Raw genomic sequence first — 72,089 nt, 5'->3', positions numbered from 1 at the left:
TTTGGATCTGTACATTTCCTTCTGTCAGGACTGCCTACCATCAACTGGATCCTTAGGCACACACTCTTGCCCAAGTCAGGATATCACAACATGATCAGAGGCCATGCAATCAATCTGCTACACATATTTGATGTGCCTCAAAAGTTCAAGGTCATGAGCCTCATAGTTGAGACTATCAAGAGGATAGCAGCTGACCAGAAGAGAAGCTATGAGTATGCCCCACAAATCCATGAGCTGATTAACTTCAAGATGGGCACAGACACATACTTGTTGGATAAGGAACACTTTGCTATCTATCCAGATTTTGAGGACAACCAAGTGGTTATGGATGAAAATGAACCAACTTTTGTGCATGCTCAAGCAAAGAAGGAGAAGGCAAGGACAGAGAAGGCTACCAAGATGCCAACAATGGAAGAGGCATCTTAGTACTTTTTGAAGAGCAAACAAGATCAACTAGGCTACTTGATTGCATCCACTCTGAGGATTGAGAAAGGGCTGGCCACCTTGACTCAAAACCAGGAGAGCCTGGAGAGGATCATGGAGCAGAAGTTCTATGACTTGGATCTGAAGGTAACTGAGATCCAGTCTGTTGTTGAGCAGCTTCAGGATGATATGCAGGAGAGGAAGGGCAAGACAACCACAGATGCATTTGCCAGAGTGCCTAGAGCTCAGAGATCAGCTGCACTGCGAGTGACAGACACCAGAGCCACTTCATCTACACCATCTATAGCTCCAGTGCAACCAGCTCCAGCACCTACACCTCCAGCTCCATCCACATCAACTGAAGTCTTCGTCCAAGGAGTCATCTCTACACCACCACATCAAGACCAAGCCTGAGAGTCGATCTAGCACTATGCATTTTCTAGGAACTTTTTGGTAACTTGTTGCCAAAGGGAGAGAAAAATGTATAGATCATAGGCTTCGAGAGAGAGTGTTGCTTTTTGTTCTCTCTTGCTTTGGTGGTTGAACTTTATTTGCTTTTGCTTGCTTGAGATACCACTTTATTGCCTATGTGATACAATGATGATCATGTGTTTGATCATATGCTACATTTATGCTTGTTGGATGACATTATCCCATCTATCTCTATGTGATCATTCACTTTGCTTGGTGATGATTGCATGTATTCAATCTTTATTATTTTGAGCGCTCCACCAAGATGTATGTGACATGGAAGAGTAACCCATGAGCCTAACTCCTTGTGCATTTGCAGTCCAAAGCAAATCTTAAACTATGCACAAATTTAGGGGAGCTCTTGCTTATCACATACTTCTCAAAGCGATGGTGTTTTTTAATCTCATTATCATTTGTCGAAGCTTTGATATATATGTTGTCATCAATTACCAAAAAGGGGGAGATTGAAAGTGCAACTATCCATAGGTGGTTTTGGTAATTCCCAACAACATATAGCTCATTGAGCTAACATCATTCCAAGATGAACATTTCAGGAAAAGCTCAATGAATGGCATGGCATGGATAAGGAAAGTGGATCCCTCAAAATACGAAGGATAAAAGGATTGGCTCAAGCTCAAAAGCTCAAGACTCTACATTTTATATTTTAGTGATCCAAGATCACATTGAGTCTATAGGAAAAGCCAATACTATCAAGGAGGGATGAGGTGTTGCTTAATGAGTTTCTTGCTCCACGGTGCTTAGTGATATGCTCCAAAAACCCTCAACTACTTTCTCATATCCACATATGACCCAAACCAAAAGTCAAACTCGGCCCCACCGATTCTTTCTACCCGGCGCCACCGAGTTCAGATGTCATAGCCACTACCACAAACCCTAGGCAAATCGGTCTCACCGATAGGGATCTCGGTCTCACTGAGATGGGATTGTAATCTCTCTGTTTCCCTTCGTAACATTCCGGTCTCATCGAGATGAGCAATCGGTCCCACCGAGATTGCAATGTAAACTCTCTGTTTCCTTTTCGTAACATTTCGGTCTCACCGAAATGAGCGAACCGGTCCCACCGAGTTTACCTGACCAACTCTCTAGTTAGCTTATTACCAAAATTGGTCTCACCGAGTTTGTGTAATCGGTCTCACCGAGATTACGTTATGCCCTAACCCTAACCATATCGGTCCTACCGAGTTGCATGTCGGTCCCACCAAAAACCCTAACAGTCACTAGGTTTACTAAATCGGTCTGACCGAGTTTGTTGATTCGGTCCCACCGAGATTGGTAAATTGTGTGTAACGGTTAGATTTTGTGTGGAGGCTATATATACCCCTCCACCTCCTCTTCATTCATTGAGAGAGCCATCAGAACAAACCTACACTTCCAACCTACCATTTCTGAGAGAGAACCACCTACTCATGTGTTGAGGCCAATTTATTCCATTCCTACCATATGAATCTTGATCTCTAGCATTCCCCAAGTTGCTTTCCACTCAAATCTTCTTTCCACCAAATCCAAACACTAGTAGAAAAAGGGTCAAACGTGAAGCACATTAGTGTCGGTTTGTATTAGAGCCGGCACAAATGTATACATTAGTGCCGGTTCCAACGGCTAGCCGGGCTGCTCTCATTAGTACCGGTTCGTGGCTAACCTTTAGCACCGGTTCGTGCCACGAACCGATACTAATGAGGGTGGTGGCAGGATGTTGTCAGTCTGGGCCCCCTCCAGCACCTTTAGTACCAGTTCGTACCACGAACCAATACTATAGGTCCTCCTGCATATAAACCCTTAGTCCAACTCGCCATGTTCTTCCCCCTTTCCCCTCTCCTCTCCTCTCTGTTCTTCCTCTTCTCCCCTCGAGCTCATCACACATTTTGCCCAAAAATTTTCAAGATTTGAAGGCCCCCATCCATTCAAGCTTAAGTGATCACAAAGGTTAGCAACTTTGTCCTTTTATCTCTCATTGCTAGATTAGCTCTTGCAATACTTTATATAGTTATTAATTTGTGAGTTTAGTAATTTGGGAGGAAATATATATATGTGCTAGTATTTGATTTATATGCAATTTGAGGTCAAAATAACACTTAGTTTGCATATGTAGGTGTGGTTTACTTAGTGCCTTCTAAATCTCCGTCGTAACCACCGTCGATCGCCCGCACCGTCCCGTCGCCGGCACCACCTTGTGGTGAGCCACTTGTTCATGAAATTTTATATAAAAAATTGATGTTTGTGTGATTTGGATATATAGTTACTCGTATAATAATTATCTTACCCGTACGTTGTTTGTTATACATAGTGCCATGGTTTTGATATCCGTCCCCGTCGGCCCTCGTCCTTGTTATGATTCGGATGTGGTATATTCTCTTTTAAAACTATTTGTTGCATTTCGTGTTTATGACAAATTATGCCCATCAAGTTGACATAGATATTTTTATCTACGAGGTATGTGAACCGGAAACAGTGGTGTCCGCTTTGATGCAGAAACCAAGACGGGAAAGGAAACATATTATGGTTATATACAGGACATATGGGAACTTGACTATCGACGTGGTTTAAAGGTCCCTTTGTTTCGGTGCAAATGGGTCAATATGACACGAGGCGGGGTAACGGAAGACCCGCAGTACGGAATGACAACAGTGGATCTCAACAATCTTGCGTATGCAGACGAACCATTCGTCCTAGCCAATGATGTGGCACAGGTTTTCTATGTGAAGGACATGTCTACCAAGCCAAGAAAAAGAAAAGATAAGCAAGCGAATGCATCGTACGATGAGCCAAAGCGGCACATAGTTCTTTCTGGGAAGAGAAACATCGTGGGAGTGGATGACAAGACAGACAAGTCAGAAGATTATGAAAAGTTTGATGAAATTGCTCCATTCACAGTGAATATTGACCCGAGCATCCCGTTAAATGATGAAGATTTTCCACGGTTACGGCGCAAAGGGACACACGCGAAGAAAAAGTTTCACACCCAAAGATCTGGGATGTGATCGGCTTCACTATCATCACTTTCTTCTTTGTTTCACACCCAGAGGGGAATCTCTGTAATCGGGTCAATGCTCACGTTGCTTAGCTTCAAGCCTTCAGGAATACGGTAGATTGCACGGAGCTATGCGTAGTGCAGTTTACACTATTCCGAAAGGCTTGAAGCAAATTAACGAGCATTGCACCTCTTTTCTTATTTTTAATAACTTATTACAACTCCGGACTTCTTCTGTTATGGCAAAAACTAATTGCACGTCGACATTTCTTTTTTTTAAGTTATAACTCCAGACTTTGACCATCAAGTTTTGCAGAAAAGAAAAAATAAAGCAGAAAAGAAAAAAATTTATATTTGCTATTTTTCAATCGTTTACAAAATGACCATGAAATTGAAAATCACTACAAAATGAACTCTGAAAATGTTGAATTTTGGCAAACTAGATGAAAAACTACTCACAAATAAATAGAAGAAAATAAATGTAACAGAAAAGAAAAAACTATACAAAAAACTACGCAAAAATAAATAGAAGAAAATAAAGCAGAAAAGAAAAAAACTATAAAAAAATTGGGGCGTTGCCCTGTGGGCCTGATAGGCCACAGATGAAATTACAGACCTTAAAGGCCCAGCAGACTCACAGGGCAGCGCGCAGAGTTTAGGCAAACCAGCCTGCTATATAGAGGAGTTCGAAGTGGTAGCCGTGGCAGGGTTTATAAACCAGTGCGGCTGCCCTTCGCCCGGCGAGGTGGGACTAAAATTTGGGGTGGCAGCGCGTGGCCTTTAGTACCGGGTCGTGGAACAAACCGGCACTAAAGGGGGGGCCTTTAGTACCGGTTTGTTCCACCACCCGGTACTAAAGGGGGTCGCCTCCTGCCGCTTGGCCTGGCCAAAACAGGCATTTAGTATCGGTTGGTGGCTCCAACCGGTACTAAAGGGGGGGTCTATATATACAACACGTCCGAAAATTTCGTTTTCTCTCTCTGTTTGTTCCTCTGTTTCTGTCTCCGTCGCCGTTGCCGCCACCCTCGATCGTCTCCGTCGCCGCCCCCGTCCCCGTCGCCGCCCCCGTCCTCGTCGCCGCCGTCGTCTCCGTCGCCGCCCCGGGCCCGCCCCCGTCCCCGTCGCCGCCCCCGTCCCCGTCGCCGCCCCCGTCCCCGTCGCCGCCCTCGTCTCCGTCGCCGCCCCCGTCCCCGTCGCCGCCGTCGTCGCCGTCGCCTCGCCGTCACCGTCGCCCCGCTGTGAGCTCTCCCCCTCTAACCCCTCTCCCTCGCCCCCGGCGGCCACCATGGGCGCCGCCCCTCCCCGAGCACACACACACACACAAGAGCATGATGAACACACACACACACATATGTATGAATTAGTTTAGATTATTTAGATTATTATTGTTTTAGTTATCAAAATATAATGCTTAGTTGAACTAGTTGAATTAATATATAGAACTAGTTTATTTTTAGTAAATGCTTAGTTGAACTTGTTGAATTAATATATAGAACTAGTTTATTTTTAGTAAATGCTTAGTTGAACTTGTTGAATTAATATATAGAACTAGTTTATTTTTAGTAAATGCTTACTTTGAACTAGTTGAATTAATATATAGAACTAGTTTATTTTTAGTAAATGCTTAGTTCAACTAGTTGAATTAATATAATAATTAACTAGTTTATTTTTAGTAAATATAATGCTTAGTTGAACTAGCTAGTTGAATTAATATATAGAACTAGTTTATTTTTAGTAAATGCTTAGTTGAACTAGTTGAATTAATATATAGAACTAGTTTATTTTTAGTAAATGCTTACTTTGAACTAGTTGATTTAATATAACTAGTTTATTTTTAGTAAATGTTTAGTTGAACTAGTTGAATTAATATGTAGAACTAGTTTATTTTTAGTAAATGCTTAGTTGAACTAATTGGATTAATATAACTAGTTTATTTTTAGTAAGTGCTTAGTTGAATTAATAGAAGTAGTTGAATTAATTGAATTATTAAGTGTTTAATGTTTCGCCTAATATGAACATAGGAAATGTCGTCTGACGATGGAAAAAAATTTGGTATGTGCCAATACTGTGAAGACCAGCGCGGTCAGTGCAACAGAAATTTCCTTGTTGATGGTAGGCGATTCAGCATCAAGCTGGATGAGACTTTCGAATTCGATACAGTAAGTCACAACGACAAGTCTGTTTTCGTAATTAAGCATGACTTATATATGCTTCATTTGCCTGACTTATAATTTTTAATTTTCACTATTCTACTAGTACATCCCCTGCCATGCAAGAATTTTTGTCTTGGATAAGATAGGTTTCAAAGATATGAAAACTATGGAGGTAAAGAGAGCTTACCTGAAAACTGAGCATGATGGTTATACTTTCAACTTCAAAGTATACAATGCACACACATACACCTATTTTAAATGCAAAACTTGGCAAGCACTATGCAAGGCTTATGCATTTGAGCCTGGTATGGTTATCACCTTTGATATTCGTCCGGAAGATGATATTGAAGGTAATAGAGACATATGGGTCGATGTGCAGACGCCTCCAGTTCTACCATTATGTGAATTCTTCTCAAATATATTTTTGTCTTTGATATTGCTTATTTCAAAAAATAACTGACAACTAATTTCTATTGACAGCTTATCTCCATTCAACCAAACATGTCCGGCGCTTGGTAGACAGGACCTTCTACTGTCTCGGAGCTGAACTAAACTGCGAGGAGATAAGTCATTATGTTTCATGGCTTGAGGATCTTCATACTATCAAGACAAATTTTTTTCCTGCACTTAGAAATGTTAGTACTCAAAACGTGCGACCAATAGTGATGGTATTGAACTACGGTCACATCTATTTAGGAATGATGGTAAGATATTTACTATTTGTCCTCAGTGCATATTTTGCATACATATTTTTTCGCTAAACTTTCATTGCTAAGTATATTAATTAAGTACTATACGATGTTCTTCAACAGGGACTCCCGATGACAGTTGTGCCTCAGGGGATCGAGACTAAAGGTCAGATGTCAATTGTTAGCTTACGACCCAGATATCCTGCATTGCACATGAATGCATTCAGGATTCCTAGAAGCGATGAATGCTTAATAGTGAAAGATTGGAGGAAAATTGTTAATGATCGCAGAGAAGTACTAGGGGGCAGCAATGAGAAGCGCAGCCCACGATTAGGAGACAGGTTCATCGGCATGCTCCAGTATGATCAATCAGGAGAGCTATACATGTTCTATGCTATTTTACCAGAGAGAGAGTAGCTAGCAGGAGTGATTTAGCTAGCTCTTCATGCTGCTCTTAATTAGTACTTGTCCTTTCATGTCCGTGTTCTTCGTTCTGAACTTAAGTGATTTGCTTTTATGGTGTTATATATGAACGCTTATAATATCATGACAATCATGTTGAACTCGATGATTGGTTCTACTAGAAATTCTATTTATATATATATATATATATGCATAACGTTTACAATGTGTAGTATCGTAAAATACCAGCAAACGAAAAAGAATTAAAATGGAAACACAAAATTAAATGAAAAAGAAATCATAAAACTAAAAACCCCCAAACCTTATAGTACCGGTTGGTCTTACCAACCGGTACTAAAGGGCTCCAGGCCCCCGGAGCTGGCTCGTGCCACGTGGTTGCCCTTTAGCACCGGTTCATGCTGAACCGGTACTAAAGGGGGGGCTTTAGTGACCACACTTTAGTGCCGGTTATGGAACCGGCACTAAAGGGCCTTACGAACCGGTGCTATTGCTCGGTTCTGCACTAGTGAAATCCTGTGAGAGAGAGTTGAGTGTTGGGGAGACTATCATTTGAAGCACAAGAGCAAGGAGTTCATCATCAACACACCATTTGTTACTTCTTGGAGAGTGGTGTCTCCTATATTGGCTAGGTGTCACTTGGGAGCCTCCGACAAGATTGTGGAGTTGAACCAAGGAGTTTGTAAGGGCAAGGAGATCGCCTACTTCGTGAAGATCTACCGCTAGTGAGGCAAGTCCTTCGTGGGCAACGGCCATGGTGGGATAGACAAGGTTGCTTCTTCATGGACCCTTCTTGGGTGGAGCCCTCCGTGGACTCGCGCAGCCGTTACCCTTCGTGGGTTGAAGTCTCCATCAACATGGATGTATGATAGCACCACCTATCGGAACCACGACAAAAAAAATCCGTGTCTCCAATTGCGTTTGAATTCTCCAAACCCTTCCCTTTACATTCTTGCCAGTTGCATGCTTTACTTTCCGCTGCTCATATACTCTTTGCATGCTTGCTTGAATTGTGTGAAGATTGCTTGACTTGTGCTAAGATAGCTAAAATCTGCCAAAGACTAAAATTGGGAAAAGGTTAAATTTTTAATTGGTCAAGTAGTCTAATCACCCCCCTCTAGACATACTTCCGATCCTACACCATGTTTCCTATAATTTTAGCCGTGGGCTTGTTCACAAATTTTACGAGGGGGTGGTTGTTCATTTAATGGAGGGACTTGTACCAGACTTGAACGATACCAAGTGCGACCTGGCACACCGTAACACCACTTGGAATAAGCTTGTAGCTATCTCAAAAAACAATCAACAACTAAAAAATGGCGACCTGGCACGTACACAATTTTAAATGATTTTTTTGATGGAGTGAAAAAGGAAAACTACCCCACTACGTATATATAGGCCGGAGCCTCCGCGCTGGCTTGCTAGGGTTGCTCTATTCACACACTCTGATCCTCTCCAGATCTAAACAAGATAGCGGTGGTAACACTGTCTTTCTCCCTTCAAAAAACACTGTCTTTCTATCCTCACTGCTGGTTATAGATCCCGACGTATCCCCCTCCGCTGGTGAAGAGGAGGAGGGGCAGCGTTTAGGCCGTCGTTGACAGCGAGGGAGGAGACCCACTGCCAACCGCACCATTATCTCTGGACGAGCGCCGGCGCGGGAGGTCCTCTGATCCCTTCGTCGTTGCCCTAGTGTGGGTGTATCTGGCCTCCCGCCGCCCACCTATCCACATCTCGACGACCTTCAGGTATATCTTCCTTCGAAAACGCCTTAGCTCTACTTCCCCAGCTCGCTACGTCGCTGCATGTGCATCATTTTCTACCTCTCAGCCCCTCTTGATCGGATGGTCCAATGTCACCTATTTTTTTCTTCTATTGTTAGAGGTAAAGCTACTTCATGGAGTCAAATCTTGTACTTGGTTCAAACAAGAAATAAAGTGGGGGTGGGGGAATTTAGTATGTACATCAGACTTGGTACAAACAGGAAGGAAAGGGGGTGAAAGTAGTACAGACTGGTCATCCAACCAGTCTCTTGGTCGAAAAGGGAAATATAGGGGTAATGTTGTACACAGTTGTATGACCAAGACTAGATTTGCTATCCACACATAGGAGTAGGTGGCTAGAGTGAACAAAAATGAGACCAACCCAGATATGTTTCTTGGATGTTTGTTTCTCGGGGCAACAAACTATGAATCACCACTTTATGCCCTGTTTAGGTACATGGTGCTGGACTGCTGATGCACCCACTATCCCATGCCCTTATATGAAATATTTAGCTGTTCTTAATCTAATGCCCCTGGTAAAATGAAGCCATGGCACTGTTATAAACCATGACAAGTTTAGCCAAATGTTTTTGCTGTAATTGTTTGAGATTCTGACTATTTCCTCTGTAGTTTTTTGTGCAAACAGGGATATCCATTTCACCTGGTTGATGTTGTGACCTTTTGGTGCACTGTACAAAACACTTCTTAAAAGAAGTGACTTTTGTGCTGTTTAACTGGAATGCCAAAATGGAACAGTTGGTTCATTTCGGTGGAACTGCACAAAGGGAGATATGTGTTCCAATCCTGATCATCTGTATTGGCACCATAACATTCATTTAGGTAAGAATGATATTTAATGCATGTGTTCATCTCTATTTTGCGACTGCCATGAGAAAATAATGCTATTTTTTACTAGTACACTTATACTCCCTCACTGACAAAACCAATTCTGAAATAGAAGGCCAATCATGTACTTGGTTTCACCAACTAGTGAGGAGAAAGAGAAATAGAGCATGAAGAGGAAGAAGAAGAAGAATAAACAGTGCCAAGGTGATCTTGCTAAAGCCATAGGCCTCAGTCGAGGCCATTCAAGGGCTCCGGCAATGACTACCTTACATGTGAGACGATCCTCCAGGGAGCCCTTCCACTTCTGTTGTCTCACTTAATTAATTAGGAGTACTTAAGTACCACTAATTTATTGTTGCCTAATTTTCCTGTTGGGGTTAAACAAATCTTTAGTAGCACCCTATGCTGAATCATGTACGTGTGTATGTTTGTTTATGGAGGTGAATCATGTGGTGGAGCAGGGAGGGAATATTATTAGTGTCATGACATAATAGTGCTATTGTTTTGCATGTCAATTTATTGCCATTGGTTCAATGAGGTAATGTTTTGCGTACTGTCCATCATGAATTTGATGCTACTGTTAGAGTAATATGCTAATGTCTTTCTATCCTTTCTCACTAAGCTAATGAAGGTCTCACCTTGTTCCTACTTGTGCAAACAGGGATCATGTTGTGCCAATCATACATTTTAGTGGAACTACACAAGACAATACAATGAACTGTATCCCGGCTAGTGCTTTAACTCTGCTGGAAGTTCTTGATAATCTTCCGATATAATCTCAGCACTGGTAAACAAGAGTGATTTCAACCATACATTTGAAGTGCACAAAAATATATACTATTGAGTGATTCCAGTGAGTGCTTTATCATCTCTTATGGGGCGACATGAATAAGCTGTTTTCCTCGGCTTGGTACGGGCCTAAGGCCTTCATCCATATTAGTTTGTTGTCATCTCTATTTGTATCGTGCTACTGTCATGAGAAACTCCTTTATATTTGCACGTTAAAGTTTTGCAACCTATGATACATGGCAATGCTTTGAGTGTTGAGCTAATTGGCACTGATTAAATAAACTAATACCTCTCTTTAAGCAAGACTACTATGTTGCTAACTTTACCCATTAAGATAATGAGGGTGCTTCTATTTGTTAGTGTATGTTTCATCAACTAGTCCCACTATTACAGTAATCTCACTCTCTCAATATATGTGCCAACAGGGATGCTCGATTTTGGTGGAACTGCACAAAAACTTTGGGTGCTTCATTGCCTCGACAGCTTTCGTCCTTTCCTGTCAGTCACTAATCTGGGCCTGCTTTCTTCCTTTGCTGTCAGTCACTTCACTTATCTCGGCTTCCAGTCAAAGAAAATAGTAATTGATATACTACCTCACACAGGTTGGTACTGGTCTTTATCCTAATTATTGTGCTTGTCATGTATTGGTAATTTGGTATTGTGCTACTGTTTGCCGATTTTATAAAGGAGTAACTTGGAGCCTGAACTCACAGGCAAATCACTGCATTGGGTGATTTCAGTAGAACTGCACAAAAAGATCAGATGGACAGATACTTATGATGCTGCTATGTACTCCAAATTTCACTCAGACAAGCATCAATGTTGACAAGAAGTGCCTATATTCATTCGAGTATCAACCGGCGTCAACCAGTTGTCAAAATCCAAGTATTAGGAGGGTGAACGCCAAAAATATTTCTTGGCGCATAGCCCAGAAAAACACAGTCCAGTCTTTGGTCCCAACTTGTGCCTTTTGGTTATCGGCAGATATGGTAGCAAACTGTATGGCATGGAGTCTAAAGATTAAAGACAAGTTGGTTGATGGGTATATTCATCTGGCACTTAATCAGTCTGCACGCCAGGGATGCTCCATTTCAGATGAACTGCACAAAAAATTTGGGTGGTTCATTTTCTCAACCGCCTCCTTTCTTGTCTGCAATGTAGAATTTTGGTGACCTACATGACCAAGATGAGTCAGTAAACTAGTTGGATGAAAGTAGTGGCCAAGTTGCTCAAACCTCCCTCGGCACAAGGCCACTATTTGAGGATAAACCTACAAGCAAAGTTCAGATTGTCTGTGCTTCCTCTTATGTACTCAAAAGTTTACTCGTACAAGCATTAATTTTAGCAAGAAGTACCTCCGACTGAACACCATTTACCAGTCTGCACCCTAGGTAATTAAAGTTCATCCATGGATCATATTGGTTGTGATCTCAATCATTTGGATGCATAAACATACTGAACATGTGTATATATGAATCTTTTTGTGAATTATCTATGAATATTGTCGTGTGATCTATCAATCATTTGGATGCATAGACATGTTGAACTTGTGTATATATGAATCTTTTGAGTTGTTGATTGTGAATGTTGGCTATGAATATGAACGTGTCATGTGAACCTGAGTTTGATACGAATGTTTATCTTTTCTATTGTACTTGTGTGTGAACTTGTTAGTATGCCTACTGTGGGATATGTGACGTGTGGGTGTCAACGGCACACCTTCTTCCCGAGAAGAATTGCACCTGCTTTGTTAGGGCAGCAACGGCGCATCAGCTCTTTTTAATCGTTTTGCTCTGTCTTCCCCCCTCCCCCACTCAACCCCTGCAGTAATGTTTTCGGCCTCAAAACAAACATAGTACTGCATTGTTTTTTGGGGCTTGATGAAAAATTGAGTGCTGCTTTCTGTAGGTTGGCCCGCCAAGCAAATGGGCTACTGGTCCACCACGGACTTGGAGGCTAAAAATACAAGTTGTATGATGCAGAGGCAAGTAAAAAAACGCCATCAGAGCCATCCACTGAAGAAAAAAATTGCTCTTGATGTGCTTCTTCAGTCGTGCCGCTGGCCCCCTCTTTAATCTAGTTCGCTCGGGGATCTAGCTGGTATCATTTTTTTCTAGAGGGCGAACAAGTATCAGCTAGGCCTAGGTTTTGTATTTTAACATGTGTAGCCCACGACATGCGGAGATAGTTGTTTCAACTTATTTTTTGAGGTCCATACCGGCCTATGGGCTTTTTCTTAAAGATCGGCAGCCAAATGTATTTTTTAATAAAACGCAGGTCTCTGTTCTATTTATCTATATATAAGAATAATAATGTTGTGTCCAATTTATGTTTTCCTTTCTAACCACATTTTATATATTTATATTATTACTATTATCGTATATTTTATAGAGACTTATATATACATTATAAAAACATCCCACATGTTATTAACTTATAAAAGTAAATGTTTAACAGAAGTTGGCAAAGAAAATCCTAGTTGTTTTTGACTCACAGGCAAGGAAAATCATGGTGATTGCGTACAAAAGCTTGCGAAGATTTTAAGGACCAATGTAATAATAACGCGCTCATTTTTATTTTGAGCAATAACTCGCTAATTTGTTAATTTTATATATATATATAATGTGCCTCTCCGGTTTATTTTTTGATATTAATTGCTCCTTCTAACATAACATTATATATATAATGAGCCCAGCTAATTCGTGTATTTCAAGGAAGTGCAAATGGGCTGGGATTTCTTAGAAAATATAAATGGGCCGCATTGACGCAAAATTATTTGTTCACCCAACCCAGCAAATGGACTGTACATTCAAACTGGCTGCCCCCAACCCAGGGACGTGCAAAACTAAATGCAGATGCAGCGGTTTCAGCAGGAAGGAGGCATGCAGTGGTGGGTGCAGTTTACAGGGATCCGCAAGGGATGTTTCTTGGAGCATCGGCCATTCTTGTTAAACATATAAGTGATCCAGCAACACTTGAGGCAATGGCAATTAGGGAAGCTTTATCCCTATCAGCAGATCTATACGTCCAAAACATCCATGTGGCATCAGATTGCAAGGTGGTAGTAGATGATGTGAGGAATGGCACGTCGGCAGCTTATGGTTCAGTCACTAAGGAAATGTTTCCTCCCCCTGACAGCTGGGACCCACCGGCTGTATCTTCGCATGGAAGGAAGTGCCTCCTTGTTATGCGAAAAAAATTATTCCTCCCGTTGACAGGGACCCGTTAGATTTGGTGGCTGACTTGTGGGCCTACTAAGTGGACGTGTACGCAGGGCTTTTGTCAACTTAATCAACAAATGATTCTAGCAGCTGGACCATTGGATGTTAATCCAACAGTCGTGCTCCTTCTTCAACCTTTGTTCTTGCTCCTGTCTCTCGTGGGCGGCACCGCGGCTGTGCTGCCGCGCACCCGAACCAGTCAAGTTTCCCATTCCTCTCCATCTCTGACTCCACTTCCGCGTCTTCCCCATCTCCGGTCGTTCCAGTCTAGGGCCTTGCCGTCATCCACCGGCCTTGGTGCACTCGGCACGGTGTGGTCAACAACCGAGAGTCATCGGAAGATGACTGTACGTGAGAGGCTGATAGTGGGGACGCACCACGCCCATGGATGCATGCATGCAACGGAACGCGACATGGTCAACATGGTCAAGGAATGACTTCCATCGAAAGAGTACTATACGTGGAGAGGCTGAAAGCTGGGTCCATGGCCACAGCAAGGAAGTGCCTCCTTATTACACGGAAAATAATGATTCCTCCACCTGACAGAAGAGACCCACGGACGGGCCACCGTATTTCACGAAAAAAACGTTCCCACCTGACTGCTGGGACCCACTAACTACATCTTCGCACGCAAGGAAGTGTGTCCAGGTAAAAAAACGATTCGCCCCCCTGACTGCTGGGACCCATCAGCTACATCTTCGAACGCAAGGAAGTGCATCCATATTACGGGTAAAAAAATGATTTCCCCCTGACTGCTGGGACACACCACCTACATCTTCGCACACAAGGAAGTGCCTGGCAGTCGGGATCCACCTGGTCGAAGCGTACGTAGCGTTATCATTCTGGTCGCGAACATGTCGTAGTAGAGGCACACACGTAGCATGTACACGTACGTACAACGGCTAGGGTGCAAGAAAGTAAATACAACCACATACGTACATATGGGCGGGGTCTCGAACGCCTACTCGTGCATACGTATGGCTAGGGCTCGTGTACATGGCTGGGTCGGAACAGAGAAACTGCGTCGTCGTCGTGTTCATGGGGAGGCAACAGAATGTGTCGTGTTCATTGGGAGGCAACGGAACACGTGGGAGCCAATCGGCTTGGACAGAATAGCCAGTGGAAACGAGGCCTGGCGTACTGCAGAATGGAGGAAATGGCCTTGTGTTAGACCGGCCACGTTCGAAACGGGATCCTGTTCATCGGGAGGGGTCTGGCATACCGCAAAACGGAGGAAACAGACTTTTGTTGGACCTCCTACGGTCGAAACGGGTCCTGTTGATCGGGAGGGGTGTGGCGTACCGCAAAATGGAGGAAATAGACTTGTGTTGGAGCGCTACGGTCGAAACGGGGGTCCTGTTCATCGGGAGGGGTGTGGCGTACTGCAAAACGGGACTCCACGGGATACTGTTCATCTCTACCGTCAAACTCCTCCAGCCTCCACGGGCTAATGTTCATCCACCGTCGACCTCCTCCAGCCTCCACCTGCGACTGTTCATCCATGGGCTCCTATTCATCCAGACTCCACTGCGCGCTACTCCACCAGCTACTGTTCAACCAGCCCTCTCCACGGGCTCCTGTTCAACCATCCCTCCACGGGCTACCGTTCATCCAGCCCTCCACTGGCTACTGTTCAACCAGCCCTTCATGGGGTCCTGTTCATCTAGCCCCAACCGGCTCGATCGATCGGTGTCCTATTCATCCAGAGGCAACACCACGGTCTACGGGGTCCTATTCATCCACCCCCACCGAGAACTGTTCATCCAACCCCCTAGCAACGCTCACTGTTCATCCAAACCCCCCAGCAACGCTCACTGTTCATCCAGAGGCAACATCGGTCGGCTTCAGTTAGCAGCAGTAGCAAAGGAATCGCTCGATCGCTTGGGTTTAATAACGTGTAGCCTGCAGTGCAATCGCTCGGGTTCAGTTAGCCCAACGCCTCGCACCCATGCACGTACGGTATGAGAGAAATGCGCATCGCTCGGCCCCCGACCACCCACTGTAACCGGGAACTCCCCGATATTTTCCTCGCCCTCGCTTCTACCATGGTTTTTTCCGTCATGGACGGTCCAAAGAATGTCATGCAACTGCGTCTCCGGCCCGCCCAGGACGAAAATCCCATTTTTTTTCATGATTTTTTGCCATAGAAGTAGGAGCCCACCACATCTATGATGATACCGGGTTTTGTCACAATTATCGTCATAGAAGTGTCATAAGTATGACCGAAAAAAAATCGTTCAGCCCAAAATGTCACGGATGTGTCTTTTTTTATAGTGATATGATGCAACCAGAAGGTTTTGTCGATCCAAAGGGTGCTAACAAAGTGTGCAAGCTCCAGCGATCCATTTATGGACTGGTGCAAGCCTCTCGGAGTTGGAATAAACGCTTTGATAGTGTGATCAAAGCATATGGTTTTATACAGACTTTTGGAGAAGCCTGTATTTACAAGAAAGTGAGTGGGAGCTCTGTAGCATTTCTAATATTATATGTGGATGACATATTGTTGATTGGAAATGATATAGAATTTCTTGATAGCATAAAGGGATACCTGAATAAGAGTTTTTCTATGAAAGACCTCGGAGAAGCTTCTTACATATTCGGCATCAAGATCTATAGTGATAGATCAAGATGCTTAATTGGACTTTCACAAAGCACATACCTTGATAAAGTTTTGAAGAAGTTCAAAATGGATCAGTCAAAGAAAGGGTTCTTGCCTGTGTTACAAGGTGTGAAGTTGAGCCAGACTCAATGCCTGACCACTTCAGAAGATAGAGAGAAAATGAAAGTCATTCCCTATGCTTCAGCCATAGGTTATATCATGTATGCAATGATGTGTACCAGACCTGATGTGTGCCTTGCTATAAGCATAACAGGGAGGTACTAAAGTAATCCCGGAGTGGAGCACTGGACAGCGGTCAAGAACATCCTGAAATACCTGAAAAGGACTAAGGATAAGTTCTCGTTTATGGGGGTGAAAAAGAGCTCATCGTAAATGGTTACGTCGATGCAAGCTTTGACACTGATCCATATGACACTAAGTCACAAACCGGATACGTATTTTTATTGAATGGAGGAGCTGTCAGTTGGTGCAGTTCCAAGCAGAGCGTCGTGGCAGGATCTACGTGTGAAGCAGAGTACATTGCTGCTTCGGAAGCAGCAAATGAAGGAGTTTGGATGAAGGAGTTCATATCCAATCTAGGTGTTATACCTAGTGCATTGGGTCCAATGAAAATCTTTTGTGACAATACTAGTGCAATTGCCTTGGCAAAGGAACCCAGCTTTCACAAGAGAACCAAGCACATCAAGAGACGCTTCAATTTCATCCGTCATCAAGTGTCGGAGGGGGACATAGAGATTTGCAAGATACATACGGATCTGAATGTTGCAGGCCCGTTGACTAAGCCTCTTCCACGAGTAAAACATGATCAACATCAAAGCTCCATGGGTGTTAGAATAATTACTATGTAATCTAAAATATTGACTCTAGTGCAAGTGGGAGACTGAAGGAAATATGCCCTAGAGGCAATAATAAAGTTATTATTTATTTCCTTATTTCATGATAAATGTTTATTATTCATGCTAGAATTGTATTAACCGGAAACTTAGTACATGTGTGAATACATAGACAAAACATATTGTCCCTAGTATGCCTCTACTTGACTAGCTCGTTAATCAAAGATGGTTATGTTTCCTAACCATAGAAACATGTTGTCATTTGATGAGCGGGGTCACATCATTAGGAGAATGACGTGATGGACATGACCCATCCGTTAGCTTAGCATTATGATCATTACAGTTTCATTGCTACGGCTTTCCTCATGACTTATACAAGTTCCTCAGACTATGAGATTATGCAACTCCTGAATACCAGAGGAACACTTTGTGTGCTACCAAACGTCACAACATAAATGGGTGATTATAAAGGTGCTCTACAGGTGTCTCTGAAGGTGTTTGTTGAGTTGGCATAGGTCAAGGTTAGGATTTGTCACTCCGTGTTTCGGAGAGGTATCACTGGGCCCTCTCGGTAATACTCATCACTCTAAGACTTGCAAGAATTGTGAATAATGAGTTAGTTGCGGGATGAAGTATTATAGAATGAGTAAAGAGACTTGCCGGTAACGAGATTTAACTAGGTATGATGATACCGATGATCGAATCTCGGGCAAGTAACATACCGATGACAAAGGGAACAACGTATGTTGTTATGCGGTTTGACCGATAAAGATCTTCGTAGAATGTGTAGGAACCAATATGAGCATCCAGGTTCCGCTATTGGTTATTGACCGGAGACGTGTCTTGGCCATGTCTACATAGTTTCTCGAACCCGTAGGGTTCGCACGCTTAACGTTCGATGATGATTGGTTTTATGAGTTTATGTGATTTTATGTACCGAAGGTTGTTTGGAGTCCCGGATGTGATCACGAACATGACGAGGAGTCTCAAAATGGTCGAGACATAAAGATTGATATATTGGACGGCTATGTTCGGACATCGGAAGTGTTCCGGAAAAGTTCGGATAAAACCGGAGTACCGGGGGTTACCGGAACCCCCCGGGAGCTATTGGGCCTCATGGGCCTTAGTGGTGAAGAGAGAGGGCCGGCCAGGAGGTGGCGCACGCTCCCCTTTCCCTAGTCCGAATTGGACAAGGGGAGGGGGCGGCGCCCCCCTCCTTCCTTCTCCCCTCCTCCTCCTTCCCCCCTTCTCCTTATGGGAATAGGAAGGGGGGGCAATTCCTACTTGGAGTAGGACTCTCCCCCTTGGGCGCGCCACCCTTGGGCGGCCTCCTCCTCCCTCCCTCCTTTATGTATGGGGGAGGGGGCACCCCATAGACACACAATTTGATCTTTTAGCCGTGTGCAGTGCCCCCCCTCCACAGTTACACACCTCGATCATATTGTTGTAGTGCTTAGGCGAAGCCCTGCGCCGGTAACTTCATCATCACCGTCACCATGCCGTCGTGCTGACGGAACTCTCCTTCGTCCTCAGCTGGATCTAGAGTTCGAGGGACGTCACCGAGCTGAATGTGTGCAGATCGCGGAGGTGCCATGCATTCGGTACTTGATCGGTTGGATCGTGATGACGTTCGACTACATCAACCGTGTTACATAACTCTTCCACTCTCGGTCTACGAGGGTACATGGACACACTCTCCCCCTGTTGCTATGCATCACCTAGATAGATCTTGCATGATCGTAGGAATTTTTTTGAAATTACTGCGTTCCCCAACAGTCATCACCGAGCCCACCATGGTGTCACTGCCAGAGGATTTTGCAGGCGAAGACCACTTTCGTCAGGATAAGATGTACCAGTTGCCCCCCTTCAAATTTGGCTGTTGTGGGATCCCTTCCCGCCTTCATTTGGGAAAGAGGACCAAGGCCACTATAAATAGGACTTAGCCACCACCATAGGGGGGATCAAATCCATTCCACCCTCACCAGCTCGCTCGAGCTCAAGAACACACCTCCTGAGGTTGTTCTCCATTGTACTAGTTCATCCTCGGCCCTTCAAGGTCAATCCACCACAAAGCATGAGTAGGGTTTTACACTGCAAGGTGCCCCGAACCTGGGTAAACTGTCGTGTCATGTTTCCTTCGAGTTCGTCACGCTAGGCTGAGAGATCGTCGAGTAGGCAGACTAGGGAGGTTGAGTTCTTCGCACACACCCGGCCCCAGAGTTTGAACCTCTCAAGGCTTTGCGGAACCCAAAATCTGACAGACATTCCGACTCATATTGGCTCGGATAGTCTAGTTTGACTGTGTAGACAGTCAACAACCAAGCTATGTACAAAATCAAGGACGGATAGTCTAGCCAGTAGGACGTTGCCCATATAGGGCACCCACTGTCCGTGCACACCTTTTGGCTCTCGGATATCATCACACGCCAACCCAGACAGTCTTGCCAAATTGGTTTGGCAGTCCGACCATGCCCGAACATTGCATGGATGGCTCGACCATCATATGACTTGAGCTTTTGGATCTCGGGTACCATCCCATGCCAACCCAGGCCGTCCAGCCAACTGAAGACTTACGCATTTGATTATTTTTACATGGGCTTTTATAGTGGCTTTTTGGTTATGGATTTATAGGAGAATAGGCATGATGTGATCTTTGTGGCTTGAGAAAATTCTTCGCAACCTCTTTGATCCCCTCTTAATAGTGTGGGGTCCCTGCAACTCAAGAACAATTAAGAAAAGCTATGCTTCTCTCCATTGTCACACATGTCTTGAGTCATAATCTTTTTTCGCGAAAGGGGGATATGTTCCACATACAATGTGCCGCCAAGGACTAAAAGTTGTATATTTACTTAGCAAACATAATAGTCTTTGATAAACGTGTGTCATCAATACTAAAACATGGTTAAAGGCATAACTGCACTTTGAGAGAATTGGTGGAGTGGGTGTGTTGTCGTATGAAGCCTTTTGCATTCCTGGTATCCCAAATCTTTGCGAGGATGAATGACACACGTCTGGTCAAGATTTGCGGGAAGAGCACAATCCCATATGTCATCAATCCTGTTGAGTTGAAGAATGTCAATTTTTTACCCAATCTTGTCGAAGAGCGCGTGGGGTGGTGGTGGTGCAGAAATAGGTGGTTGGTTTCTTCACTGTCGTGGTCACATTGTGGGTGGGCGGAGGTGGTGAAGATATGCTTGGTGGAGGTTGGCCGACAATTTAGGCATCGACCAAATAGCAGCTAGACCAAGATATTGACCTTTTTTAGAACTATTGTCTTCTAGATGTATTTGGCATGTAGGTCATCACCGTCTTCGAGCATGAGTAGATTTTAGGCGCCTTTGGAGGAGAAGCCTCCCCCCGTTGAGGAACCGCTGGTTGGGTTCGGTTGACGACATGAAGTCGTGCAACAAAGACAACAGGGAAACTAATTCTTGCGAGAATAACGAGGTTAGGTGATTCCACAAGTTAGATTCTACAACGACACGCAAAAATGAGGCCACCCTGACGTGTTGTTTTGGTGGAGTTTGAGTACAGATTGGGGAAGGCAACTGCGAGGGTGTGTGGCGTAACCAGCCAACCAGGTGTTGAGCTAAAAGTAAGCGTTGTGGCAGTATTAGCGAGGACAAATGAGATTTTCTGCAGTGGAGGAGCTCGTCGGTTGATAATTTTGCACAAAAATGAGTTGTTCGTGAGTGGTGAAATGAAGACGTTAAGGTGTTGTAGGTTTACCTGGTCCAGTCAGGGGAGCTGGTAGGCAAGATCGATTTAATGATGAACTTCATTAACATGTAATTGTTTTGTTGATGCAATTTTTTTAATACCCAAACAACCAAACCTTTTCAGTTTGCAAACATTGTTCCAAGAAATTAGTCACTCAGCACCGGTGCATGCTCTTGAACCACTCAAAAGAAGGTGTGACGAAAGGCATTGATAGTTTTTAACACTTTTGTATGGATCTTGAAGACAAATATAAAGGTGATAGCTAGGGAATTGATGATCGGAGATAGGAAAATGAGCCTACCATCCTTGGACAGGACCATGGACCGCTAACCTACTAGGAACTTATGACATCTTACCATGATAGGAAGGAAGGCATTAGGTGGTAGTCTTACTGGTGATAATGGTTTACCTAGGTAAATTTGGGGGGGGGGAGTGAAGGGAGGAGATCGGGCATTGTACAATGGTAGCTTTGGTGGTTGCCTGATCCAGGGTTAGTGTAGGGGTGCAAATGTGTTTTTTAGAAGTTGATGGCAAGTGCAAAGTCCCCGAGTATGCTTTTTAGTAAAGAAGCTACAACAGTGGAGGCATCGACAGCGATAAGGGTGTCATCGATGTATTATAGCGTAGTGGGTGGAACATGGGTGCAGTTGGATGGTGTAGTACGAGTGGTTTGTTTTTTCTAATTAATTTTTGTAGAACGTCCGCAACTATGATGAAGAGAAAGGGAAAAGGGATTCTCCTTGTCTTAGCCCATTTTTAGGTTAATCTAATTGCTTGGGACCCTATTAAGTAGAATGACAGTCTTGTTGGTGAAAAAGATGTTATTTGCCCATGAGCAACATAGGACGGGGAGTAGATCTTATATTGCAGTGTTTCTGAGTAAAGGAGGAAAAATAATAATGTTTGAGAGCAATATTTCCTATAGAATTATTCTTAACAGTATCCCAAACATTCGTTGTAGAAACCAACACCAATGGCTATGTAATGAAATTAGCCGTGTTAAACTGCAGTGAACCGCCTAATTTTCATGTACAATACACAAGAAGAGTCAAAGTTATGAAATTTGCACCACTTTATTTGTTTAGTACAAATCAACAGAGTCATTTCATCTTTGCATGGCCCCTTTGATTCAAAAGAACCATTAAGATTCTTATTCCTTGTGGATTTTTCCTATCGAAATATTATGACAAATCGAATGCCTTTCATGGCATATTATATTCGACAAGGATGCCAAGTTTAGTCGGCGAGCATGACAAATCCATCTTAGTTTATTTTTTGGTCAATTTTTTTGCCATGCTTGCAAACTAAAATTGCTATCACCCAATCAATGTAAATTGCCATGAAAAAAGTCGGATTTGCCAATTTATCGTTTCCATTTTCTTATATAGACTATTGTGCATGTAATTATATAAAAAAGGAAAATATACATTTGAGTTTACATTCTGGATTTTTTGTATATATGATGACTATGGCAAACCTCTATTCACTCAAAATTAGTCTTGTGTTTATACCCTTTGTATGACCAAACAACTTCTATTATGTTTTCAATCTACATAGAATCATATCATGAGGTTCATGACATCTATTTTTTCACTGTAAAACCATTGATTGTCGCATGTACTGTGCTTGCATCTCTTTCATGAAATCCGGCCAAAACATGATCCATTTCCTTATCCCCTGTAATCCAGCGGCGGCATAAACCAGCTCGGCAGCTCCCCGCACCCCTCCTCGACCACTTTCCCTCCCTTTGACTCCTCCCACCACCAAAACCGCCGGCCGCATCCCGCGCCGCCCACCGGCGGCAGAGCCACCGCCGCTGAATAAACCCCCGCGACCCGAAGCGCAAGCGACCGGCGCACACCAACCCCCACCCAGCCATGGCGTCCTCTCTCCTCACCACCCCGTCCCAGACCCTCGCCCTCACGCCCGCCGCAGCTCGCGCCCGCAGGTCCTCGCCTGCGGCGGCCCAGGTGTCCTTCTCCTCTCCCCGCCTCCCGAGCCGCCGGGCGCTGCGCGTGCGCGCGTCGGTAGCGATCGAGAAGGAGGTGCCGGAGAACGAGGCGCCGACGACGTTCCTGCGGGAGGACGGCTCCGGGGCCGGGTCCGGGTCCGTGCGCGAGCGGTTCGAGGGCATGATCCGGCGGGTGCAGGGGGAGATCTGCGCCGCGCTCGAGGAGGCCGACGGCAGTGGGAAGCGGTTCGTGGAGGACGTGTGGTCGCGCCCCGGGGGCGGCGGGGGCATCAGCCGGGTGCTCCAGGACGGGAACGTGTTCGAGAAGGCCGGGGTGAACGTGTCCGTCGTCTACGGGGTCATGCCCCCGGACGCCTACCGCGCGGCCAAGGGGGCTGCGAAGAACGGGGCGGCCGATGGGCACAAGGCTGGGCCTGTGCCCTTCTTTGCCGCTGGCATCAGCTCGGTAAGAGCTTGTTTCCTTGTGCATTGACATGAAAAGTTGGATCTGCTTTGAATTAGTAGGATGTATCATGTAATATCCCTGTTTTGGACATTGCAATGCCCTGCATTTTTTAGCATCTGTACCCAGAATTGTGTTTAGTCTTATAGGTGGTACATTCGAGATGTATGTAACTTCTCTGACCTTTAGACACCAGGATGTGTGTAAACCGTCGGCATACCATCGAAACCTGTTCTTTGTAGATTGATAACAAGAGTCTAGACTCTTTACATTTCCAATGCTATGAACATATTTTGTCTTCATGGTGTCCAACTGTCCATGGTACTTAATTATTTCCATTTTTATATAATTATATATAGAGTCAATCTTGTGCTGCAGTCGAGTGAGCTGCAATTATAGTGCTGATCAGTTTGCTGCTACTATTAAAAACATATGTTCGGAACAGTATTTGCTTCTCAGAGACGATACTTTTTGATGTCAAATGGATCTGATCATTTTAGAAGTTTAGTGGTACCTGTTACAGTTAGGTGGAGGTATCAGTATTATACCACACTTGGGGGTGTGTTAACGGATTATCGTTTATACTTTCAGGTTCTTCATCCCAAGAATCCCTTTGCTCCAACATTGCATTTCAACTATCGTTATTTTGAAACAGATGCACCAAAAGGTATCTATGCACAAATTTCGAAATATCATTTTGTAATCTTGCGTACGTCATTTCTGTTAGAAAACGTGAGGAAGAGAGAATGACCGAACAGTTTTCTGTATTGAGGAGGAGAGAGAGATATACAAGGTTACATGGGCCCGGGCCTCACTCTAGACTATGGGCCTGGGCCTGTACAAGACAAACACAACATACTTCACTCTAGACTATGGGCCTGGGCCTGTACAAGACAAGCACAACATATATACTTAACACCCCCCCTTCAAACTTAAGGTGGGTCAGGAGCATCTGATACACCAAGTTTGAGAGTGTGAAACCTATGCTGATCTCTAGTTTGTGCCTTGGTGAAGAAATCTGCGACTTGAAGCTCTGATGGGACATATTGTAGCTTAACAGTGGATTGTTGACAATGAGATCGAGTGAAAAATGCATCCACACCAATGTGTTTGCTCAACTCATGCTTGACTGGGTCATTAGCAATCTGAATAGCAGCAGTGCTGTCACAAAGAAGAGGTGTTGGTGTATGACATAAGACACCAAGATCATCCAATAGCCAGCGAAGCCATACAATCTCTGCTGTAGTAGTAGAGAGAGCCCTAAGCTCTGCCTCGGCGCTGGAGCGAGACACGACAGTTTGCTTCTTTGATTTCCATGCAATGAGAGATGTACCAAGAAATATGCAATAGCCAGTGACCGAGCGACGATCAATAGGATCACTCGCCCAAGTGGAATCAGAGTAAGCATGAAGCTGGAGCTGACTGGAATTAGCATAGAACAAGCGGCGAGATGTAGTTCCCCTTAAATACCTAAGGACTCGGAATAGGTGACCATGATGAACTGAGGTGGGAGCACAGACAAATTGACTGAGAATATGGACTGCATGTGCGATGTCAGGACTGGTCACTGCGAGGTACACTAGACTGCCGACAATGTGACGGTAGCGCGAGGGATCCTCAAGAGGAGTGCCATCAGTAGGACGCAACTGCAGATGAAGCTCCATAGGTGTAGCAGCAATGCGCGTGTCAGTGAGACCTGAGCGAAGAATCAAATCCTGAGTGTACTTTTGCTGGGAGATATAGTAACCATCATCGGTGTGCTCAACCTCAATCCCGAGAAAATAGCTGAGAGACCCCAAATCTGACATCTTGAATTGTTCACTCAATTTTTTCTTAACAAAATCAATATACCCAACATCATCTCCAGTGATCAACATGTCATCTACATAAAGTAGAAGCAATGTACGGCCATGCTCAGATGTATGAATGAAGAGTGCAGGGTCATGTTCGCTAGGAGAAAAACCGGCAGCTTGAATCACAGAACTGAACCGCTCAAACCAGGCACGAGGGGCTTGCTTAAGCCCATAAAGAGCCTTTCGAAGACGACAAACATGACCTAATGGAACCTTGATACCTGGAGGTGGCTGCATATAAACCTCCTCATGTAAATCACCATGAAGGAAGGCATTCTTCACATCCATGTGGTAAATTTTCCATGACCGAGTAGCAGCCACAGCAATTAGAGTTCGAACTGAAGTCATGTGAGCAACAGGAGCAAACGTCTCATCATAATCTTTCCCATGAGACTGCTGAAAACCTCTTGCAACAAGGCGAGCCTTGTAGCGTTCCACAGAACCATTTGACTTGGTTTTAACCTTATACACCCATTTGCAAGTGATAGGGACTGAACGAGGAGGTAATGGTACCAAATCCCATGTACCAGTACGCTCTAAGGCTGCAAGACATAGCCAGTTGCCACTCAGGTGACACAACTGCCTCCTGATAGGTACTAGGCTCAGAAACAACCCCTGCATACAAGTCCTTCTTGTATCGCGTTGCTAGAGAAGAGCCGTCAGTGCAAGGATCAGTAGTACTGGCTGGAGGAGTAGAAGACAAAGGCATAGATGACTGCGTGTCACATGGAACTTTAGAACGACGAGTGTAATGGAAAGTACTGGCTGGAGGAGTAGAATAAAGACGAGTGTAATGGAAAGGAAGACTATCTAGAGGTGGAGCTAGTGGAAGAGAGAAAGGAGCTGGTGAGGAAGGAGATGAAACATGTGGTGGAGATGGTTCTGATGTTAGGACAGAGGAAGGTTGTTCAGCTATGGACTCATCTAAAAAGATAGGTGGAAGTGAAAGAAACGAGGTAGACTCTAAAGAAGTTGAGGATGATGGTTTAGTGGAAGGGGAATAGAAGAAGGGTTGATCCTCAACAAAAGTGACATCGCGAGAAAAGCGAATGCGACGAGCAGAAGAATCATAGCAACGGTAGCCCTTATGTTCAAGACTATATCCAAGGAAGACACACTCAGCAGACTGAGCAGTCAACTTGGTACGCTCACGAGGTGCTAAAAGAACATAACAAGTACAACCAAAGACACGGAGGTGGTCATACGTGGGAGGAGAACCAAACAAAACCTCACCAGGACACTTGCCCTCAAGGCGGGTAGAAGGTTGGAGATTGATAAGATAAACAGCAGTTGAGATAGCTTCACCCCAAAAATGAGTGGGGACAAAGGAAGAAATCAGAAGGGTACGAGCTGTCTCAACAATATGGCGATGCTTACGCTCAGCAACGCCATTCTGAGCATGGGCACCAGGGCATGAAAGCTGAGGGAGAGTACCCTCAGATGAGAGAAACTCGCGAAAAGCAGTAGATAGATACTCCCCCCCCGGAGTCAGAACGAAAAACACGAACAACACTGTAAAACTGAGTATGGACCATATGTACAAAAGCCTTATATATAGAAAACAACTCAGAACGATGCTTCATAAAATAGACCCAAGTATGTCGAGAGTGATCATCAACAAATATGACATAATGTTTGTGGCCACCTTTTGAAACGAAGGGGGAAGGACCCCATACATCAGAGTGCACTAAATCAAAAGGATGACTAGAATGAGTAGTGCTGGAAGAGTATGGAAGCTGTATTTGTTTCCCTAGCTTACAACCCTTACAATGAAAACCAACATCTATGGAAACATGACCCAAAACACCTTGTCGAACAAGGGTAGATAAACGAGAACCACACAAGTGACCTAAGCGATGGTGCCACTGGGCAAAAGAAAACGACGAAGTGGATCTTGATGTTGATGCAACCATCCGGAACGCGGATGTGGTGGAAGCTGAAGGAAGGTGTAAGGTGTCAAGGATGTAGAGGGATGTGGATCCTCTACGGCGATGGCCAGTTCCAATGACCCTCTTGCTCTGACGGTCCTGCACATAACAAAGTGAGTCATCAAAACCAACAAAGTCGTTCATATCAGCAAGCTGGCCAACAGACATAAGATTCATGGACAGCTCTGGAGCAAAGGAGATGGCAGGAACAGAAAACTTGGATGTGCAAAGAGAACCCTGATGAGTAATAGAACAAGGTGTACCATCAGCAGTCTGAACAGAGGCACCATCCCGCACTGGCTGGCAAGACACAAGCTGAGAGCGATCAGAGGTCACATGGAAAGAAGCTCCAGAATCCAGAACCCAAGGCTGGGTTGCAGCAACGGCGGGCTGAGAGAGAACAGATGCAGAAGCACCCCTCGCTTGCTGCTGATAAGGAGCCTGGGGTGCACGACGCTGCTGATTGAGGGCCCGTCTAGCCTGAAACTCAGCTAACAGCTCTGGATGAAGCTTGAAACAACCATCTCTATGGTGTCCTGCCTTCTTGCAGAACGAGCAGACGACATCTGAAGATGTGGCCTTGGAGGCACCTGGCCGCTGAGGAAAAGCCAGAACACTAGTGTGTAGAGTCTGCGCAGAAGTAGTCCCAAGAGAACGGAGACGAGTCTCCTCAGCGATCAAGCTAGCAAGTGCCTCTGTCAAGGTGGGAGGAGTCGTACGACCAAGCAATTGAGTGCGAATGTTCTCAAAGTCTGGCTTGAGACCCATCACAAACTGAAACATGAGAGTCTGATGGTCGTACTTTTCCTTCGCTGCACATGACTCACAACCAGAATTACCCTTTGGAACCATGGAACCTAGCTGCCCAGTGATGCGAGTGAAAGCTCCATAGTACTCTTCTATGGACATGTCTTCTGGCTGCCGAGTGTTGTGTAAATTCTGCAACAAGGAGAAATGAAGTGCACTGCTGGGCTGAAGGTAGCGCTGCTCAAAGTACTTCCATATCTCTTTAGCTGAAGTGTGATGCTCAAGACTCATTCGGAGTGAGGGTTCAACACCCAGAATTAAAACTCCCATCACACGATCGTCGATCTTTTGCCAAGACTTCCTTGCTGCATCATCATTTGGACTAGGTGGATCATCTGTCAGATGAGAAACAAAACCAGCCGTCCTCAAGACAGTCCGGGCAGAAAATGCCCATTCCCTGTAGTTTGAACCATCAAGCTTGATATCTATGATCAAAGAACCAAATCCGAAATCATTTCTTGCCATAGTGGTGAGCGGCCAGCAGCTGGAAACACCCAATTTGATAGCAGCTGCAGGCAGCAACAAGAGATGAGCAGCAGACAGCCACAAACAGGAGCAGCAACCCACTAGGCTGGCTGCTGCTTGCTGGATCTCACTGGATAGAAGGAGGAGCTTGCTGGATCTTGCTAGATAGGAGGGGGAACGCCTGGAGCTTGCTGTAGAGCAGGGAAGGCACCAAGAGCTTGCTGGAGATGGCTGCTGGAGAGCAGGGGAAGTATTCTCACAGAGTAGCTGTGAGGACACACAGAGGAGCTGCTGGAGAGCAGCTCCTACAGGTTGATGACGAAGATGGGATGGGGCAGCGATGTGGATGTCTCCTCACCAGACAGATCCGCCTGAATCACCTCACCGGCGGCGATTTCATGGGTGGCGGCTGGAAGAGGGACTAGGGTTTGGTCCTGGTCTGATACCATGTTAGAAAACGTGAGGAAGAGAGAATGACCGAACAGTTTTCTGTATTGAGGAGGAGAGAGAGATATACAAGGTTACATGGGCCTGGGCCTCACTCTAGACTATGGGCCTGGGCCTGTACAAGACAAACACAACATACTTCACTCTAGACTATGGGCCTGGGCCTGTACAAGACAAGCACAACATATATACTTAACAATTTCATCATATATTTTTAATCCTCATCCAATGTCATCATCTAATTTTCTGGCTGCAATATTTAATATGCACACCAATTTCATGTATAAAGGCCCACAATACACATGGATTACGTTCTTCAACTTTAGGATAGCAGTGCAAGATTAGACCATCCAAATATCTCTATGGGAACTCAACAATATTGCTAATTTGCTATATTAAATAAGTTCAAGCATGGCCATCTCTGCTAGATGTTTAGAATTACTTGGCGTTTAGTTTAAGTCATCAAATGTTCTTCATTGTGTTTCTTAATACTCAGTAGTTATAATTTCCAACTGTAGATGTACCTGGTGCACCAAGATCATGGTGGTTTGGAGGTGGTACTGATTTGACTCCTTCCTATCTCATTGAAGAGGATGTGAAGCATTTTCATTCTGTATGTCAGCACTTCCTACGTCTTTCAAATCTATGCTTCATACTCACAGGCACCCACCCACTTTCTGATAATATCAGTAGTATCAATATCTGGGCTCCTTCCTAGTTATTATTTCTAATGCTATACCTATTTGTGAAATTTTGCTATTTTTTTCTATCTCTATTCCTGTATTACACTGCTTAATAAATCAAATGGGATGTTGTTGACTTCTATAGCATAATTTGTTTTTCATCACACAAAGGGAAACACCTTACAGTCCTGTAGTTTGCACTTTGACAGTCCAACCCATTTGACATAAGACATACCACCTTCTTGAACCCATATTTGTGCAATTGTACATCTGGTTGCTGCCTTGCTGGGTTACAAAGAGTGATGCTTTGATGAGCAAGACTCTTTTATGATGTTGTTAACCTTGGGAAGAATTAGAATAGCAGAGAAGAGCGTGTGCCTGCTAATTAATGTTGATTAATGGGTAGTCTTGATAGTCGAACACTTTAGATGGTGATCCTGTGTGTGGAATATAACTCATTTTGATGTTTTTCTTTGTCCGATTTCAGGTTCAAAAACAAGCTTGTGATAAGTTCGATCCAAGTTTTTACCCAAGATTCAAAAAATGGTGCGATGATTATTTCTATATTAAGGTATGATGATTTTTTCACTGTGTACTACTCAGTCGCACAATATAGAGAATTTGATGGATGTTCCTTTTGCAATTGCATGACTTGTCAAGTTTACAAAAGTATGTGTTGATTGATGACTTGGTACGAACACTTACAGTTTTCCGACAAAAAAATGTTGATAATGTTGCTGTGTAATTGTACTGGGTAGTTGGTAATCCTGGAAATGAGATATTGTTTGTTCTTGGCTAGGTAGGCTCTTCGCAAACTATCAGTGGTTACATGTAAACGTTCCAGCACTCATAGTTTGTCTTTCGATGCAGCATCGTAATGAGAGACGTGGGCTTGGCGGAATATTTTTTGATGATCTTAACGATTATGACCAAGACATGCTTCTGAACTTTGCTACAGGTAAATCTCCTTGGTCCTTGCTTGATGAGCAAAAAATGGAGTGAATTGAATTCAAGTAGCTTGGTACGCTGATTCCTGAACCAGTCTCTACTTGGGATATATTGAACTTGCAGGGCTCCATATATTTGGACCTTCTTCCAACCTTTTTTTAGTTTAACCCGGTGAATAAATGAAATCCTACTAGACAAATTGCTCTGAATTGTAGACCTATAGCTATAAGCTATGATAACAAGACTTATTTGTCTTTTCTTTCTGCAGAATGTGCCGGTTCTGTAATTCCTGCCTACATACCCATCATAGAACGTCGCAAAGACACTCCATTCAATGAGGAGCAGAAGGCATGGCAGCAAGTGCGGAGAGGTCGCTATGTGGAGTTCAACCTTGTAAGCAAGCTTACTTGAACACAATCACAAGTGATATTCTTGCTTCAGTGTCTTTCTTTGGCTTTAATATATGCTTTCATTTGAAGGTCTACGATCGTGGTACCACATTTGGACTCAAGACCGGGGGAAGGATCGAAAGTATACTTGTCTCCTTACCACTCACTGCACGATGGGAGTATGACCATGTAAGCTAAATGTTCCCTTTTTCACTCCTTACAAGCTCAATAAGTAGCATGGAAAGCGTCATGTTTTCTTGCTTTAGAACCGTATAACTTTTGGTAGTGTACTGTCTGAATCGTTGAATTTTCAATGAGGGTCCCATATAGGGTTCTTATGTATGTTAAATGGACCATTTTAGATTGAGTTGCAACTGATCTTGTAACATTCATAGCATCCTCAAGACCCTGCAAGTTGGCTAACATGTCATTTCGTTTGCAGAAACCTGAGGAAGGGAGCGAAGAGTGGAAACTTCTCGACGCGTGCATAAACCCAAAGGAGTGGCTGTGATTAGCTGAGGTTGTTGTTTCTTTCAGTCTTTTTGTTAGTATTTCTCACTCTGTAGCCTTGAGATGCCTGGCCATGTGTAGTTCCTTTTTTGTTGTGTAGAGTTTTTGATAAGCACATGAAGGTGTAACAACGGTTTAGTTCCGTCAAGCTTTGTAGCTGCTGTACCTGTTTCCTTCCGAGATGAATGAAGGATAAACCGTTGCGTTGGAATTGTCCTTGCTACTCTTTGTACTCAATTTTTGGCTCTCCAACATACCTCTCTTAATGATATTACTAGATCTATTCTTCAATCTTGTGTCCAAACCGAGGAGCCATTCTTCAATTTGGGCATTCTGGTGCTACTATCCAACGTGCAATTTTTCCTGATGGATAATCTGGAAAGCTCACAAGGATCAATTGTCCAACAGGAAGAGCAGCTCTCCCCTAGGGGTTCGACATGCCTGCCGCCTAAGCTGTGACGAGCAGAACATGTCTTGCAGAAGTCCATCAGCATCGCTTCTGATCTTTTTCCACTGTGTCAATCGACAACATCCAGCCGTTTGGAACACGAGCCTTCCAAAAAATGCAATCCCAACTCTATCTGAATCCAACTTTCTCTGAAACTGAACCCTACTCTCTAAATCACACAACACCCCTGTACCCACTCTCTCTGAATATCTGCAACTCTCTCTGCAATCTGGCGACCCCCCTTACCCACACGATCGTTCGAGACGCCGAGCACCTCCCAATAAATATCTCCATGCTTTCGGGAAAGGGGAGGCACGAAGAAAAGTTCACATGAAAAATTATACTGTACTTCTGTTTAATAACACTAAATTTTACTAAGAAAACTGATCTTGTAAAGACTAGTGGTGCGCATGCCATTAACATGCATGTCCAAACGTGAGGCCGAGTGCGCAGAGGCGTGAATGCAGTATGGGTTCACAGTTACGAAAATGCATTCCCTTCCTTCACACGGGATTTACATAAAAGGAGACGGTACAACCCAACATGCATAAAGCTTATGATTCTTTTTCTTGACAAAGTAGTAATATCAAAGGCCATACCGGCAAAGCTTTCTTGGGAAGTTAAGGTAAACAAAAAAAAACTACTGCAAAGTATCCATTGCTGCACAACAAGTAGCGACATATCCGAGTACAGATTAGTCACTACCACCAACTTTGTACATGAACGACAAGTAGCTAAACTTGGAACAAATCGCACAAACATGCGTGCGCTGGCAGCACATGTGTACCAGTACTGTCACACTCACATTATAGAACAAACCCCACACCATGATCATTGATCAACCATCTACACCACCACATGACGCCAACCTCCCCTATTGCCTCAGTCATTCCCGCGCCCAAAGGCCACATATACACGGCCACACCCACTCGTGGCCTCACACTCCTGCCACTCTCCACTGCTCCTACGTACGATCCCAGAGCAAGTCTGCCGGAGAGGAGACATGGCGGACTGGGCCCCGGTGTTCATCGCGCTGGTGCTCTTCGTCCTCCTCTCGCCGGGGCTGCTCTTCCAGGTCCCCGGCAAGAACAGGTTCCTGGAGTTCGGCAACAAGCAGACCAGCGGCGTCTCCGTGCTCTTCCACGCCGTCATCTACTTCGCCCTCATCTCCATCTTCACCCTCGCCGTCCGCGTCCACGTCATCCTTGGTTGAACGGTTGGGTACCGTGTGCGGAGGAATGGAATGCACATTTTCTCACGTTCGTTTTCAAGCTTCCTGATTTAGCTTGTACAGGGGCACAGAAGCCGAGCATGTTCTTCATTGGGCAATTTAGTCCCTGATTTGCTATTTTCTGAAGTATGTGTAGTTTGAATTTTCACGTACACGGCTACCTCTGATGATCCTATGTGCGCGATCTTTAATGTCTCTTAACACGAGATTTGCTAGCAACTAGAGGAACATGCGTGACCCGGTTATAGCTTTGTTTGGCCTTCTCTTGCTGCAGAGGTATGTTGTCAAATGCAACAAGCATCCTTGCTTGTAATGGCGCAATTGATGTTGCATCATTATTTGTGTGACTTGTGCCCAATTGATATAACAATGTTGCAATCCAGAGCACCCACTAACATCGGTCACCCAGTCCGGTTCGACATTTCTGATTAAAAATAAATAAATCTGGTGTGGTATTGTATGGCATGCCGTGTAGTTCAAATGTAGACTCGTTGTTTCTTATTGATGATAGATTGGTGCGGAAGGCAAACGACAAGACAACATCAGATAGTAGTACAATACACAATGTGTTGAAATTTGGCAATTTCATGATTAATTCTACAACATAAATCATGATTAAAACAATTATTAGCATGCATAACTCTAGCATACCATATTACCAAACAGTAAAACAGAGCTAGCTAGGAGCCCTCACAACGATTTAGACTCCTTAACCGTCCGATTACGTTCAAACGCACCATATCTCTTATTCTTTTTGGTCGTCCCACCGTACTCATCTGTCCATTATCTAGCGTAACTAGGCCTGCTCCTCACGTTAAATAGGCCGCTGCTCTGCAGAGCGACCTGAGCGCTCTGACATTAATTGGGCTTAATTGTTGAAACATGTTAATCGGGCCTACGACTGTGTAAGCGAGGCCCGTTCAGTGTTTTTCTTTCATCTCTTCGTATGTTCAAATCGAGAAGGCAGAGGGGCGGCAGGGGAAGGCCATGGTGGCGCCGCTATCTCACTATTTACCTCCCATCGCTTCTCCTGTTTATCAACTGGGGCTAGTAGGAGTGCGGCTGGTGGCAGTGGTGGCAACTGCTGTCTCCCCAACCGTGACCTTCTTGATTGACGAGGATCGAGGAACACCGTGGAGAGTGCGAGATAGGCGGCCAGTCGCAACATCGAGTTGCATCCAGATCGAAGATAACGCCTATTTCTTCATCCATACACACTACCACTAGAAGAGGTAAATGACCGGTTGCCTACCTTACCTATGGACATGGCGGATTTATATAGAATGACTTTTTCTTGCATAACGTGTTGTCTTAGTAGCTGCAAGTACTTCTGATAGCATGGTATTATTTCATCAATTCAACTGAATCTGGAGAACTGATTACATGCTCATAAGTATGGTGTGTGGTGTTCATTTTCTTTTGGTAGTCCTTTCCCTCTTTGCACAAAGTATGAAATACATTGAACCCCAACATTTCAGATCATGTATTCCATAGGTTCAGGATGTTTGGTCTAACAGGTAGACCATTTAATAAATGGTCGTGCTGAAGTTCTAATGAATGCACTTTGTTTCATTTAGTTGACCTTAGAACATGAGTTTTCTATATTTTGTCTCCTAAGCTGGGGCTTTGAGCACCATGTAAGCTATTACAGCTCATTTCTATATACTCACTGATGTTGCGAAACATGTTGCAATAATTTGCCTATTATCATTGTTTTTTTTAAGACTTTCTACATGTGTGTTTGGTATTCTTGCTGCTACAACTTGTATCAGACAAACATCGCCAACTGATAACAACCTGCATGCTTGTAATCAGTTTAACAATTCCTTGGTTACTTGGGATCATCCTTAGAGTTTATTACACAACTACTGTTGTATGTCATGTTAAGTTGGATGGCTTCATTCTAATAACTTGTAGCCAGCTCTGTTATGTGGCATGGCATACTACGGTATAACTTATTGATGTACCCTAAATTAGATGCATATTACTCCGTACTTTATAAATACTTTGGTTAGAGATATAGCTAAATTGCAAGGGTTCCAAATAGTATAATTTCTAGATTATCTTATATATTTTTACCATTCTTTTGTTAAAATGTCCTTAAGATAGACGGGCGCGGCATCGTGCACTTTTATGATCTAGTTAGCAGAACAACATGAGCAACAATATTGCACATGCAACAATAGCCATAATCAAAGATTGGATTAGATCATGACACACACATTGATCGGTTGCAAATGAAGCAGCGGTGGCTATGGTAGAGGCGATGTTGTCGACGAGGAAGTTGGTGAGGGCCGGTCAAAGTAGACGCTGGTGACGACAGCACGCAACAACGCCTGACATTGGAGGTAGTCGACCCGTGGTGAAGAACACGAGCAGCCACGTGAAGCGCTTCACAAAAACCTAATTTGCCCTCTCCTAGTGCAAGATCACAAGGGCGAGAGGTTCCTGATACCTGCTCTCTCACTCGCCGGTGTTCAGGATGGAGTAACTACCGTGGCGGCACATACATCACTAGTAGAAAAAGGGTCAAACGTGAAGCACATTAGTGCCGGTTTGTATTTGAGCCGGCACAAATGTATACATTAGTGCCGGTTCCAACGGCTAGCCGGGCCGCTCTCATTAGTACCGGTTCGTGGCTAACCTTTAGCACCGGTTCGTGCCACGAACCGGTACTAATGAGAGTGGTGGCAGGATGTTGTCAGTCTGGGCCCCCTCCAGCACCTTTAGTATCAGTTCTTGGCACGAACCGGTACTAAAGGTCGTCCTACATAAACCCTTCGTCCACTCGAGCTCGCTCTGTTCTTCCCCTTTCCCCTCTCCTATCTATTCTTCCCCTATTCCTCTCGAGCTCATCACACATTTTGCCCAAAATTTGTCAAGATTTGAAGGCCCCCATCCATTCAAATGATCACAAAGGTTAGCAACTTTGTCCTTTCATCTCTCTAGATTAGCTCTTGCAATGCTTTATATAGTTATTAATTTGTGAGTTTAGTAATTTGGGAGGAAATATATATATATGTGCTAGTATTTGATTTATATGCAATTTGAGGTTAAAATAACACTTAGTTTGCATATGTAGGTGTGGTTTACTTAGTGCCTTCTAAATCTCCGTCGTAACCACCGTCGATCGCCCGCACCGTCCCGTCGCCGGCACCACCTTGTGGTGAGCCTCTTGTTCATGAAATTTTATATAAAAAATTGATGTTTGTGTGATTTGGATATATAGTTACTCGTATAATAATTATCTTACCCGTACGTTATTTGTTATACATAGTGCCATGGTTTTGATATCCGTCCCCGTCGGCCCTCGTCCTTGTTATGATTCGGATGTGGTATATTCTCTTTTAAAACTATTTGTTGCATTTCGTGTTTATGACAAATTATGCCCATCAAGTTGACATAGATATTTTTATCTAGGAGGTATGTGAACCGGAAATTCCAACCGACCCTATTGTCGAGAGGTTAAATTTAGTTGAAAGAGAAAACGAGTACTTGAAAGAAAAATTGAAAAGAATTGAGGGGGAGAAGATGGAATTGGAGTTGCATGTTGCCGATGTCGTCGATGATCACAAGATCAAGAAGGAGAAAATGCGCTTGAAGATTAGAAAGATTAGAAAATATGCCATCGATAGTGAGGCTTGGTATCATTATGCTGTTGGATCAATTGTTACCTTAGTTGCGATCTTGATCGCATTTGTTGTTGCATTTAAATGCTTTAGCTAGAGAGTTATTTGTTTGTTGCATTTAAGTGTTGTATGAACTTGTATTAATTTGGTCTATTCGGTGTTGTGTAATGAAGATGAGCCGGCAATGGATGTACGATGACCGATGCTCTCCCCAGTTCGTTGAGGGCGTGCATACTTTTCTGCTTGCGGCTGAGGCAAACAAGCGGGCGGATGGTTTTATGCCTTGTCCATGTGCTGGCTGTAAGAATGGTCGCAATTACTCTACGTCAAGAACCATTCACGTCCACCTGTTTGAGTCCGGTTTCATGCCCCACTATAATGTTTGGACCAAGCACGGAGAAAGAGGGGTTATGATGGAAGACAATGAAGAAGAAGAGGACGACGACAGCTATCCTGGCCATGGGTTCCCTGAATACGATGATACAACAATGGGGGAAGAAGCTGAGCCGGTAATGCGGGAAGAAGCTGAGCCGGCAATGCGGGAAGAAGCTGAAGAAGAGGCATCAGATGAGCCCGTTGATGATCTAGGTCGGGCCATTGCCGATGCAAAGAGAAACTGCGCAAGTGATTTGGAGAAGAAGAAGTTGCAGCGCATGTTAGAGGATCACAAAAAATTGTTGTACCCGAATTGCGTAGGTGACAAGAAAAAGCTGGGCACCACACTGGAATTGCTGCAATGGAAGGCAGAGAATGGTGTATCTGACAAGGGATTTGGAAAGTTGCTGGTAATGATAAAGGATATGCTTCCAAAGGACAACGAATTGCCCGAGAGTACGTACGAAGCAAAGAAGGCTGTCTGCCCTCTAGGGTTAGAGGTGCAGAAGATACATGCATGCCCTAATGATTGCATCCTCTACCGCGGTGAGTACGAGGATTTGAACGCTTGCCCGGTATGTGGTGCATTGCGCTATAAGATCAGCCGCGATGAGCATGGTGATGTCGAGGGCGAGCGCCCCAGGAAGAAGATTCCTGCCAAGGTGATGTGGTATTCTCCTATAATACCACGGTTGAAACGTTTGTTCCAAAACAAAGAGCATGCCAAGGCGATGCGATGGCACAGAGAAGACCGTAAGAAAGACGGAAAGTTGAGAGTACCCGCTGACGGGTCGCAGTGGAGAAAAATCGAAAGAAAGTACGGGAAGGAGTTTGCAGATGACGCAAGGAGCGTATGGTTTGGTCTAAGCGCAGATGGCATTAATCCTTTTGGGGAGCAGAGCAGCAACCATAGCACCTGGCCTGTGACTCTATGTTTGTATAACCTTCCTCCTTGGTTGTGCATGAAGCGGAAGTTCATTATGATGCCAGTGCTCATCCAAGGCCCTAAACAACCCGGCAACGACATTGATGTGTACCTAAGGCCATTAGTTGAAGAACTCTTACAACTGTGGAATGGAACAGGTGTACGTGCATGGGATGAGCACAAACAGGAAGAATTTGACCTAAAGGCATTGCTGTTCGTGACCATCAATGATTGGCCTGCTCTCAGTAACCTTTCAGGACAGACAAACAAGGGATACCACGGATGCACGCACTGTTTGGATGATACCGACAGTATATATTTGAATAGTTGTAAGAAGAATGTGTACCTGGGACATCGTCGATTTCTTCCGAGCAGGCATCCCGTAAGAAAGAAAGGCAAGCATTTCAAAGGTGAGGCGGATCACCGGACGAAGCCTCGCCACCGTACTGGTGCTGATGTACATGATATGGTCAAGGATTTGAAGGTGATATTTGGAAAGGGTCCTGGCGGACAACCTGTTCCAAAGGACGCTGACGGACGCGCACCCATGTGGAAGAAGAAATCTATATTTTGGGACCTGCCATATTGGAAAGACCTAGAGGTCCGCTCCGCAATCGACGTGATGCACGTGACGAAGAATCTTTGCGTGACCCTGCTTGGCTTCTTGGGCGTGTATGGGAAGACAAAAGATACACCTGAGGCACGGGAGGACCAGCAACGTATGCACGGAGAAGACGGCATACATCAGGGTCATGCAAGCTACGCTCTTACCAAAGAAGAGAAGGAAATCTTCTTTGAATGCCTGCTCAGTATTAAGGTACCGTCTGGCTTCTCGTCGAATATAAAGGGAATAATAAACATGGCAGAGAAAAAGTTCCAGAACCTAAAGTCTCATGACTGCCACGTGATTATGACGCAACTGCTTCCGGTTGCATTGAGGGGGCTTCTACCGGAAAACGTTCGATTAGCCATTGTGAAGCTATGTGCATTTCTCAATGCAATCTCTCAGAAGGTAATCGATCCAGAAATCATACCAAGGTTACAGAATGATTTGGTGCAATGTCTTGTCAGTTTCGAGTTGGTGTTCCCACCATCCTTCTTCAACATCATGACACACGTCCTAGTTCACCTGTGCGAAGAGATTAACGTTTTGGGTCCTGTATTTCTACACAATATGTTCCCCTTTGAGAGGTTCATGGGAGTCTTAAAGAAATATGTTCATAACCGTGCTAGGCCAGAAGGAAGCATCTCCAAGGGCCATCAAAATGAGGAGGTCATTGAGTTTTGTATTGACTTTATTCCTGACCTTAAGCCGATTGGTGTTCCTGAATCGCGGCATAAGGGCAGACTGGATGGAAAAGGCACGCTAGGAGGGGAACAAATAATATGTATGGACGGACATTCTCTCACTGAAGCACACTACACAGTTCTACAGAATTCCGCCTTGGTGGCTCCGTATATGGATGAACACAAGAATTTGCTACGCTCCAAACACCCGGAGCGGTCTGATGACTGGATTACACGTGAACAAACCAGGAGTTTCGCCAGCTGGTTGCAGACACGTACCATGCATGACACCTCTATTGAAGATGACCTGTACTTGCTGTCCCAGTTACCATCTTCGAATATAATGACTTTCAAAGGGTACGAGATAAATGGTAATACATTTTACACGATCGCCCAAGATAAGAAGAGCACCAACCAAAACAGTGGTGTCCGCTTTGATGCAGAAACCAAGACGGGAAAGGAAACATATTATGGTTATATACAGGACATATGGGAACTTGACTATCGACGTGGTTTAAAGGTCCCTTTGTTTCGGTGCAAATGGGTCAATATGACACGAGGCGGGGTAACGGAAGACCCGCAGTACGGAATGACAACAGTGGATCTCAACAATCTTGCGTATGCAGACGAACCATTCGTCCTAGCCAATGATGTGGCACAGGTTTTCTATGTGAAGGACATGTCTACCAAGCCAAGAAAAAGAAAAGATAAGGAAGCGAATGCATCGTACGATGAGCCAAAGCGGCACATAGTTCTTTCTGGGAAGAGAAACATCGTGGGAGTGGATGACAAGACAGACAAGTCAGAAGATTATGAAAAGTTTGATGAAATTGCTCCATTCACAGTGAATATTGACCCGAGCATCCCGTTAAATGATGAAGATTTTCCATGGTTACGGCGCAAAGGGACACACGCGAAGAAAAAGTTTCACACCCAAAGATCTGGGATGTGATCGGCTTCACTAGCTATCATCACTTTCTTCTGTGTTTCGCACCGAGAGGGGAATCTCTGTAATAGTTAGGGTAGTTATGTGTTTTGGCATTTGAAACGCGAAGAAATTTTATGTGCAAACAAATTCACACTAATTTCAAATAATTCAAAATTTAAACTATTCAAATTTGAAAACTACGGGCACTAACAGAAAAAATAGCAGAAAAGAAAGAAAAACTATAGCTGAAAAGAAAAAAACTATATAAAAAAACTACTCAAAAATAAATAGAAGAAAATAAATATAGCAGAAAAGAAAAAACTACTCAGAAATAAATAGAAGAAAAAATAAAGCAGAAAAGAAAAAAAATATATTTGCTATTTTTAATCGTTTACAAAATGACCGTGAAATTGAAAATCACTACAAAATGAACTCTGAAAATGTTGAATTTTGGCAAACTAGATGAAAAACTACTCACAAATAAATAGAAGAAAATAAATATAACAGAAAAGAAAAAACTATACAAAAAACTACGCAAAAATAAATAGAAGAAAATAAAGCAGAAAAGAAAAAAACTATAAAAAAATTGGGGCGCTGCCCTGTGGGCCTGATAGGCCACAGGTGTGTAATTACAGGCCTTAAAGGCCCAGCAGACTCACAGGGCAGCGCGCAGAGTTTAGGCCCACAAGCCTGCTATATATAGGAGTTTGAAGTGGTAGCCGTGGCTGGGTTTATAAACCAGTGCGGCTGCCCTTCGCCCGGCGAGGTGGGACTAAACTTTGGGGTGGCAGCGCGACCCCTTTAGTACCGGGTGGTGGCACAAACCGGTACTAAAGGGGGGGCCTTTAGTACCGGTTTGTGCCACCACCCGGTACTAAAGGGGGTCGCTTCCCGCCGCTTGGCCTGGCCAAAACAGGCCTTTAGTACCGGTTGGTGGCTCCAACCGGTACTAAAGGTGCCTTCTATATATACAACAGCTACGAAAATTTCAGTTTCCCTCTCTGTTTGTTCCTCTGTTTCCGTCTCCGTCGCCGTCGCCGCCGCCCTCGATCGTCTCCGTCGCCGCTCGTCTCCGTCGCCGCCCCCGTCCCGTCGCCGCCCCCGTCCCCGTCGCCGCCCTCGTCTCCGTCGCCGCCCCGGGCCCGTCCCCGTCGCGCCGTCCCCGTCCCCGTCGCGCCGTCCCCGCCGTCGCCGCCCCGGCCGTCGCCTCGCCGTCGCCGTCGCCCGCTGTGAGCTCTCCCCCTCTAACCCCTCTCCCTCGCCCCCGGCGGCCACCATGGGCGCCGCCCCCCCCCGAGCCCATACACACACACACAAGCATGCATGAACACACACACACACGACTACATATGTATTTTGTATGTTTAATTAGTTTAGATTATTTAGTGTTTAATTAGTATATACGTATTTTGTATGTTTAATTAGTTTAGATTATTTAGATTATTATTTTTTCACTATTATATATGTATGAATGCATGTTAGATGGATATAATTAGTGTTTAATTAGTATGGAAATTTTTTATATAATGTTGTTTTTCAGTTTTTTAATGGATGTATAGAAGTTGTGTTTTCTGTGTTTAGTGTTAGATGCTTAATTAGTATGAAATAGTATATAGATTTTTGAAATAGTAGAAATGTTAGAAATTTTAGTTATCAAAATCCAATCATTAAAAAAATATTACTTTTTGCGGGCATATAGCTAGTATTTGTTCTCGACGATGCCCGGCCCGCATCCTCGCCGTCGACCCGTCCGCGACGACGTCCAGCCGACCCATGTCCGGGACTGGGCTCCGCCGGGCTGGCACTGGGAGGTGCTGCCTGGAGGGGCGCGCCGCTTGATGAGGAACCCGGCCCCGGGTCCCGTCGTCGACCCTGATCTCGTTTGGTGGCGTTCGCGTGGGCCAGTTTCGGTGCGGAGGGACCCGGCCCCGCCGGAGGTGGTACGTCGCCGTGTCAGGGAGGAGGACGAGCACGTCCATCGCTACATGGTTGCGTTAGAGGGCGGCAGGTTCTCCAATACCTGGCAGTATCTTCGGGGATCTCACTTCAGCTATGATCCTGTGAGGGTTCCTTCTCTTTGGGTGTCCACCGCCCGCGCCGCAGGAACCGCGAGTGTCCTAGATTCTTCTGTAGTATTCGATCTTTAATTAGCTAGCCAGTGATGTACTATTCAATATTATATATTATTCGAGACGATGTATTCGAGATTATATCTATTATTCTAGACGAAGTATTCGAGATTATATCTATTATTCGAGACGATGTAATTTGAATACTAAATTGTTTTATATTTCTTTTGAATTAGTTAAATAAAAGCTATGGCAGACAATACCGACAGAGAGGGAGAACAGACCATGTTCGATATGATACGCGGGCCAGATGATGATCAGAATGAAGAAGATTATGACGGCTCCGAATTTCTAAACAACACCGGAGAGGGTGATATGATATTCGATCGCGACGACCGAATTGATGAAGTCATGAACTACGATTATGACGATGACGAAGAACATGTTGATCCTGAAACAACAAAGACCGGCGAGGTATATATATTTATATAAGCAGGTATCTGGTGATCATCACATGTTTTAAATGACTTGAAGATATATTAACGAATCGATCTTTGTTCTTTCAGCCATCCGGATCGAGCAAATCTTCAGGCAAAAGGACGAAACGAGGCCCGAACAAAAAGTTGAAGGAGGGCGTAAAGTACAATATCGAGGCAGTCAGACCTAATGGCGAACCATTAGCGCCTAAGAAGATTGCGGACAAGTTCATTCGTCAGTGCGGAGTTCTTGTGAAGGACCAACTCCCGATCTCCCTTCAAGAATGGAGAGAGCCAGCAAAAGACAAAAGACAAAAAGGCAAAGAGGACGCTGCTCCACGTCCAGATGTTACTTTTGTCGACAAGAATCAAAAAGATCTGCTTTGGGATACTCTCATGGAACATTTCACCCTACCAGATCATTTCACAGAAGCAGATGTGCAGAAAGTCAAGGACGCTGCTCTTAGGAAGATGGCGGTTGCATTCAAGAACCACAAGAATCGTGAATGGGACAAGTACGTCAAGGGAGGAAGGAAGACTCCAGTATTCGAGGGAACACTAGAGAACCAACGTGCTCATTGGGACGATTTCGTGAAATTCAAGGATTCGGAATTAGCTAAGGAACGGTCGAGAATAAACAAGAAGAATGCCGAAAAAAGGATAAGTTCCATAAGCTGGGGCCAGGTGGCTATGCGGTGGCAATGCCTAAGTGGGATAAGTCTGAGAAAGAGATGGAGGATGCAGGTGCCACTCCGGTTACTAAGAGCTGGCCCCCCAGGGTCAGGACTTGGTTCTATGCGCATGGGGGGGAGTTGGACCCGAAGACAGGCAATGTTTCGACGAGGGCAAGTCTGAAGGGAGCCGACGATGCGATACTTGTTGCAATAGAAGAGGCACGATCGGGGGTGTTCCAGCCCAACAGAGAGAACGACGAGCTTACGCGTGCCCTGGGAAATCCTGAACACCCGGGAAGAACACGAGGCAAGGGCGCTATTCCGTGGTATGAGGGGTTTTCAGACTGGAACACCGACTACAGAACCCGTGCGAGAAAGAAGATTGCGGAGGAGAAGAAGAGGAAGATGGAGGAGGAGCAGAGGAAGCGGGACTATGAACGCCTTCAAGGCCTAGAAGCAAGTCAAGCGGAATTGGTAGTCAAATTCCAGCGGCAGCAGGAGCAGATCGACTCACTTACCCAGCAAAGGGGGTCTCAGCAGCTGCAGCAGCTAGCGAATGATCCAGCATTGGATAGCACCGCCCCATCCATGCCGAGAAGCAGCGTGGGTTCCGCCCCGGACGATGCAATGCTGGGTAGATACCCCGTGGATGACATCACGGAGAACACTAGCTGCGAGCTACACGTCAAAATGAAGAACATATCCATGAAGGTGGCGGACGCCGTTGCTTTTACAAATCCCCCCGAGGCAACCTTCCATTGCAACCCGATTCCAGCGGGCTATGCTCGTGTCTTGGTTGATGAGGTGGTGGACCCATATTCGGAGCTAGAGCTTGACTATCCTGGAGGTGACGACGAGCGCTTTCTCGGAGACGCCAAACATCGTATCATCCTATGGAAAAAGGATTGCATCATCTTTCGAAGGCCACCGACACTGCGTCAGCCGACTCCTCGTCGAAGTCCACCACCGAGTCAGCAGTCTCCCGCTCCTGCAAGTCCACCAAGTCCGGCAAAGTGTCAGGCCACTCCTCCTCCAAGTCCGGCAAAGTGTCAGGCCACTCCTCCTCCTCCAAGTCCGCCACAGCGTCAGACGTCCACTCCTCCTCCAAGTCCGGCACAACCTTAGGCCACTCCTCCTCCAAGTCCGGTACAGCTTCAGGCGGCCACTCCTCCTTGTCCAACTCAGCCCCGTCAGCCATCTCTGCCGCCTCAGCAATCACAGAAGAGACACCCCGCAGCTATGGTGCGTAGCGGTACGAGTCGAGGTAGTACAGGAAGTACAGGCGGAGGCAAGCGATATAAATATGGTCCAAGCCTCACGCCTCTTCCGCAGAGAGCTTATGACAGGTCCGAGGAGGAAATCGCAGCCATATCGAAGTCCGAGGTGGAAGCCCATTTTGCACCGAAACCGCCACCGCCGCCAAGGGAGAAAGTGCCTGAGGAAACGATTGACCACTTCATTCGTATGGCTCAACCACCAGCTCCCAAGCCTGTTGACACAGACTATGAGCGCCACATCAGGAAGTTAAATCGAGCACGTCTACGTAAGGAGGCGAGCTCGGGATCGAGCAAACAAGAAGCAACTGTCAAAAAATGCGGGAAAGCCATTCCCCAGCTGGGAGAACAGGCGGCGCAATCGATCCCCTTGTTTGTTGTGCCAACAACACGTGACAGTACGCACGCCCAATATTATTGTGGGCAAACAGTTTACGTTCCTGAGGTGGGCAATGTGGTAATAACGGAGGAGCATATAATGCAGGCCGAAGTTCTCAAAATCACTGTTGGACAACTCCTCGAGATCGAGCCCATGCCTGTGCTTAGAGAGGATGAAATAAAACGTAAATATGTCCGAGGCCAACCTTTGGTCGAGCCAGACAAGGTCAAGAACCTCCCAACGAGAATGTATGAATTGCATCAATGGTACATGAACATTACCAAGATTTCCGATCGATTGTCCCTCATGGTGAATGTCAAGAAGGAGCATTACTACCATGAGAAAGCTGTGTCCGTTGAGTATTCTGAACTGTTTCAGTTATACAATCAAGACGCACTCGACAAATCTATCGTCAGTTGCTATTGTCTGTAAGTGATTTCTTTCTGTAATTTAAGTCTCAAGCTAGCTGTAGTGATCCTTTTGATCAACCATTACCTGTAATTATACTCACTATATTCTTTTCTGTGGTATTATATGCAGGATGAAGATGTATGAAATGAGAAAAGGTGGACGCTATGGCATTGGGTTCATTGACCCAAACACCGTTAATGAATACACATGGAAAATAGATGCACGTCATGAAAAGGCCGTAGAGGACAGCATGCTAGAGTTCTTGAAGCGCCTCAAATACAATGAAGATATACTACTTCCTCACAACTTCCAGTGAGTCACACTGTCTTGTACTACAAATTCTCTGTTTTTGCCTACTAGCTAGCTACATGTTTTTGCTTACATATGCCCGCTTAATTAAGACATGCAAACGTGTGTGCATACAGATTTCACTGGGTCTTGTGTATCACTAAAGTTGACGCTGGAACAGTTGAAATACTGGACTCACTACTCAAAAAAAAACTGACTATAACATCTTGTTTGGGATAGTCAACAGGTAATTTCAATCATTATTAACTATATATCTCGGCCTATTTAGTTCGTCATTTCATGATATGAACTATTTAATAACCCCTTTATTCATTTTCTTTGTCGGCGGGCAGGGCTTGGGCAAGGTTCATCAGCGTCACGGAAGGCGAATGGAAAAAAAGCTTCAATGGGGAAGACCCAAGGTAAGTAATTAAATAGTACTAGCTAGCTAGCTAGCTGCCATCTCTTTAATTATCATGCTTGATTAATTATTATCTGATCAAATTCCATTCTCGTAAAGGCCCTGAAGCAGGCGCAGGGGACTGATCTATGTGCATTCTGCGTTTGCGAGAACATTCGCATGATGGCGTCCGAAAGGAGCAGATCTCAAAGACAGGAATGGGTACGCTTGTCAAAACACTATTCACAATTTTTACACCATTATCGATATCTAGTCACACAACTAATACACATGCATATTGATCTCCTTCTTAACAGTTCAGAGAGGTGCGGACGAAGCTCCTAGAAACGGAGCGCGTAGAAGCACTTCAAGAGGAAATAGCGGGATTTTTGCTCGACCAGGTCATAAATCCGAAGGGAGAATACTATTACCCGCTATCGCCCTCATGAAAACCACTTCCAATTGTCATCGTGCTCCGAAGGCAACATGCATATGTAGGAGAAATTGTATATAGCTATACATGTGTGTATGTGTGAATTAATTAATATGACGGTTTGTGAGACATTGATGATATATATATGCATGATTGGTTCTACTAGAAATTCTCTCTCTCTCTCTCTCTCTCTATATATATATATATATATGCATAACGTGTACAATGTGTAGTATCGTAAAATGCCAGCAAACGAAAAAGAATTAAAATGGAATCACAAAATTAAATGAAAAAGAAATCATAAAACTGAAAACCCCCCAAACCTTATAGTACCGGTTGGTCTTACCAACCGGTACTTATGGGCTCCAGGCCCCTGGAGCTGGCTCGTGCCACGTGGTTTCCCTTTAGCACCGGTTCGTGCTGAACCGGTACTAAGGGGGGGGGGGGGCTTTAGTGCCCACACTTTAGTGCCGGTTATGGAACCGGCACTAAAGGGCCTTATGAACCGGTGCTATTGCCCGGTTCTGCACTAGTGCATCAAGTGGAGGCAGAAACTCTTACTTTATTTTGGTGTGTATTTGGCGGTGGGGAGAACCCATCACATAAGGTGGTCTCACACCACCTCCACTAACGGTATGAGACTAAAGATTTGCACCACCTGTTATCATTTATTCATAGGCCTTCAGGATTTACTTTGGATTTTCCGGAAATGCACATGGGCCAACCCATTAAAACTCCTTCTCCAGTAAATTTTGATACTCCCTCTGATCCATATTACTTGTCGCTCGCTCAAGCGACAAGTAATATGGATCAGAAGGAGTACATAATATTTCCTCAAACAAAAATAAAATAAAAACAGTTGCCATGAAGTTAGGACTTCTGCTAGAATAAAAGATTAACAACAACAGATTGAGAACAAGGTGTCACCCTGTTGGCTAGGATAGCATGGAGCTATCTAGCCCACCCGGGTTCGAGTCATGGAGTGACCCGTGATGCTTAGAGTTTCTTTTATAAAAATATGCCTCCTGGATGGTCTCATTTTTTTAATAGAGAAAAGATATTGTAGTTTGGATAACAAATCTAAATAAAGAGACACATATATAGCATCTCAATCACTTTGTCAAAAGCTCTACCTAAGTCAGCCAGACCCCCCAAAAAAATACATGCACATCCACTCACATCAGCTCTTTCAAAAGTAGGAGCTGATACAGAGGATGATCTACACGCACCTTTTAATTATTAACAAACAGCCTATTGCCTTCAAAAAGATACTACTACGTCCGTCCAGAATTAACTGTGCCGCGGTTAATTCCGGATGGAGATCATATTTCTAGGCACAACATGTCGCAACATGTCCGAGTACAGATTAGTCACACGACCAACTTTGTACATGAATCGCATAACCAGCAGCTAAACTTCGGACAAAGTAACAAACCGCACAAACATTTGCGGGATATCGATGGCACATGGCAGCACATTAGAGAGAATCCCCCACACCATGATCAACCATCCACACCATCACATGAGATCAGCATGTGTCTCCCACCCACCCACCTCCCCAGTTGCTTCGTGTCCCAGTCATTTCCCTCACCTAAAGGCGACATATACACGGCTTCACCCCCTCGTGGCCTCGCACTCCTTCCACTCTCCACTGGTCCTACTATCACAGATCAAGAGTATCGATCAGAGAGGAGGTAGGTAGCCAATGGCGGACTGGGCCCCGGTGTTCGTCGGGCTGGCGCTATTCATCCTCCTCTCGCCGGGGCTGCTGTTCCAGATCCCCGGCAAGGGCAGGATCGTGGACTTCGGCAGCTTCCAGACCAGCGGCGCCTCCATGCTCATCCACGCCGTCATCTACTTCGCCCTCATCACCATCTTACTCCTCGCCGTCCGCGTCCAAGTCTTCCTTGGTTAACCAGCAGCTGCTTCCTTATCATTTCCAAGCCTCCTGTCTCCTGATTTTGCTTGTAGAGGGGCACCGGCGCGCAGTATGATGTTCATCGGGAGACTTGGTTATCTGCTAGTATTTTCTCAAGAATGTATAGTTTGAGTTTTCTTGTACACTGCTTCTGATGGTCCACGGTCCACGGAGTATGTATGTGCATTGTTGTATTTTTGGCCAATTGGTGGCATTATTAATTCAAAGCCGGACTCGTCTCAAACCTTCATTCAGAAAATATTATGGAGGCCCTGGGGCCATATAATCATGGGCCCTTGTTCACACACAAAAAATAATTAAAAGGTCTATAAAAAGGTTTACTGATTTTAATTTAAAGTTTTGAACATAATATCGGTCGCCTCGAGTTCTAGTACAAGCATAAAGAACACGAGCTACTAAATGATGAAATGTCAACTTGAGCCAGTATAGTATTTGATTTTTTTAAGTTTTGCGACTGTGGGCCATGCATATTATAGTATTAGCTGGCACAAAATGAAATATAGGTTATTTATACAAATGCATATGTGCCGGTCACTGCAAATGAACAAAAGAATGGCACCGGGAAGTTCAAAAGTTGTGATTAGGGGAGGCTAGTGACGATGGCCGTGCGAGAGCGGCCTTGAAGGACGAGGAGCAAGATCAAGCACAAACATACCCTACCACGTGACACATGTGGTAAGCAATCCAAACAACTAAAAAAAAAGCACAAACATACCCTCATAGCCTTACATATATGGATAAAAGTAATGGACATACATTTTTTTCTTTCTAAAAAATAGCCACCTAATCAACGAATAGGTATGATTCAGTACCACTCTCCTACAAATAGTAAACCGTAAAATGCCTCCCCATTGGAATGTCCTTGTTGGTATTATTTGTATTGAAGCCGATCCTACTACTCTTTGAACCAAGCTGCCCTTTTAAAGTCATACTCACTTACACGGCCAAAGGCCCTCCCTGGTCGGAGCATCCTCTCTTTCCGGTGATACCGTGCCACCATAGTTTGAGACCCAAAGTCTGTTTAGAAAGGCTTCATTTAGATTTATTAATATTAAGCAACATTTACATCGTCCACAAGTTTCCCTAGCAAGCAACTAGGGTGGTCATTGTCCCACAAATAGGAAAATTTATCGCCATAAATAAAGCTAGCTAGCTCATGATCCACACCTTTAGCTTCTCTTTGACAATGCATCAAGTCAACATTCCCAATTCCCATAGCCACATGGACACATTCCGAATAGTTGCTACAGGATCCCACCACCGAGTTTGCCATGTACATTTTTTTATCAACAATCTACATCTACGAACCTGTTACGAAGATGCCACGTAACTTGCCTATTAATCCTCCACCCCTCCCCCCTCCCCCAAAAAAATTTCACCGGGGTGGGCCCCTCTTTCCCCCTTCTGCCCAATCAAAGTTTGGCAAATGTTTTAACCCTTATAAACGTTCATAAAAGCCCGTGGATGTAGCATTGCTCTTTTTCTAATCCAAAAAGCCTCCTTGTTGATTTTCATTAAACAAACCGTCACATAGTTTTATAAAATCAGAAAGTAAACTTAAAGAGGGAAAACAAAGAGCTGAAAGCACTAGCCTAGGTATTAATCACACAGGGCACAACTATACTTGGAATACCGTAAGTTCAACAAAAGGCTAACACACACATCGACAATATAAAACTCCGGCCAAATTGCCATCATACTGGCAAATAACCAAATTGCCATCTACCTAGAATAAAAGCACTTCGGGCCGGCAAGCTAATCTCCTGCCAACGAGAATCCAACATCTTGCAATTTATTTAAGGGCAGCCATACGCGTCGGCGCGCTGGCCGAAATTTTGGCTGGCCTGCCCCCAACCATCCAGATTTGAGTCGATCTGCTTCGCCTTCCTCGCGCGCATTTCCTATACGAAGGAATCCCCAGGGAAAAACATGGCCGCCGTCCTCGCCCCCGGCCACCGCGCCCTCGTCCTTGGCTGCCTGCGCTTGCCTGCCACCCCGCGCCACCCCATGCTCTCGCTCGGCCGCCCTGGCTGGCCGCCTTCTCTCGCCGGTCGCCGTCCTCGTCGGCCATCCTCGTCCCCGGTCTCCGCCAATGCAACATTTGTGCCCGCGGTTGCAGCTTCGCGTGGCGATGGTTCCAGCTCTAGTGGCGACGGCAGTTGCTCAACGGCACACTCGCCGCTGCTCATGCCCGTCGATCACCATCTCATCGGTCGCGCCTCACAGTTGCAACAAATCGCTAGACCTGTCGTGGAATTGTCACGTCAGATGTCCTAGCGTAAGGACTTAGTCGTGGAGCCATCGCAACTAGGAACTTTAAAGGGGTTAAACGGGACAAAGGACACGAGGTTTATACTGGTTAGGCCCCTTACGGTGAAGGTAAAAGCCTATGATCCAGTTTTGAGTGGGATTGTTTATGTCTCGATAACCAGGGAGCGAATTCGCCTGACCTAGTTCTCGATCTGATGTTACTTGCCCTGAACCGCCGGCGGGTCGTCCCTTTATATACAGAGGTTGACGCCCAGCGGCTCACAGAGTCCCGGCCGGTTCATAAACAGTGTTCGGCTCGGTCTCTCTCTATTCCTGTCTTACAATACAAGTTACATATATATGACGGTTTATCTCTACATGCCTTAAGTCGCCTCTGGGCCTTGGGCCTTTAACTGAACCGCCATCTTCAAGTGTCTTCAGTGGGCTTCACCTTAGGTGTGACCCGGCCCCTCCTGGGCGGGTCATACCTAATAGTTATATCCCAACACTAGGCCCCAGATTGATTTGAACTGGTTCATGTCAATCTTCAACACTTGGAAAAAAATCTTCTGCTTCCTCTTTGTGCGAGAATCTATAACCCGCCGTGATGTCATCCTCCGGATTTGGGATAACCCGCCATAACGTCACCTGCCATTAATTTATGCTTTGTCCAATATACCTCAACGGATCCTTATCTTAATGACCATCCCGAGAATCGAGGCGTCTCAGTAGTTGGATAATTATTTTTTCAGTCTCCTCATTTTTCGCGCCCGCTTATCAGTTTTTCCTTATAAATATACCCGACCAGGTCTTCCTCATTCTCTCCTTTCCTTCATCTTCTTCCTCCCGCAACCCTACTGCCACTTGAGCTCTGCCGCCGCCGCAGCGCACTTCATCTTCCTTGACCTCGGCCGCTGCATCAACCTGAGTCGATCCAGAGAACGGCGACGGCCCTCCGCAGTAGATCTGCAACTGTAAGTCTTCCTCTTTCCGCACCTTAGATCCGCATTAGGGTTTGCGAGTTCCTCTGCATTCTTCACTGCCCATCATGGTTTCTTCGTAGTTTCTTTACTGCAGCCTCTTTTGATCCAAAAGGAGCATATAACTCATGCAGTAGTTGTTTCGCGTCCATTTTTTATGCTAGCAGACCCCCCCTTTCTCTGAAAAGAGGCCTCATTAGGATGTACGAACTCATTTGTACTAACTTTTAGGTCTAGAATATTTCCTTTTTTTGAACATCATTTGATCCGAAATAATTGCCACAGCCTATGAAACTTGTTTGTGCAACACTTAGTCAAAAACCGCACTTTGTTAGATCCACCTAGTCATGGCGACTCTTATTTACGGCTTAAAAAAGGTAATGCTCAATTGACCACTTGGACCGCCCATGGAGATTTAACTAACTTAACTGCTTTATGATGCTCATGGCAGCTTTAAACATTCTGACATAGTTAGCTATATACCATTAGGCCCCTTATAAGATGCCATCTTGAATATGTACTGTAATGTTTCTCTTCGGCTTAAATTGGAACCGGAGATTTTTACCCTTTCTTAGGCTTCCATCACAATGCCGCCTAAGACAAAACACCTCATGCAACTGGGTCCAGTCCATTATCACTGAGAAGACTTTTGAAGACTTTGTGAAAGTCGGCTATCTGCCGCAAAGGGATGACATGTCGTACCGTGCTCCTGACCCGACGGAAGAGAGACCTCAACCCAAAGAAAGGGAAGTGATTGTCTTTATGGATCATATGAACCGGGGTTTCTCACCACCCGGCTCAAAATTCTTTAGGGACGTCCTGCACTTCTTTGATCTCCGTCCTCAACACATCGAACCCAATTCCATGTCTAACATTTGTAATTTTCAAGTATTCTACGAGGTAAATCTCGGAGAAGAACCCATCTTGCTACTCTTTAGAGAGTTATTCTACTTGAACCGCCAAAATGAATGTGCGAACAGACAAAGTTTGGAACTCGGCGGCGTCTCAATCCAGCGTCGAAGATACATCATTTTTCCCTATGCCAATCCACCAAGTCATCCTAAAGACTGAAACCAAACATGGTTCTATTGCCAAGACACTTCTCCGGCTGATGAAAATCCTCTGCCCGGTTTTCGCGCCCCGCATCTTGATTCCAATCATCCACTTCCTGATAAGATATCTGCCGCCGAACGCAAGACACTCGCCCCCATCCTGGCTAAAACCAAGGCTCTTGTGGGGAATGGGCTAAATGGCATTGACTTCGGGTTTGGCTCGCCTGGCGGATCATTCCATTAAGCCGCCGCCCCGGTCTAATGTGTACTTATTCAGGCAAGAAAGATGACCCTCTGCGACATAGTTCTGATGATTTGCCTGACCACATCATCAATGCCATGACAAAGTCTCTCCTGAATGAAAGCCTAGCAGACTGCGATAAGGTGGGTTTAAGCCCTTTCTGCGCAGCCAACCCGGCTCCAGCGATAAGTCGCCAAGTTAAATAAGTCGTGTTCAACATTGATGTTTTGTCTGTACTTAAACTTTGCTAACTTTCACAGGCTGATGACAAATTCTGAAAAGTAAAATATGATCATGAGGCCGCAAAAAGCGCCAGGAAGGCCAAGAGAGCCGCTAGGAGAGCCGCCGTGAAGAAACGAGGAAAGAAACCTAGTGCTTCTGAGCTACTTCAGCTGGAGGACTCTTCTGAGTCGGAGGTAGCCCTTGACTCTCTTGGCTCATTTTTTAATCACCTTATTGATACTGATTATGATCAGGATGACACAGGCACGAGTCACGGGGTGGATGAAGAGGTAACTATTATTTCCTCCGACTTAGAGCCTCTGCCGTGCCCAAAAATCCGCCAAGTAACCCGGAAAGTAAGATTTTCACATCCCTTAGCTTATCAAGATCCTCAATCTCTTTTGAAGCGATAGATTCATGAGAGCTGGAGGCAGACCCGGACCACCGAAGACGCAGAGCTCTCCTCCGGTCTACCCAATACACCAAGAAAACGTCGGAATGAGGTCATCTCCATCTTAGATTCCTCTTATCCTTTGGCGGGTCTCACTTGTCAACCACTGAACCCTTCTGACTCGAATTATCGGGAAACATCTCCTTCCTCCAGCGACTCAATTCAATCCAACCTGCCGGCTTTCAAGACCGCTCCAGGGTAATGATGACTGTTACGTCTCCAACGTATGTATAATTTTTGATTGTTCCATGCTATTATATTACCCGCGTTGGATGTTTATGGGATTTACTTTACACTTTTATATCATTTTTGGGACTAACCTACTAATCGGAGGCCCAACCCGAATTGCTGTTTTTTTGCCTATTTCAGTATGTCGAAGAAAAGGAATATCAAACGGAGTCCAAACGGAATGAAACCTTCGGAAGCGGTCTTTTTGGAACAAACGTGATCCAGAGGACTTGGAGTGCAAGTCAATAAACAATCGAGGAGGCCACGAGGGTGGAGGGCGCACCCCTAGGGCTGGGTGTGCCCCCCTGTCTTGTGGGCCCCTTGAGCGTCCACCGGCATACTTCTTCCTCCTATATATACCCACGTACCCCGAAACCATCAGGAGAGCCACCGAAAAACTATTTCCACCACCGTAACCTTCTGTATCCGCGAGATCCCATCTTGGAGCCATCGCCGGTGCTCTACCGGAGGGGGAATCCACCACGGAGGGCCTCTACATCAACTCCAAGGCCTCTCCGATGAGTTGTGAGTAGTTTACCACAGACCTTCGAGTCCATAGTTATTAGCTAGATGGCTTCTTCTCTCTCTTTGATTCTCAATACAAAGTTCTCCTCCCTCTTCTTGGAGATCTATTCGATATAACTCTTTTTGCGGTGTGTTTGTCGAGATCCGATGAATTGTGGGTTTATGATCAAGTTTATCTATGAGAAATATTTGAATCTTCTCTGAATTCTTTTATGTGTGATTAAGTTATCTTTGTAAGTCTCTTCGAATTATCGTTTTGGTTTGGCCTACTAGATTGATCTTTCTTGCCATGGGAGAAGTGCTTAGCTTTGGGTTCAATCTTGCGGTGTCCTTTCCCAGTGACAGCAGGGGCAGCAAGGCACGTATTGTATTGTTGCCATCGAGGATAAAAAGATGGGGTTTATATCATATTGCATGAGTTTATCCCTCTACATCATGTCATCTTTCTTTAAGCGTTACTCTGTTCGTCATGAACTTAATACTCTAGATGCATGCTGGATAGCGGTCGATGTGTGGAGTAATAGTAGTAGATGCAGGCAGGAGTCGGTCTACTTGTCACGGACGTGATGCCTATATACATGATCATGCCTAGATAATCTCATAATTATTCGGTTTTCTATCAGTTGCTCGACAGTAATTTGTTCACCCACCGTAATAATTATGCTATCTTGAGAGAAGCCACTAGTGAAACCTATGGCCCCCGGGTCTATCTCTTATCTTATAAGCTTTCAATCTACTTTTATTTGCATCTTTACTTTTCCAATCTATATTATAAAATACCAAAAATATATTTATCTTATAATATTATCTCTATCAGATCTCACTTTCGCAAGTGGCCGTGAAGGGATTGACAACCCCTTTATTGCGTTGGTTGCGAGTTCTTTGTTTGTTTGTGTAGGTGCATGGGACTTGTGAGGAGCCTCCTACTGGATTGATACCTTGGTTCTCAAAAACTGAGGGAAATACTTACGCTACTGTGTTGCATCACCCTTTCCTCTTCAAGAAAAACCAACGCAAGCTCAAGACGTAGCAAGAAGGATTTCTGGCGCCGTTGCCGGGGAGGTCTTCGCTCAAGTCAAGACATACCAAGTACCCATCACAAACTCATCTCTCTCGTATTTACATTATTTGCCATTTGCCCATCGTTTTCCTCTCTCCCACTTCACCCTTGCCGTTTTATTCGCCCTCTCTTTCCCAATCTCCTCTCTCTTTCGCTTGCCTTTTTGTGTGCTCCTGTGTTAGTTGCTTATCTTGTTATCATGGCTAGTTCGGTCTTTACCCCTTCGTCTCCCGACTTTGAAGTCCTTCACTTCAAGCAAAGACAAGGAGAAAATTTAAAAGATGCTTGGTTTAGGATGCTAGAATCTTATCGTAGTTGCAATATAGAAGGAGATTTCAAGATTTTACTTCGTAATTTTTATGTCGGGTTAACTTTAGCCCATAGAAAACTCCTTGATTTTGCTGCCAAAGGGAGTTTTGTTAATATTGATCCTAGTTTTGCTTATGAAATTATAGAGGGGATAGTGGGAGTAATTCCCCTACAAAAGGGATCTCCATTCACTCAAGAAGGAACCCAAATTCTAGAGAAATTATGTGAGTTGCAAAAATTTGTTGAACCTCTTAAAAATATTGGCCGCATGAATAATTTGATTACACTTTGCAATAAGCGGTTGGATGCTTTAGATCAAAGGATCTTCGAGCACGAAGGGAAACGCAAGGAGCCTCCCGGATCCGAGCATAACTCCATTAAAAAATTGAATGCCAAAGATGGCACTACTTAGATCTATCCTCGCTTTTATGCCTAGCTTGGGGCGTTAAACAATAGCGCTAGTTGGGAGGCAACCCAATTTTATTTTTGTTCCTTGACTTTTGTTACTGTTTAGTAATAAATTTTGCATCTACTCTCTGTTTAGATGTGTTTTCCTGCTTTAATTAGTGTTTGTGCCAAGTAGAACCTATAGGATAACTTATGGTATGAGTTAATTTGATTCTGCTGAAAAACAGAAACTTTGCGCTCACGAGAAAAAATTTCAATAAATCACAGAAACATGCCTTTGCGTTCATTCTTTTTTCTGTAGATCAATAGACAAATTTCCTAGGACGTCCTATTTTGGTTGGATTTTTGGAGTTCCAGAAGTAACCGAAAGTTACAGATTGCTACAGACTATTATGGTTTTGACAGATTCTGTTTTTCGTGTGTTGTTTGCTTATTTTGATGCATCTATGGCTAGTATGTAGGGGTATGAACCATAGAGAAGTTGAAATATAGTAGGTTTAACACCAATATAAATAAATAATGAGTTCATTACAGTACCTTATGTGGTGGTTTTTCTTTTTTGCACTAACGGAGCTTATGAGATTTCCTGTTGAGTTTTGTGTTGTGAAGTTTTCAGGTTTTGGGTAAAGATTTGATGGATTATGGAATAAGGAGTGGCAAAAGCCTAAGCTTGGGGATGCCCATGGCACCCCAAGGAAATATACAAGGACAACCAAAAGACTAAGCTTGGGGATGCCCCGGAAGGCATCCCCTCTTTCGTCTTCGTCTATCGGTAACTCTACTTGGAGCTACATTTTTATTCGCCACATGATATGTGTTTTGCTTGGAGCGTCGTGTATGATATTAATCTTTGCTTTTTAGTTTACCACAATCATCCTTGCTGTACACACCTTTGGGAGAGAAATACTTGATTAGAAATTTATTAGAATACTCTATGTGCTTCACTTATATCTTTTGAGCTAGATAATTTTTGCTCTAGTGCTTCACTTATATCTTTTAAGAGCACGATGGTGGCTTAATTTTATAGAAATTGTTAATCTCTCATGCTTCACTTATATTATTTTCATAGTTTCTTAGAGCAGCATGGTATTTTCTATGGTTATAAAATTGGTCCTAGAATGGTGAGCATCCAAGTTGGGTATAATAAAAACTATCATAGAAAGTGCATTAAAAATTATGATCAATTTGATGCTTGATAATTGCTTTGAGATATAAATGTAATAATGCTAGAGTCATGCTAGTTGGGTAATTATGAAATTGATAAATACTTTTGTTGAAGTTGGCAAGTCCCGTAGCATTGCACGTATGGTAAAAGTTGTGTGACAAATTTGTTGCATGGGGTGCTCTTTGAGTGCTTTCCTTATGAGTGGCAGTCGGGGACGAGCGATGGTCTTTTCCTACCAATCTATCCCTCTAGGGGCATGCGTAGTAGTACTTTGCTTCGAGGGCTAATAAATTTTTGCAATAAGTATATGCGTTCTTTATGACTAATGTGAGTCCGTGGACATACGCACACTTACCCTTCCACTTTGCTAGCCTCTATTACGCCGCGCAACTTTCGCCGGTATTATGAACCCGTTATTTACCTTCCTCAAAATAGCCACCATACCTACCTATTATGGCATTTCCATATCCATTTAGAGATATATTGCCATGCAACTTGCCACCGTTCCGTTTATTATGACACGCTCCATCGTTGTCATATTGCTCTTTGCATGATCATGTAGTTGACATAGTATTTGTGGCAAGGCCACCTTCATAATTTTTCATACATGTCACTCTTGATTCATTGCATATCCCGGTACACCGCCGGAGGCATTCACATAGAGTCATGTTTTGTTCTAAGTATTGAGTTGTAATCCTTGAGTTGTAAATCAATAAAAGTGTGATGATCTTGATTATTAGAGCATTGTCACAAGTGAGGAAAGGATGATGAAGACTATGATTCCCCCACAAGTCGACATGAGACTTCGGACTTTATAAAAATAAAAGAGGCCAAAGAAGCCCATAAAAAAAGAGGCCAAAGAAGCCCACCAAAAAGAAAAAAAAAGAAAAAAATGAGAGAAAAAGAGAGAAGGGACAATGCTACTATCTCTTTTTCCACACTTGTGCTTCAAAATAGCACCATGGTCTTCATGATAGAGAGTCTCTTATGTTGTCACTTTCATATACTAGTGGGAATTTTTCATTATAGAACTTGGCTTGTATATTCCAATGATGGGATTCCTCAAAACGCCCTAGGTCTTCATGAGCAAGCAAGTTGGATGCACACCCACTTAGTTTCTTTTGTTGAGCTTTCATACATTTATAGCTCTAGTGCATCCGTTGCATGGCAATCCCTACTCACTCACATTGATATCTATTAATGGGCATCTCCATAGCCCGTTGATACGCCTAGTTGATGTGATACTATCTTCTCCCTCTTTGTCCTCATAACCACCATATACCACACATATTGCTATGTCCATGGCTTGCGCTCATGTATTGCGTAAGAATTGAAAAGGCTGAAGCGCATTAAAAAGTATGAACCAATTGCTCGGCTTGTCATCGGGGTTATGCATAAAGGGAGTATTTTGTGTAATAGAGATGAAGCATGGCCTAACTATATGATTTTGTAGGGATGAGCTTTCTTTGGCTATGCTATTTTGATAGGACATGGTTATTTGTTAGTATGCTTCGAAGTATTTTTTTTATGTTTTATAAGCTTTTATCTTGAATCATTTAGATCTGAACAATCATGCCACAATAAAGAAAAGTACATTGAGAATTATGCTAGGTAGCATTCCACATCAAAAATTCTGTTTTTATCATTTACCTACTCGAGGACGAGCAGGAATTAAGCTTGGGGATGCTTGATATGTCTCCAACATATCTATAATTTTTGATTGTTCCATGCTATTATATTACCCTTTTTGGATGTTTATGGGCTTTACTTTACACTTTTATATCATTTTTGGGACTAACCTACTAACCGGAGGCCCATCCCGAATTGCGTTTTTTTGCCTATTTCAGTATATCGAAGAAAAGGAATATCAAACGGAGTCCAAACGGAATGAAACCTTCGGAAGCGATCTTTTTGGAACAAACGTGATCCAGAGGACTTGGAGTGCAAGTCAAGAAACAATCAAGGAGGCCACAAGGGTGGAGGGCGCGCCCCCTAGGGCTGGGCGCGCCCCCCTGTCTCGTGGGCCCCTCGAGCGTCCACCGACGTACTTCTTCGTCCTATATATACCCATGTACCCCGAAACCATCAGGAGAGGCACCGAAAAACTATTTCCACCACCATAACATTGTGGATCCGCAAGATCCCATCTTGGAGCCGTCGCTGGCACTCTGCCGGAGGGGGAATCCACTATGGAGGGCCTCTACATCAACTCCAAGGCCTCTCCGATGAGTTGTGAGTAGTTTACCACAGACCTTCGGGTCCATAGTTATTAGCTAGATGGCCTCTTCTCTCTCTTTGATTCTCAATACAAAGTTCTCCTCCCTCTTCTTGGAGATCTATTCGATGTAACTCTTTTTGCGATGTGTTTGTCGAGATCCGATGAATTGTGGGTTTATGATCAAGTTTATCTATGAGAAATATTTGAATCTTCTCTGAATTCTTTTATGTGTGATTAAGTTATCTTTGCAAGTCTCTTCGAATTATCGGTTTGGTTTGGCCTACTAGATTGATCTTTCTTGCCATGGGATAAGTGCTTAGCTTTGGGTTCAATCTTGCGGTGTCCTTTCCCAGTGACAGCAGGGACAGTAGGGGCAACAAGGTTCAATCTTCCGCTTTCGGATTCGTGTCCAGCGGGATAAGCGTGCCAAGGTCGCTAGAACGAAGTGGTGGAAGCTCAAGGGGGAGGTAGCTCAGATGTTCAAGGAGAGGGTAATTAAGGAGGGCCCTTGGGAGGAAGAAGGGGATGCGGACAATGTGTGGATGAAGATGGCGACTTGCATTCGTAAGGTGGCCTCGGAGGAGTTTGGAGTGTCTAGGGGAAGGAGAAGCGAAGATAAGGATACCTGGTGGTGGAATGATGATGTCCAGAAGGCGATTAAAGAGAAGAAAGATTGCTTCAGACGCCTATACCTAGATAGGAGTGCATACAACATAGAGAAGTACAAGATGGCGAAGAAGGCCGCAAAGCGAGCTGTTGGTGAAGCAAGGGGTCGGGCATATGAGGACCTCTACCAACGGTTAGGCACGAAGGAAGGTGAAAGGGACATCTATAAGATGGCTAGGATCCGGGAGAGGAAGACGAGGGATATTGGCCAAGTCAAATGCATCAAGGACGGAGCAGGCCAACTCTTGGTGAAGGACGAAGAGATTAAGCATAGATGGCGGGAGTACTTCGACAAGCTGTTCAATGGGGAGAATGAGAGTTCTACCATTGAACTGGACGACTCCTTTGATGAGACTAGCATGCATTTTGTGCGGCGCATCCAGGAGTTTGAGGTGAAGGAGGCTTTAAAAAGGATGAAAGGAGGCAAGGCGATGGGCCCTGATTGTATCCCCATTGAGGTGTGGAAAGGTCTCGGGGACATAGCGATAGTATGGCTAACCAAGCTTTTCAACCTCATTTTTCGGGCAAACAATATGCCAGAAGAATGGAGACGGAGTATATTAGTACCAATCTTCAAGAACAAGAGGGATGTTCAGAGTTGTACTAATTACTATGGAATTAAGCTGATGAGCCATAAAATGAAGCTATGGGAGAGAGTCATTGAGCACCGCTTAAGAAGAATGACAAGCATGACCAAAAATCGGTTTGGTTTCATGCCTGGGAGGTCGACCATGGAAGCCATTTCCTTGGTACGACAACTTATGGAGAGATATAGGGAGCAAAAGAAGGACTTGCATATGGTGTTCATTGACTTGGAGAAGGCCTATGATAAGATACCACGGAATGTCATGTGGTGGGCCTTGGAGAAACACAAAGTCCCAGCAAAGTACATTACCCTCATCAAGGACATGTACAATAATGTTGTGACAAGTGTTCGAACAAGTGATGTCGACACCGATGACTTCCTGATTAAGATAGGACTGCAGCAGGGGTCAGCTTTGAGCCCTTATCTTTTTGCATTGGTGATGGATGTGGTCACAAGGGGTATACAAGGAGATATCCCATGGTGTATGCTCTTTGCGGATGATGTGGTGCTCGTTGACGATAGTCGGACGGGGGTAAATAGGAAGTTAGAGTTATGGAGACAAACCTCGGAATCGAAAGGGTTTAGGCTTAGTAGAACTAAAACCGAGTACATGATGTGCGGTTTCAGTACTACTAGGTGTGAGGAGGAGGAGGTTAGCCTTGATGGTCAGGTGGTACCTCGGAAGGACACCTTTCGGTATTTGGGGTCAATGTTGCAGGAGGATGGGGGTATTGATGAAGATGTGAACCATCGAATCAAAGCCGGATGGATGAAGTGGCGCCAAGCTTCTGGCATTCTCTGTGACAAGAGAGTGCCACAAAAGCTAAAAGGCAAGTTCTACAGGACGACGGTTCGACCCGCAATGTTGTATGGCGCGGAGTGTTGGCCGACTAAAAGGCGACATGTTCAACAGTTAGGTGTGGCGGAGATGCGTATGTTGAGACGGATGTGTGGCCACACGAGGAAGGATCGAGTCCGGAATGATGATATACGAGATAGAGTTGGGGTAGCACCAATTGAGGAGAAGCTTGTCCAACATCGTTTGAGATGGTTTGGGCATATTCAGCGCAGGCCTCCAGAAGCTCCAGTGCATAGCGGACGGCTAAAGCGTGCAGAGAATGTCAAGAGAGGGCGGCGTCGACCGAATTTGACATGGGAGGAGTCCGTTAAGAGAGACCTGAAGGATTGGAGTATCGACAAAGAGCTAGCTATGGACAGGGGTGCGTGGAAGCTTGCTATCCATGTGCCAGAGCCATGAGTTGGTTGCGAGATCTTATGGGTTTCACCTCTAGCCTACCCCAACTTGTTTGGGACTAAAGGCTTTGTTGTTGTTGTTGTTGTTGTTGAGGATAAAAAGATGCGGTTTATATCATATTGCATGAGTTTATCCCTCTACATCATGTCATCTTTCTTAAAGCGTTACTCTGTTCTTCATGAACTTAATACTCTAGATGCATGCTGGATAGCGGTCGATGTGTGGAGTAATAGTAGTAGATGCAGGCAGGAGTCGGTCTACTTGTCACGAACGTGATGCCTATATACATGATCATGCCTAGATAATCTCATAATTATTCGCTTTTCTATCAATTGCTCGACAGTAATTTGTTCACCCACCGTAATAATTATGCTATCTTGAGAGAAGCCACTAGTGAAACCTATGCCCCCAGGGTCTATCTCTTATCTTATAAGCTTTCAATCTACTTTTATTTGCATCTTTACTTTTCCAATCTATATTATAAAATACCAAAAATATATTTATCTTATAATATTATCTCTATCAGATCTCACTTCCGCAAGTGGCCGTGAAGGGATTGACAACCCCTTTATTGCGTTGGTTGCGAGTTCTTTGTTTGTTTGTGTAGGTGCGTGGGACTTGTGAGGAGCCTCCTACTGGATTGATACCTTGGTTCTAAAAACTGAGGGAAATACTTACGCTACTGTGCTGCATCACCCTTTCCTCTTCAAGGAAAACCAACGCAAGCTCAAGACGTAGCATTGACTTACCCATCCTGTACTTTGAATGCTTATACTTATACTGACCTTTTAATCTTATGCAGCGGCAAAGCAAAACTTAGCAAGAAGGCAAAGAAGGACAAGCCGGCCGACGAGCCAACCCTCAAAGAACTGGAACTTCAGACGGCCGCACCTGAAGCCTCCGTTGCTAAGCCGCCGCCTGAACCGGCGCATGAGCCGCCAACATCAACCAGTGACCCACTTGTTGATCAAGCCACTGATGGCTTTGAAAATCCTGAGGTGTCTAGCATAGTCAGAACAAACGACCCTCAAGACGCTGATGTTGAAATTACCAAGACCAGCTATATTGAGCCGGGAAGGCCTACTATGCTCGCTAAGTGCTCTGCCAAAGAAGAACTCTTGGAATGTCGTAAGGTCAGATTTGACATTACGGATTACTCTCACATGAGCGTTGGATAAGTTTTATCTGGCTATCTCAGCCAAGTACACAGCAACCGTGACTTTAAAATAGACATGGTGAAGCAGATGCACCATAAATTTGAGGTATAATCCCCTCTTTTCCCTGAATCACCCTTATTATGCCAGCCCCCAAGTCTATTTCTTATGATGAATATGTTGTAGACTTAGGACCAATCATACAAGTATCCTTTGATCAAATCTTTAAAAATCCGGCTTAATCCGTAGTCCCCAAGGGCCGGTTAAATCAAAATGAATGAGCCGGTCCTTCACATGTTTATGTAGAATACATTACTTATATAATTTGAACTACAATATGCATTAGCCCTCAAGTGCCAAGTAGTCTTGCTTGCAAAGTGCTTGGGACTTTAATTTCGTGAACCGCCAATCTCATGAACCCCCACTGTAAATAAACTTCTGCGGTAGACATTAGCCCCCAAGTGTCAAGTACTTTTGCTTGCAAAATGCTTGAGACTTGAATATGATATGATAATAGTCATGATTTTAACCCGGTAATTGCACAGGTTGCCACCACTCAACTGCAGGCTGAAGTATCCAACTTGAAGAACCGCCTAGAGGCACAAGAAACGGAAACCCAAAAAGCCAACTCCAAATTTGAATTCAGTGTATCTGAACAGGAGAAATTGAAGGCTGATTTTGAGGTGGATAAAAAGGCTTGGGCTGATGAAAAGAATGCCTTAACCCAACGGGCTGACAAGGCAGAAGCGGCTCTTGAAGAGGTAACCAATGAATTGTCTGGCTTAAAACGCCACGTGACCTAGATGGTTACAACAATCTTTGGTAAGTCGCCCTGCAAGTGTTAAATACTTGAAGCTTTTGAATGATCATATAAATTGTTACTAATGCACCTGGTATTGCTATGCAGGCCCCAGAAGTTCAATTCTTAACCAAAACATGTTGATAAAGCTAAAGGAGGTTTATACGCTGGTGGAACAACTCTACACCAGGTCTCAGCGTGCCTTAGCCACAGTGGCCCTGTCAAATGAAGTCCCCACACTTTTGGCGGATGTACTAAGGAAGCTCTCTGTGCTGCCCGAACGGTTCACTAAACTAAGGTGATCGTCTGCAAGAGCCGGAGCTGTGGCTGCATTAAGCCGGGCCAAAGCTTGGCTTCCGGAACTAGACCCGGCTGACATCTCCATTGGGTATCCAAGCCTTAAGGAGGATGGTACGCCATTTGAACAGGAAGATTTTGCCGCTTGTATGAAAGAAGTGCACCCTGTGGCCACCCTGATTGCTGATGAGGCGTACCTCATGAAGTACCGGGCGGGTTATGATGCAGAGAACCGGAGGATCCCGACGCCAGAGTATACTCTGACAAGTCTGATTCCACCAATTCGTAAGCATACCTTTGCCCCTGAAGTTGACCCGACCGTACTAATTGATGATGAATCTAAATTTGAAGCTTTGAATGAAATTGACTGGTCGTCATCAACCTTCCAGGACCGGGAACAAGAGGAAGAAGTGGAAAGGGCTGATCCGGAGGCTTCAGGTCATCAAGAAAATTGATCCGCTGGGCGGCTCGTATTTGTAGTTTTGTGGAAAATCAATGTTAATCACATGGACTCGGGGAGTCGTGTAATAGGAGTAGAAATGACTTTGCTTTGTCGTGCCATCGTGCATGTTTTGATGCCTTAACACTGTTTTAAGATGCCATCTTATATTTACTCCTTCTTACACTTATCTATTTTCCTTGTGCATAAGAAAGCCTGTAAACTGTCCTGCACAGAGAGATAGATCACAAAGACCCTTGACGGCTTACCGCAAGGTGGGTTGTAATTATCCCACATATAATTATCAATGTGAAATATGAGTTATAAATAATCCTGATGAGAATCAGAGCTTTCAATATAACTGTAATAACCTCATACTTGAGATGTCAAATTTTTACTGCCGGTTTAGATGACCTATGCAGTAAGGGTGATGACCCACTCTTTTAGAAGCCGTGACTTCAATCTGTTTGATGTTTGTCACATGACTGGCAACTTATCGTTTCAAAGTCAAGCCGGTTTAAACAAAATCCTTATATATGTCTTGAACATGAATGCAAAAAAGGTCTCAAGACAAACTCAAAAAGTGCTTTCAAAAAAGACTTAAGCCAAAAAGAACAGAAAGACAAATCAAGGCTTCTGATTCGAATATGATCAGTAAACCATCCCAAAGGGGTTAAGCTAGGATTCGAATACGATCATGTAGCCTCTAGTGGCTTTGGCATTGCGCCAATCAAGAGGGTACCGACAATTATGTTCTCTTTGGTTTGAATATGACCTATGTTTGAACAGGAAGCTCCCAAATGACCTTGAGAGTTTTTTAACGACTCTGATTCGAATACGATCAAACTCGGACCCAAGGGGTTAAGATATGATTCGAATACGATCAAGAAGCCCCCAAGTGGGTTTTGGCATTGCGCCAATCAAGAGGGTGCCGACAACTATGTTCTCTTTGGTTCGAATATGACCTATGTTTGAACAGGAAGCCCTCAAATGACCTTGAGTCTTTACGGCTAGATTCGAATACGATCATAAGCTGGATCAAAAGGGTTAAGCTATATTCGAATACGATCAGCCCCCAATTGATCTTTTGAAATTATGATGATGAAGACATATGATCTTTGACGATGAAAAGGACGGAGGTCCTGCTTTATTATATTTAATATATACATCGTCAAGATATGTACATCATGAGAGCTAGTGGCTCAAGTGTAGTAAGGCCGAAGATGAGCTATATTCCACGGCCGGCGGGTCTCCTCCTCTGACTTACGTGAGTCTTTGTGCTCTTGAACATCGATAAGGTAGTATGACCCATTGTTCAAATTCTTGCTGACCACAAAGGGCCCTTCCCAAGGCGGGGATAACTTGTGTGCATCAGTTTGATCCTAGATGAGCCAGAGCACCAAATCACCTTCTTGAAAGGTTCTGGACTTAACCCAGCGGCTGTGATAACGACGCATGTCCTGTTGGTAAATCACCGAGCGGGCTGCTGCCAGGTCACGCTTCTCATCCAATAAGTCAAGTGCCTCCTGACGTGCTTGCTCATTATCAACTTCCATGTAAGGCGCCATGCGGGGCGAGTCATGACGGATGCCACTAGGAAGAACCGCCTCTGCTCCATAAACCATGAAGAAAGGGGTGTAACCCGTAGATCTGTTGGGGATAGTATTGATGCTCCATAACACTGATGGTAACTCCTCCACCCAACAACACGACGTCCGTTGCAAAGGGACCAGAAGCCGGGGCTTGATACCTTTCAAAATCTCCTGATTGGCTCTTTCTGCTTGACCATTGGATTGAGGGTGAGCTACTGATGATACATCAAGCCGGATATGCTCATGTTGACAGAATTCCTCCATAGCCCCCTTGGACAAGTTTGTGTTGTTATCATTTATGATGATGTGGGGGAAACCCAAACGGAAAATCACCTTTTTCATGAATCAAACCACCGTTGCCGCATCACAGTTACTGACCGGCTCTGCTTCCACCCACTTTGTGAATTTATCAACCGCCACCAAGAGGTGGGTCTTCTTATCCTTGGATATTTTGAAAGGCCCAACCATGTCAAGCTCCCACACGGCAAACGGCCGAGTAATTGGTATCATCCTCAATTCTTGAGCCGGCACGTGAGCTCGCCATGAAAATTTCTGACACCCGTCACATTTACTGACCAGATCTTCTGCATCAACATGAGCCGTCAGCCAACAAAATCCATGACGGAAAGCCTTGGCCACAAGGGACTTTGAACCGGCATGATGGCCACAATCTCCTTCATGAATCTCACGAAGAATCTCTTGGCCTTCCTCAGGAGACATGCAACGCTGAAACGCCCCAGTTACGCTACGATGATGCAACTCGCCATTGGCAATCGTCATTGACTTAGACCGCCGGGTTATTTTCCTAGCTAAGGTTTCATCCTCCGGCAATTCTCCTCGGGTCATGTAAGACAAATATGGCACTGTCCAATCTAGGATGACATGAAGAGCCGCCACCAACTGTGCTTCTGGGTCAGGGACAGCCAAGTCTTCCTCTGTAGGTAATTTAACAGAAGGATTATGCAGGACATCCAAGAAAGTGTTTGGGGGTACCGGTTTACGCTGAGATCCAAGCCAGCTTAAAGCATCAGCCGCCTCATTCTTCCTGCGATCGATGTGCTCCACTTGATAATCCTTGAAGTGTCCAGCAACAACATCAACTTCACGGCGGTAAGCCGCCATGAGGAGATCCTTGGAATCCCACTTGCCTGAGACTTGTTGAGCTACCAAATCCGAGTCGCCGAAGCACCTTACCCGGCTTAAGCTCATCTCCTTAGCCATCCGAAGACCATGGAGCAAGGCCTCATACTCAGCTGCATTGTTAGTACAGGGAAACATCAACCTTAGCACATAACAAAGTTTGTCACCTCGAGGGGAAGCCAAAACAACTCCAGCCCCGAGCCCTCCAATTGCCTGGATACGTAAAGGTGAATAGTCCTGTATGTGTTGTCCGGCTTCTCTTTAGGCGCCTGCAACTTTGTCCAATCGTTGATGAAATCCACCAGCGCTTGAGACTTGATAGCAGTGCGTGGCACATACTTTAAACCATGAGGCCCAAGCTCAATAGCCCACTTGGCGACTCGTCCTGTAGCCTCTCTGTTCTGGATGATATCCCCTAAAGGAGCAGAACTGACCACAGTGATGGGATGACCCAGAAAATACTGCTTAAGCTTCCGGCTGGCCATGAACATCCCATAAACAAGCTTCTGCCAATGCGGGTACCTCTGTTTAGACTTAATAAGCACCTCGCTGATTTAGTAAACCGACCATTGAACCGGATATTCCTTACCAGTCTCCTTGCACTCCACCACAATGGCCACACTGACAGCACGTGCGTTAGCAGCCACATATAACAATAAGGGCTCCTTATTGGGGGAGGCAAGAACCGGCGGCTCAGCCAGCTGTCTCTTCAAATCTTCAAAGGCAGCGTTAGCAGCATCACTCCAGACAAAGTCGTCTGTCTTCTTCAACATCTGATACAGCGGTATGGCCTTCTCACCTAACCGGCTTATGAACCGGCTTAAAGCAGCAATGCGACCCGCCAAACGCTGAACATCATTAACACACTTTGGTTTTGCTAAAGAGGTAATAGCCTTGATCTTCTCCGGGTTATCCTCAATGCCTCTGTTAGAAACCAGAAATCCCAAGAGCTTGCCTGCCGGCACATCGAAGACACACTTCGCCGGGTTAAGCATCATATTGTAGACCCGGAGATTATCAAAGGTCTCCCTTAGATCATCTATCAGGGTTTTCTTCTCTCTGGATTTTACCACAATATCATCCACGTAAGCATGTACATTGCGCCCAATCTGAGTATGAAGGCAATTCTGCACACAACGCTGATAAGTCGCCTGCGCACTCTTGAGCCCAAAAGGCATAGAAACATAGCAGAAGGCTCCAAAGGGAGTAATGAGCACTGTCTTCTCCTGGTCCTTAACTGCCATCTTGATCTGATGATATCCAGAATAAGCATCCAAAAAACTCAGACGCTCACACCCTGCCGTAGCATCAACGATTTGATCAATATGAGGGAGAGCAAAGGGATCAGCCGGACAAGCGTTGTTCAAGTCCGTGTAATCCACACACATACGCTAAGTGCCGTTATTCTTGAGCACTAGCACCGGGTTAGCCAACCACTCAGGATGAAGTACCTCAATAATGAACCCGGCTGCCAAGAGCCGGGCCACTTCCTCACCACCGTCCTTGCGCCTCTCCTCGTTAAACCACCGAAGAAACTGCTTGACCGGCTTGAACTTAGGATCAACATTGAGAGTGTGCTCAGCGAGTTCTATCGGTACACCCAGCATGTCAGAAGGCTTCCATGCAAAGATGTCCCGGTTCTAGCAGATGAACTTGATGAGCGCGCTTTCCTATTTGGGATCCAGATTGGCACTGATACTGAACTGTTTAGATGAATTGCCAGGAACAAAGTCAACCATCTTGGTTTAATTAGCTTACTTGAACTTCATCTCCGGTTCATGCTCTGTGGTGGGCTTGTTCAAGGACGTCATATCTGCCGGGTCGACATTGTCTTTATAAAACTTCAAATCTTCTACAGCACAGACCGACTCAGCATAAGCCGCGTCGCCTTCCTCGCACTCCAAAGACACCTTTCGACTGCCATGAACCGTAATGGTCCCTTTATGACCCGACATCTTCAACTGTAGATAAACATAACATTGCCGCGCCATGAAATTGGCGTAAGCCGGTCGCCCGAACAGAGCATGATACGGGCTCCTGATCTTGACCACCTCAAAAGTTAACTTCTCAGCCCTGGAATCATACTCATCCCCAAAGGCTACCTCCAGCTCAATCTTGCCCAGTGGTTATTCTGACTTGCCAAGAACTACACTGTGGAAAACAGTATTGGATTGCTTAAGATTTTTATCAGTTAACCCCATACGACAGAAGGTCTCATAATAAAGGATATTGATGCTGCTGCCTCCATCCATGAGCACCTTGGTGAACTTGTACCCAGTATTGGACTGCTTAAGATTTTTATCAGTTAACCCCATATGTCGGAAGGTCTCATAATAAAGGATATTGATGCTACTGCCTCCATCCATGAGCACCTTGGTGAACTTGTACTCCTCGACTTGAGGTGCCACCACCAAAGCCCAATGACCCGGATTATCAACCCGGGGCGGGTGATCCGCCCGGCTCCACATAATGGGCTGCTCAGACCATCTCAAGTACTGGGGAACCGCCGGCTTAACGACGTTCACTGCCCTCTTGTGAAGCTTCTGGTACCGTTTGCACAAACTTGTGGCGAAGACATGATACTGCCCACTGTTCAATTGCTTTGGATGACTCTGATATACAGATTGTTGTTGCTGCTGACCCCCTTGGCCAGATTGTTGATTGTAACCGCCTTGACTACCTTGATTGAAACCGCCTTGATTGTTCTGGTGGCCCTAAAAGCCGGAACCAGAATCGCCACTTCCATTGTTCGGACCATGAAAGCCGCCACCTCCTGAACCGCCACCCGGCCCATGATTACTATCAAACATGTTAGAATTCTTGAAAGCTCTCATGATGGTGTAATCCTTCCATAGGTGAGTAGCCGGCTTCTCTTGAGTGCCGTGCTTCGGGCAAGGTTCATTTAACAACTACTCGAGAGTGGGACCTGACCCACCGGACCGAGGAGCTGGCCTCCTCTTACGCCGCTGATTGTTGCCCTGCGCATTGGTATTAGCCACAAACTCCAAACTATCATCAGCCTTACGTTTGTTATTGCCCACTACAAGAAATCTGTTAATACATGACAGTTTCATTCTGTCATGGACTTGAGCAAGTCCGTCATCGAGGGGCATGCATGACGGATTTGAATTCCGTCATGTATATCGCGTCATAATTTAACCACAGCACGCTCCATGACGGATCATCAAAAACCGTCACGGACCATGACAATTTTTAACCGTCATCGATGGCAGTTAACTGGCATGCTCATAGTGGCGTTAGCTTGTATACCACGTCATCATCTGACATGGCAGCCTATGTTGTAATCAGCCCATCTAAAATTTTGGCCCACTAAATTTCAACTCTTCAAGAGTTGTGGCGCATATGGTAATCAAGCAAATTTGAATTTAGGTCCATTAATTTCAAGAAAGGCCCACTAATTTCTGAAGTCCAAGACATTAGCCCATCACGCATTTCTCTTGGTCCATGGAAATTTTAAGCCAATACTAACTTAACAGAAAATATATGTTAATAATAATTTAACAGAAAATATATGTTCAGATCCTTAAAAAAATTACATAAACACATCCAAAAATACACCTATACATGAGCAAAAAAAATCCAAAAAGATTAATTCTACAAGCATGTCTCGGAGAACACTATGCTACTCTACAGCCAGCACCACACCCATCAAGCAACCCACAATGCTCGTCGAACAACCAGGAGACCCCATATTCCTGGCCGTGGATCCACTCGTCATGTCTTTGTTGTTGAAAATGCTCCCATAAACCAATATCTCCCACATGATGAAAAATATGTCACACTATAAAATGTTATAGTCAGTAGGTTAAAACAGAAGTAGAAACTGGAAGTAGCTTACTACACGTTATCAAGTTCTATATTTTTTCTCTGCCATGATGCAAAGTAGTGAAACAAAATCATTCATGTGAAAAGAAACAACTGATGGCAACAAAAAGGAATGATGAGCATACATAGATCAATAGTTGGTAAACATTACAGAGGAAACACAAACTAGTGAGCTATAGGCCCAATGAACTACACATACACGTGGATGTATTATTATCTCACAGAGTACATTTGCATGCAAGAGATAATCTATTTTTATATATAAAAATGCAAGAATGTAGTTAATGGAAGGCAAGTCATTTACCCAATGCCAGCAAGTGTTGTGTTACAAAGATTTGAGATTTCTACGTACAAAAATGCAAGCTCGGCAGTGTGCACTGTGAAAACTGTATGCTGTTGCTACATTTAACTATGCGCAGAACTCAACCCATAAATTATTACTTGAGCACTAATTGCTATTTTTATTTGAAAATATTCTAATATGTTGAGCACAGTCACGCACCCACATCCAGTCATCCACACTAGCTAAGCAATATCAACAATATCAACAAATCCACACAGCGGAAGCACCAACGCAAGAGATGACTGGTACTTGGGCAGCAAGCATGCATCTGCAACAAATCTATAGAGAGGAAGAGGGAGGGAGGGAGGAGGGGAAG

At 44.6% G+C, this 72,089-nt stretch overlaps 3 protein-coding genes across 3 annotated transcripts; all 3 read left to right on the top strand.

Annotated features, from left to right (window-relative positions):
• The first annotated feature begins 22,632 nt into the window (after nucleotides 1-22,632).
• LOC123046485 (oxygen-dependent coproporphyrinogen-III oxidase, chloroplastic) lies at nucleotides 22,633-31,592 on the top strand. Its single transcript, XM_044469867.1, has 8 exons — nucleotides 22,633-23,354; nucleotides 23,943-24,018; nucleotides 29,370-29,464; nucleotides 30,022-30,105; nucleotides 30,405-30,492; nucleotides 30,751-30,875; nucleotides 30,962-31,060; nucleotides 31,314-31,592. The coding sequence occupies exons 1-8, from the start codon at nucleotides 22,815-22,817 to the stop codon at nucleotides 31,380-31,382; spliced, it is 1,176 nt and encodes a 391-aa protein (XP_044325802.1). The 5' UTR covers nucleotides 22,633-22,814; the 3' UTR covers nucleotides 31,383-31,592.
• Nucleotides 31,593-32,765: 1,173 nt separating this feature from the next.
• On the top strand, nucleotides 32,766-33,182 carry LOC123041891 (uncharacterized). Its single transcript, XM_044464448.1, has one exon. It carries the CDS (start codon nucleotides 32,833-32,835, stop codon nucleotides 33,040-33,042), a length of 210 nt encoding a protein of 69 aa, XP_044320383.1. The 5' UTR covers nucleotides 32,766-32,832; the 3' UTR covers nucleotides 33,043-33,182.
• Nucleotides 33,183-48,235: 15,053 nt separating this feature from the next.
• Nucleotides 48,236-48,865, top strand: LOC123041890 (uncharacterized). Its single transcript, XM_044464447.1, has one exon. The coding sequence runs from the start codon at nucleotides 48,314-48,316 to the stop codon at nucleotides 48,521-48,523; it is 210 nt and encodes a 69-aa protein (XP_044320382.1). The 5' UTR covers nucleotides 48,236-48,313; the 3' UTR covers nucleotides 48,524-48,865.
• The last annotated feature ends 23,224 nt before the right edge of the window (nucleotides 48,866-72,089 follow it).

This window comes from Triticum aestivum, chromosome 2B (genome assembly GCF_018294505.1).
Source record: "Triticum aestivum cultivar Chinese Spring chromosome 2B, IWGSC CS RefSeq v2.1, whole genome shotgun sequence".
NCBI classification, from domain to species: domain Eukaryota; kingdom Viridiplantae; phylum Streptophyta; class Magnoliopsida; order Poales; family Poaceae; genus Triticum; species Triticum aestivum.
Note: the sequence above shows the minus strand (reverse complement) of the source record. Positions and strands in the feature narration are given on the sequence as shown.

Bases quoted from the DNA above. Each gene is read 5' to 3' on its own strand.
- LOC123046485 (XM_044469867.1), top strand. From the start codon at position 22,815: ATGGCGTCCTCTCTCCTCACCACCCCGTCCCAGACCCTCGCCCTCACG. The intron at 29,465-30,021 runs GTATGTCAGCAC...GTCCGATTTCAG, and splicing joins ATGTGAAGCATTTTCATTCT to GTTCAAAAACAAGCTTGTGA. The intron at 30,493-30,750 runs GTAAATCTCCTT...TTCTTTCTGCAG, and splicing joins GCTTCTGAACTTTGCTACAG to AATGTGCCGGTTCTGTAATT.
- LOC123041891 (XM_044464448.1), top strand. From the start codon at position 32,833: ATGGCGGACTGGGCCCCGGTGTTCATCGCGCTGGTGCTCTTCGTCCTC.
- LOC123041890 (XM_044464447.1), top strand. From the start codon at position 48,314: ATGGCGGACTGGGCCCCGGTGTTCGTCGGGCTGGCGCTATTCATCCTC.